The sequence below is a fragment of the Coffea eugenioides genome, unplaced genomic scaffold (assembly GCF_003713205.1).
Source record: "Coffea eugenioides isolate CCC68of unplaced genomic scaffold, Ceug_1.0 ScVebR1_2767;HRSCAF=3856, whole genome shotgun sequence".
In the NCBI taxonomy this organism is placed as follows: domain Eukaryota; kingdom Viridiplantae; phylum Streptophyta; class Magnoliopsida; order Gentianales; family Rubiaceae; genus Coffea; species Coffea eugenioides.
The window spans coordinates 1-67,304 of NW_020863282.1; the positions used below are offsets into that span (position 1 = coordinate 1).

The 67,304-nt window shown below is 34.7% G+C and overlaps 5 protein-coding genes and 1 long non-coding RNA gene across 7 annotated transcripts; 2 read left to right on the forward strand and 4 right to left on the reverse strand.

Moving 5' to 3' along the window:
- Positions 1–4,999: 4,999 nt before the first annotated feature.
- LOC113757139 lies at positions 5,000–17,928 on the reverse strand. The gene is made up of 4 exons (XM_027300548.1): positions 17,841–17,928; positions 16,884–17,306; positions 5,515–5,589; positions 5,000–5,028 (listed from the first exon to the last, which is right to left on the reverse strand). The coding sequence occupies exons 1-4, from the start codon at positions 17,926–17,928 to the stop codon at positions 5,000–5,002; spliced, it is 615 nt and encodes a 204-aa protein (XP_027156349.1).
- Positions 6,513–7,867, reverse strand: LOC113757141. Of its 2 annotated transcripts, XR_003466191.1 has the most exons (3): positions 7,697–7,867; positions 7,313–7,365; positions 6,513–6,989 (listed from the first exon to the last, which is right to left on the reverse strand). It is a non-coding gene; the product is annotated as an uncharacterized LOC113757141 (long non-coding RNA). The 2 variants fall into 2 exon arrangements; XR_003466190.1 differs by lacking the exon at positions 6,513–6,989 and having other exon boundaries at positions 7,098–7,365.
- A 10,765-nt stretch (positions 17,929–28,693) lies between the features above and the next one.
- Positions 28,694–30,971, forward strand: LOC113757140. Its single transcript, XM_027300549.1, has 2 exons — positions 28,694–28,758; positions 29,486–30,971. The coding sequence occupies exon 2, from the start codon at positions 29,491–29,493 to the stop codon at positions 30,820–30,822; it is 1,332 nt and encodes a 443-aa protein (XP_027156350.1). The 5' UTR covers positions 28,694–28,758; positions 29,486–29,490; the 3' UTR covers positions 30,823–30,971.
- Positions 30,972–34,484: 3,513 nt separating this feature from the next.
- Positions 34,485–36,546, forward strand: LOC113757136 (NAC domain-containing protein 2-like). The gene is made up of 4 exons (XM_027300545.1): positions 34,485–34,521; positions 34,737–34,996; positions 35,702–35,950; positions 36,238–36,546. Exons 1-4 carry the CDS (start codon positions 34,485–34,487, stop codon positions 36,544–36,546), a joined length of 855 nt encoding a protein of 284 aa, XP_027156346.1.
- Positions 36,547–38,407: 1,861 nt separating this feature from the next.
- Positions 38,408–39,541, reverse strand: LOC113757137. Its single transcript, XM_027300546.1, has 2 exons — positions 39,454–39,541; positions 38,408–38,919 (listed from the first exon to the last, which is right to left on the reverse strand). Exons 1-2 carry the CDS (start codon positions 39,539–39,541, stop codon positions 38,408–38,410), a joined length of 600 nt encoding a protein of 199 aa, XP_027156347.1.
- A 1,383-nt stretch (positions 39,542–40,924) lies between these two features.
- On the reverse strand, positions 40,925–41,260 carry LOC113757138 (protein STRICTOSIDINE SYNTHASE-LIKE 6-like). Its single transcript, XM_027300547.1, has one exon. The coding sequence runs from the start codon at positions 41,258–41,260 to the stop codon at positions 40,925–40,927; it is 336 nt and encodes a 111-aa protein (XP_027156348.1).
- Between the last annotated feature and the right edge of the window lie 26,044 nt (positions 41,261–67,304).

The window sequence follows — 67,304 nt, forward strand, 5'->3', positions numbered from 1 at the left end:
AGCAGAAAAATAGAGAGACATACGGGAGAAGCTTGAAGTTGCAGAAATGTAGCTCTTTCATCTCCCTAGTGTTAGTTTAGCTTAGTATAGAGTAGTGTAGCTTTCCATTCTTGTTTATTATCTAGATTAGGATGAAGATGGAGGATGAAGAAGGCAAGGAAGAAAGCTCATGTGACAAGGGTTGTATTCCTTCCAAACTCTTTATCTTTTGTATTTGATTCCAAGTTTAGTTAATATACAAGTTCTGGATTTTGTGTTCATTATGTGTTTCTAAAATTTATACCTTGGGTTTGGTTGAACTTTCTATGATTGTTAGTGTTAATTGTTTGGTTATTTGACTGCTACGATTTGAGCAAGTTATTTAGCACTTTGGCTCTTTAAATCATGATTAATCTGGTACCATTAATTGTGATTATCTAAGGTGTTATTCCTGCAATGGAAATTGAGATTTAACACTAGTTCAAGAAGTGCGAAAGTAGAGGTGCATCTATGTGGTTTTTAGTGATTCATTTCATGTAATTTCATTGAAGAAATGAACTTGTAGCTAATTTCATAACCATGAGAATAGGTATGGATTAGTTATAAGTATAATTGATTCACTACGAAAGTATGATTCAAATGCATAAGGAAATTACACCATAACTAGCCTAGATGTAGTAATTAATGATCCAAATATAGCACTTGCATGAGTAGTTAGGGATACCACAACCCAAGGAGCTTTTATTTGCTATTTTCTTGCATAATTTCAGTAGGTTTTAATTTGTTATAATTCATTGATAGTCTAAATAATAGAGAAGCTTAAGTAGTACCGGTAATTGCAATCTTCCTTGTGGGATCGACCCTTAATACCCTATACTAGCTCACGATTCGTATACTTGCGATAAATCGCGTGTGGGGTATTTAGGAGTTTATAAATGTAAAACTTGATTAGGATGAGCTTAATTGTATATGTATACTCCGCGCACGTCAGTACCTATAAAAAATACACAATAAGCAACTCAAGGTACAAGAAAATATATGAGGAAAAGAAGAAAAAGAGAATCAAGGAAGCTGCATTTTTTTTTTTTTTTCAAAAAAAAAATGCTTTGAAAACGTGACTCATCAAAACGCGCGTGACTCATCAAAACGCGCCACCAAGCCGCGTTTTGTGAAGTCGCGTTTCTTCACATATCTTGCAGGATCGAAAACGCGGCTATGCTTAAAAACGCGACTTAATGTCGCGTTTCTAAAGGCACATTTTCAATTTTTGATCAGACTGGAAAACGCGACTTGGTAGAAAACGCGACTTTCTGTCGCGTTTTTAAGGCGCGTTTTCTTCATTATAGGCGCAGAATTGAAAACGCGATTCTATGAAAACGCGATTCACTGGCGCGTTTTTTTAGAAAAACACATTTTCTGCTGCGAAATTTAGCAGAAATTTAACTTATGAATAATTACAAATGATACCCCAAATTTTCAAAATGCATCATAGATAATTTGTTTGCTAAAATTCTCAATGCATGCACATGTAAAATGATCAAAATATGCATTTTAACCCCTTCTAACGAATCAAAAACAACAACTACACAAATCGAGGGGTTGAGTTCCTTGATCAAACTTCGCCTTTTTCACCTCATTTGGTCACTTTTGCTTTCATTTCCAATACCTATAAATGAAAAATAACGACATAACTCAAACACATACTTTAAACATAAAATCACACCAAAATAACATAAATAGCCAAAATATTGGGTTGCCTCCCAATAAGCGCTTTTATTTATAGTCGTTGGCTCGACTATTGAACCTCACTTTTCAAGGAGGCTTGGTTAAAGAATAATCCACCATTTTAGGTCGTGGTGGATCATTAAAAGGTGATTTTATAGTAAAAGTCACATGTTTTAATGATATGAGAAATAAAAGTGACTTACCTATCTCAAGTGTTTCATAGATATTACCTTGAATATGCACCACTTGAGAACTTACCAAATGAAATGCCATGAGAGTATCTTGGGCAGCAATACCCTTAGAACCTATACTTTCAATGCACTCCTCAGGAGGGGTGAAAAATGAGTCATTAAAACTCACCTCTTGAGGCTCAAAGTTAGTTCCAAAGATATTATCATGTGAAATGGACATTTGCTCATTGAAACACAATTGAGATTCATCATTTTCATCAAAATGCAACCCATTTTCACATACAACATTCCCACCATTCATGCTAGAATCATTTTGCAATTTACTAGAAGAAATAACCTCACACAATGCATTCAATTGCTCATTTATTCCACCAAAGTGAGAAGCTAATTCATCTATTCTTTTCTCAATCCTATCAAAACGGTCGAAAGTCATATTAGCTAATTTTTTTATAGCTAACTCCCAAGATGGCTTAGAATCATTAGCTACTTTTTCTATTGCCAACTCCCAAGATGGTTTTGATTCATATTGGACACATTCAGATTGGTAATCATAAAAATATGAAGAATTACTATAAGTAAATTGATTATCCCAACCATAAGCAGGAGAATTGCTCCAATTAGCACTATATTGATCAAAACAAGGATTGTAATGCTCTAATTCATAATAATAATCCACATTTTGTACTTGCATACATGTATTAGTAGCATGATAACCTCCACACAAGTCACAAATCACATGATAAGAATTAAAAGCATTAACATTCCTCCCTTGCTCAATTTCATACTTAATTGTGTCCATTTGAACTTGTAACATCATAACATCAAATTTAGCCTTTAAGCACCTTAAACCATCTTCAAAAGACATACATTCAGTAAATTCTTGGTTACCTCTGTTGAAGGAGCTTTGCAGTTGGTAACCATCCATTGCCAAACTTCCATTTCTCAAGCATTGTCCTCCAAATTGACCTACCCTTCTCATCACCTAAAATTGCTATTAAACAACCTCAAAAGCAAAATTAGTAAGAAAAATAGGTAATTAAACACATACACACATAAAACACAAAAATAACAGAAAATAACATCAAACTATAACTAATAAAATGTCTAAACTAATAAAGTTGCTCTTCACACCGATATTGCCAAATCTTCCCCGGCAACGGCGCCAAAAACTTGACGGGTATTTTACATACGTGCAAGCTAAAAAATACCGAATTACACCCGTTCACTGCAAGTATACAGATCAACTAGTAGTTTAGGGTATATATCGGGTCGATCCCACAAGGAAGAGTGAACAATTACCGGTATTACTAAATCTTCTCTATTATTTAGACTATCAATAAATTATAACAAATTTAACCTACTGAAATTATACAAAATGACAAATGAAAGTTCCTTAGGTTATGGTATCCCTAACTACTCATGCAAGTGCTATATTTGGATTATTGAATACTACATCTAGGCTAATTATGGTGTAATTTCCTTATGCATTTGAATCCTACTTTCGTAGTGAATCAATTATACTTATAACTAATCCATACCTATTCTCGTGGTTATGAAATTAGTTACAAGTTCATTTCTTCAGTGAAATTACATGAAATGAATCACTAAAAATCACATAGGTGCACCTCTACTTTCGTGAGTGTACTCCCTATGTTTAGCACTTCTTGAACTAATGTTAAATCTCAATTTTCATTGTAGAAATAACACCTTAGATAATCACAATTAATGGTACCAGATTAATTATGATTTAAAGAGCTAAAGTACTAAATAACTTGCTCAAATCATAGCAATCAAATAACCAAATAATAAATACTAACAATTATAGAAAGTTCAACCAAACCCTAGGCATAAACTTTAGAGACACATAAATAACATAAATTCCAGAACTTGCATATTAACTATATTTAAGAATCCAATGCAAAAGATAAAGAGTTGGAGAAGAGATAACCCATGTCACTTGAGTTTCAACTTCTCTTTCTTCATCTCCATTTTCATCCTAATCTAGCCATTATACAAGAATGGATGAACTACACTTACTACACTATCCTACACTAAGGAAATGGAAGAACTACATTTCTGCACTCTTCAAGCTTCTCCCGTATCTCCCGTATGATTTTCAATGTCCTCAGATCTCCCAAATGTCTCTGCATATAAGCTGATGAAAAGCTCCTCTCTAGTCCAAATTTGCTGCTCTAAGGATTCTCAAATCTAAAATTGTTAAGATAGTCAATAACAAATGTTTTTGACTTGAAAATAAGCCATCTTTATTGCCCTCTTGTCTTCTGAGGCATATGCACCGAATTCTCTTGCAGATTGTAGCTGGAAAGTAGTTTGAACATAAGAGAATTGACTGAGCAAATTGCAGAATTGCGGCCAGAAAACGCGCCTACACAAAACGCGGTTACAAGTCACGTTTTGTGTACTCGCGTATTCACTTTGTCCTTACTTCAACTGCGATTTTCTCTATCATAAAGGCTGAACTGGCTTTTGTACAAAACACCAAAGTTGTAGCCCTTTGAGTTAGCTTTCCAATGCTCTAACAATCATCCAGATCGGAGCTTTGTAGCCTGAGATATGACCAAAATACTAAAGACTGGTCAGAACTCTGTTTTCCACTTTGGACAGCTGACTTGAATTTCGGTATTTCAACTTTTGAACTATGAAAACGGCTGAATTGGACTTTGATGTCTTCATACCAAATGTAGATCTATCTCTTAGCTTTAAATTGGTACCAAGATCACCTTGATCCGATCTGTGTAGCTCCAAATATAGTCAAAATACGAAAATGTGTCTGAGTTGTCAAAGCTGACTTTTTCTTGATTCAAATTGCATTTTTCCTTTTACCCTTCATATTTTATTTTCACCACTTTAATCCATCTTCAATCACCCAAATATCTTCTCAATGCACTTCATTTGATGATTGAATCATTAAACCTACAAAATATGAAGTTTTTACAATAAAAATCAATAAAATGCAATGTTTAGCCATTTTAACATAAAATGTAGTTTTTTACCAAAACCGTAGTTATTTTAGTTATAAAACTAAATAATCAAACCAAAATTAACTAATAAAACACACTAAAAATACGTAAAATAAACTCTTATCAAAAATCACCATTTTTGACCAAGTTACCTGCATAGTTTCAGTGCAAATTAGGAGCTTTCTATGAATTATAAAATATACATTGCATTGGTTATCATTTACTATATATTTAGAAGAAACTACAAATTTATATTTTAAAGATAGTGTCTTCGTGAACGAATATCAACAGTCAATAATAAAAAGAACAAAAAGGCAGATGGGTTGTGATCAACTTACGACCATTGCCCAACAATTCAGACAATTATTTTGGGATAAATGTTAATGGCACTCCTTTCTCTGTGAACGTCACCTTTTTTTTTAACCTTTTTCCATGTAAATCAGATAAAAATTGCCATGTTTTTTTTTTTGAATTTACAACTGCCATTAGAAAAGTCAAGAGGAGTATCATTAACAGATAAGTGTGTGCCATTAATATTTTCCTTATACTAGCCAATATCGAGCTTTCTCATACCTGCTTAAAGATATGGGAGGCAGATAATATTGGAAAAAAAATTCCAAATTTGCAAGAGGACTTACCCTTAGAGTATCTGAGAGGAAGTATCTCCTTGATTGCAATTGCATCCAGAAGAGGTCCACAGGTAGGATCCTCTCACTACAACAAAAAAGGGATTTGGCGAGGAACAAAAGTCCACACCAAAAGTTCTGACTTCCTCGCCAATTAATTTCAGCGAGAAAAATGCTTCCTCGCCAAGTTTCTTGCTAGATGCTCGTCGCTAAAAGTTAATAGCGAGGATGCTGCTGCCTTTCTCTCTAATGGAACAGATCAATAGCCAGGGTTGACCTCCTCGCTAATAGCTCGAATACTATGGCGAGAAAAACTTTCCTCTCCATTAAAGTCAAAAACTCCCCACAAAAACCAGTAGTTCCTTGCAAATAGTCAAGGTGTTTTGCTAGGAAAATAGCACATCCTCACCAATAGTATAGAATTAGCAAGGAGTCTTTTGACAAATCTGCAATCCCCCGTGTACCAGTAAAATATTTTTGGCTAGGAAAGTTTCCTCTCTAATAAGCGAAAATTGATTCTTACCTAACTGTTCGGTGGGAAAACGTTCCTCTCCAATGTTGTTGTGAACAATTTTTAATCCCATTTTAGCATGCTAATCTTAATTCTCTGAGCAAATTACTGGGTTTTATTAGAAAATTTAGCTGTAAATAGATTCAATTTGGCTTCTCGTGTGTCTGTTGTACATTTTCCAGGTTCTTATAAGTATCAAATTGTTTGGCAAAAATTTTTTTTTTTAATGAATCATGACCAACGTAGCTGCTTATTAAACTTAAACTCATAAGTCCTAGTATTTGACAGCGGAATATCACTTGGTGCCAACAACCCCCTTTTGCTACTTCGATAAACATTCAATAAAAAACATACAAAAGCTTTGGTTAGCTAAAAATAACTGCTAGCAAAGTAATACATCAACATCCAGCTCTTTCAACATCTTGAGCCATACAATAGGAAGTGCTTGAAATCAATTGGCAATCCAAATTTTTTTTTTAACTCATTAACCATCCAAGAAATCACAACTTCAATAAGTCATTACAAAAGAAGATTTCATCAAGAGAACACCATCATGCCCCAGACAAAAAGGAGAAGCAGAAAAAAAATATAACAGAGAGAGAGTTAAACTAGTCATATGGACACATATTTGTCACCTCAGTATTTCCGATTCCTGAATTCAGTCCAATTATCTTGGAACTCTATCTGGCAATCCATCGAACATTTTTTGAATGACAAAATGCTGTTGCAACCTTCTGATGAAGACTTCAAAGGTTCTATAACTCTATACAGAGTCATCTTTTTCAAAGGATCACATGCTGCAAAATGTACTCTACGAGCTTTACTTGATCTTCCTCCCCTATAAATTTTCTGATTCCAATCTGCCTAAGATGTTCAACAAAGCGTATTGGAAAAACTATTTGGAAATGCAGATTCCAAGTCCTTGTATATACAAAAGTCCTCCTTACGCAACTTTACATATTGAGAAGATCAAAAACTGCGCAATACTTGAAATTAGTGAGAATATATCCAAAAGAAACAAAATATTAATACCTAAAATGGGAACTGCAGTACACAAAAAGCACCTAAACCCAAATGGCGCATGTTGAAATAGACCAAGCTTAGTTCAAATGCAGAAATTCCTAGTACAATGGAACTGCAACTTCAACTTCAGTAAATTGCAAGCCGGTATTATGATTCTATGAATCCTGAAATCACCCCTAAGTCCTCTTGCCTCCAACACTAAGTATGTACACAAAGGCTGACCTGTTCTATACACTTGTAGGTAAATTTAGATCAGACAGCATTCAATAGAACTACCTTGATTTGGCTCCATATCAGCACTACTGCTCTTTAAATCTAACTTGATTAAGCTGCACAAAAAGGGAAGATTAGATTAGATGGAGAAATTTTACTGATTGCATATAAAAATAAGGGCTAAAACCAACTAGGAAAAGCAGAGAAGTTAACCTCAACCGACCAGGAAACAAGATGCAAAAGTCAGAGGTTGTTAGCTTAAACGTCAACCAATCGAAAAATGCAATCTTTGATTTTAAATACATAACCCACATAAGTTATCTTCACAGAGTCCAGAAGCATGGTTGGAACTCAATTTTCCTAAAATTGTGAGGAAAATAATGCAATCTTAGAAATCTAACACAAATAATGGTAATAAAAACACACAAGAAGGGTATGAAGACTTACAAAATGGCACCAAAATATAGATCTAACAACATTTGAAGCAAATGGATGAAGCATTGAAGTTGTTCTGAGATTTTCTGATAGCAATAAAACCTAAGCTCCTTCACGTTTAGCAATTCTTAGGAGATGGACAGGAGGTGGGTCTTCTTTTTCAGTAATTCCTCAGAGGTCTCTTTCCCGTTTAGCAATTCCTGCATCTGTTCTTCTATTTCTGGAGTAAAAACCACCAATCTTGGCCCTTGAGAGAAGAACAAATGCGTGCTTCTCAATTGAGAGAGATAAGAGAGGACTAGCCTTCTATGTATATATAATAGTATTATCCCTCAGCCTCTAATGAGCCTTTGAATTTTGACAGAAGGACGTTGCGGGAAAAATAAAATTCTTGGAGGGAATAAAACGTGTGTCCTAAATTCTGATTTAAGTGTTGTAGTTAAAAGTTTCTAAGAATTGGAGTATATTATATAATATATAGAATGAATATTGAGTATTAGAAGTATATAATTTGAAAGAAATCATGTATGAGAAAATGAAACTAACGAAACATGTGCAATCATATTTATAATTTTTAAGTTCACAATTCATAGATATAGTAACAAATAATGTAATTCATGTGCAATCAATATAATTAGTTTGTTAATTAAGGTTATAATTGTCATATATAAAGTATTTGGGACAGTTTGAAAAATATATAGAAATTTGGGACTACTTATAATATATTCAAAATGTATTTTGATTAGACTAGACAACTTGTTTTTCTTGTTGTTAATCCAAATTCAATTATGGAACAACATACATGGAAAAGTTGACTTTATATGTGTATAAATCATTTTATTAATAAAATAGTTAAACACAATACATTTATTTAACTATGATTTAGTGATTGATTATTACATCATTATTTTATATAATATGATAAGTAAATATTACATATATAATAAAATGTTTCAAATATATTTTAATTGATAGAAAAATTGGTATACGTACAATAAGCAAATAATTAAAGAAAATTTTCAGAGTAGAATTTTGTGCTAAAAAAGTGTATTTTGGGTTCAAATTTATAATCCACCACTTATCCACTTAGAATCAGCAAAAATATTAATTCATTTCTAAAAACTCTAAACCATATTAATTTATTATAATAAAAACACAAAACACTAGCTCCATGTGATAACCTATAGCAAAGATCATCTATCCACTTTAGTAAAATATATGAGTCAAATTTAAAGATTCATCAAATTTTCTAGGTTTGAAATTGGGGTGAGTTATTTACATGGATTTAAAGCCCTCTGAATATAGTTTACAACGCAACAAACAACACTCAATTTCGAGTTTTCTACACAAAGATATGGTCAAAATACTAAAATTGCTACTTAATATTTTAAAAAATAGTAGTATCGTATTAGAATCGTAGGATCGTATGATCTAGATCATGATCTTATTGATCTTGTTAATTTAATGCTAATTTTTTATCCTACTTACGATTTGGATCGTTAGCCATAATTCGGATCGTAGGATCGTAGATCACGATCCTAACAACTATGGTTTTAGTTAAATGTTTTTAAGAATTGGAGTATATTATATAGTATATAGAATGAATATTGCGTATTAAAAGTATATAATTTGAAAGAAACCATGTATGAGAAAAATGAAACTAATGAAAATATTATCAATAAACAGCTTCAACGAATTAACTAAGTTTGATAAATTTGCATTTAATTTTTAGATAGAAGTTTGTTGTGTGATATGTAATTGCCATTTCTTGAAATTATTCTTCACTCTTATATCTTTGCTAAGCTTCAAAGAACTTAGCTATGCATAAAATAGAATGAAAGGGATGCTTTCAAGTGTGCTAGTCAGTAAATATTTATATTATATCTGTGCTAATACATGTCCATGTGTATAATTCAAAAGTTTTATGTATTTCATATATGAATATTTTTTTTCAAGTAACTGTATAAAACACTTATATATAAGTGCTAATAATTACATGATGTGATTTTAACTATTCTAAAGTTTTATATATGAGGCTAAAGAAAAAAATTCGTATGGATGTCGTATAATCTATGAAAATCATAGTAAATTACTTGTAATTCCAGTTCCTCAACTTTTAAATCTATTTGTATTGTGACTTTGAACTATATGTGTTATTTTGCTGAACTCATATTTGTATGACGAACTTTTGATTGTAGTTTATAAAAAGAATTTCGTGTAATAAGCGCTTCACAGTGCCTATCCATTTATTCTTGAATTTGTTACAAAAGTATGTAATTTTTTTGTTAAGAAAAAAGTCTTGTGTAATAGGCTTAATCTCTCCTCAATTACAAAATTGATTGAAATAATGTACTTTAGAAGTTTCATTGAGTATTACTAATTGTAAAATGCTCCATTTTTATTATTCCGATACCAGTACAACAATTGTGACTTTGAACTATATGTGTTATTTTGCTAAACTCATTTTTCTGTGATGAAATTTTAATTGCAGTTTATAAAAAGAATTTCGTGTAACAAGTGCTTCACAGTGCCTATCCATTTATTCTTGAAGTATTACAAAAGTATACAATTCATTTATTAAGAAAAAAGTCTTGTGTAATAGGCTTAATCTCTCCTCAATTACAAAATTGATTGAAATAAAGTACTTTAGAAGTTTCATTGAGTATTAATAATTGTAAACCACTCCAATTGTTCTAATACCAACATAATAAGTGTGACTTTGAACTATATTCCAATTTTGTCAAATACCAATGCATATATAGATTATTTAATTATTTAATATTATTTGTGATATTATTTCTCCTTGTTTAAGTGACAAGATTCAAAAGTTCTCCCTCCGACTTAATATTAGAGTCATTTTTTGGGAATCCAAGTTTATATGAAGACATGGTAATCATTATGTTTAGATGAGGTGACATTGATGAATTTTCATATATATATATCCTTTGAATTCAAAATATATTTTTGATAGATGTGTATTGAAATTAAAAAAAATGCTTTTTCAAATAACAAGATTGAAAAACATGTATGAAATAGTGACTCAAATTTTGGAACATCAATAAAGTGAAAATATTACAACAACTACGAACAAATGGAGTACATAACAACCATTTCATGAAACTTGAAGTTCTTCGATAGAGTTGTGAAAGTTAATGAGCCAAGTGTAACACTCTTCCCATACTTGCATTGTTTTGCTGGTCGATATAAAATTCAAAACCTACAAATGTGCTTGGTTTAAAGTATTTGGTCTATATGAATCTCCAAGTTTCAAAAATCATGGGCAATTCTATTATATATTCTTAGACTTTCCCACTTTCATTACATGGATTAATAAAAAAGATAAAATGCAAAAATTGAAACTTAAAAAAACTACAAGCATAAACTAGGATGGAAAAAGGGATGTGTGATATTTAATCATGATTCAGCACCCATGACCAAAAGTTGAAGTCATTACTTCCAAAACTATATGAACACCAGCCGTGCTTTTCCAAAATAACTAGTGTTTATAACAACCCTCTAAAACAAACTTTAGCTTCCAAAAGGTCTTGTCACCTACTGCATCCCAACCAAGCCACCTGAACATTTTAAACACTTTCACAATGCCTTCTAGACTGCAACCCATTTCCAAATTCTCAATGTTAACCTGCACTAGAAAAATCACATATTAACAAGTTAAATTCAATTCAAAGCAGAAAATTAACTGCAAGCATTTTTAGAATTGAATTACAAAACTTCTATCAAGAAGACAAATTGCCACATGGAGTAAGGAAAACACATACCATTACACCTTTTAAACAAAAATAAGCTTAGCTCTACCACATCCAAAACAAGCCAAACTACAAAAACAATTCAAGCTCAAATGGCCCCTTCCAGATTGCGCAGTCTATTTCCATCCAAAATCTCCAAAATGAACCTGCAAAACAAATATTTAATGTAAGAGATTCTCCAAACATAATGAAATTTTTACTAAAACCATTGTGCCTCAACTACATTTCTCAGTAATAAAACTTCTAATGTATTTGGCTACCCATATATTGCTTTCCAAAATCACATATAGCTTGCATCACATCCATTCATCATTTTGTCATAGTGTATTACCAGAAATAATAGAGGATAGCCTCTATGCATTCATATTATTTGAGATTCGTATTGATATCATCGCATAGAAGTATAAATTGGTGACATCATAAACTAAAATTGTTTGAAAGAATGATGATACAACTAGATATTTTAGCTACTAACCAGCATTCAAAATTTAGAATATCTTACCTTCTTAATTTATAAAATTAGCTATTGGCATTAGCTATAGTCCTGCTTTTCGCTTCTGCCATCAACCAATCTATTAACTCTTATAGGCACTGAAGTTGAGCTTGTTGTTCCTCAATTTTAGAATGTGCAGCCTCCAGTTGTGACTTTTGCTCAGCAATGATGCTCTCCATTTGTCTATTGTTGCTGCCATTGGTTCCCCTAATATACTACCTTCGAGATGGAGGTTTGACTCCATGAGGTTTCCCATAGATAAAACTGAAATTTTTTCGGCAAACTTTTTCAACTATCTTAACCTCAGACATTGGTGGCTCATTTTCAGAGATAGGTTGATTTTTCAAATTAATCATTTCTTGCTGCAAGATATAAAATTTTTGCCATAGTATAAGCTCTCAACTTAAAATATTTTTTCTTTAGCAAGACAGGAGGACCATCCATTTCTATTTCTGTATGCGATATCAAACAAATCAATAAGACCAGGTTTCTCATTTCTCTCTAGATTGGTCTAACAAAATAAGCAACATATGAACACATGAATATGTTTGAAAATTTTCATTTTGACTGGATTTAAGAACTTCTGACCCCAAAGTCACAGCAAATTGGTAATATAGGACACGAGTTTATTATTTCATGACGTTTTTGAGGAAAAGACTTAGATCCCAACTTGTGCACACACTCCAGATTTGCACGATTTAGTGCATTAGTTCTTGAACGAGTCTAATGTACAAGGTATAATCTTGTCAAGAGCTTACTTCTCAATGCATGAACCATTTTAACAAAAAGTAGTGCATAGATATTTACTTATCTCCCAATCCTTATTGTCAAAGATATTGTCACAGATCCAAACCCAATTATTCCTTCTCTCAAGAAAGTGGACAGGAGGATTGGGCCTTGCATTTGCATCTCCCCATACTTTTTGTAATGTTGGTGACATTTGCTCCTAAAATTTCCATATAGTCGTCCAAATTGATTCTTAACAGCATCTTGAACATGCGGCTTTGTCCAATCCAAATAAAATGTGTCCTGCAAAATTTACAAAAATAAGTTTAGAAAATTGTAAATGATATGAAATGAATTAAATGTATCATACCACTACACGTTCATAAAGATCTTCCTTGGCTGACTTGTCCATGGCTGTCCAATTCTGTACTCGTACTGGTGCATCATTTCTTCTTTCTAGCTCTTCCTCATGTTCACGTGCATAATTAAAAACTAATTTCTCAAACTGTTCAACTAAATTATTGGTGAAAAAAGATTTACTTACAGCATAAATGGTTGCAATTCATCACAGTTGTCAAGAACATACCAGTGGACCATATTATATTGATCCCTTGTCAAAGTGCCACACGTAGGCAATCCAATTGGAAAATTTTATGGGAAAATATGGATAACCTGTCATGAGCTGGATTTTCTCCATCATAATACCTATTTGGTTCATTGAATTTTGTCTCAATGCCATCAAGATATAAGGAGCAGAAAGTTAAACTTTCATTGACGGTGGCCTAAGTAACCAATCTTGTTTCTCAATGACTGGTAATCTATTTCATCATTGCAGCAGGGGCATGCCATTTTTCCCTTGGTCACCCAACCAGATAAGTGTCCATAAGCAGGAAAGTCGCTTATAGTCCACATAAGTGCTGCATGCAGAAAGGAAGCTTTGTTCAATCATAGAATCATATGTCCGAACACCTTTGAACAATTCCAATAGTTCATCAATTAAAGCTTGCAAAAACACATCAATATCCATTCTTGGTGACCGACGACCTAGCATGTGTAGTGACAAGAAGAAATAAGGCTCCCTTTTTGATATCCATGGTGGCATATTATAGTTTATGAGCACCACTAGCCATATACTATAGGAGTTACACAAGGGTTGAAACCATTACTTGACAATGCAAGACGAACATTTTGACCATCTTCAGCAAACCATGGAAATTTCTTGTCAAACTCTTTCCATGATTCACCATCTACTGGATGACTTAAGACCCTTATTTCTTCAACTCATTTTTCCTTGCATCATCTCATATAAGATGCTATTTTTCTTGATAGAAATAGTCTCTGCAGTCTTGGCTACAAAGGAAAGTAGCAAACAATCTTCTGAGGAACTTTTTTACCTTTGCCATCATTTATTTTCCATCTAGACTGCAAGCATTTTGGACAATGATTCAATCCTTCATATACCTTCCGAAAGAGAACACAGTCATACTTGCATGCATGAATCGGGTCACATCCTAACCCAATGTCCCCCAATAATTTTCTTGAATCATAGTAAGAGGATGAAAGCAAGTTATCATCAGGGTAGGAATCCTTTAATAGTTGAAGAAGCATGGTAAAAGATTTATTACTCCATCGATTGAGTACCTTTAAATGTAGCAATTTTACAACAAAAAGAAATATTGAAGACTTTTTGCAACTAGGATATAAGGCTCTCTTAGCATCTTTAAATATTCTATCAAAATTTTCCAATTCATCTTCTTTTGTAAAAGATACCTCCTCATTGCTCCCACCGTTTGATTCTTCTTCATTAAAGGTCTCCCAATAGATGTCTTCTAAAATTTCTTGCATTTCGGCATCATTTACTTCTGCATTGTTAGCATTAATTTCATGCTCATTATCACGACATGAATGAACATTGGAATTTTCATTAGGCAGAGTTTCCCCATGAAATTTCCAATATGTATAAGTACTATCCATCCCCTTATATAACAGATGATTCTCAACAACATGAACAGAGTAGTACTTCACATTTCTACATTTTCTGCATGGACATCTAATCTTTGGTTTATCACCTTTGTGCTGTTTTGCCATTTTCAAAAATTTCTTTAGTCCATTCCTATATTCATCACACCATCTATAAGCCAGGAACATCCAACTCTTATCCATTTTCCTCCTGTGATATATGAACTACATGCTACACCAAGGTGCAAGTTTAGATGGCAAGCCTTCCCAGAAGAATCGTGTTGGAAAAATAACACTGAAATTCAAAGACATGATAATTATAAAGAACTAGTTAAATAAAGCAAAATATGTCCATAACCCAACAAAAACATATGCATTCACAATATCACAAGTCAGACCCGAATACTGGCAGCTTTCTTCAAATGAAGCACATTTAATTTTAATTTGAATCAATAGAAATCAAATTTGAGCATTGTAATGCACTTACCATGAAGGATTGCTCAAGAAGATTAATAAAGTGTTAGTATTCAAACTCTTTATGCTTCCTGCATCCAATATTCCCCAGTCATTGAATAATATGTTGATTAACAATAATTGTAGTGAGCTTTGAGAGCATTAGAATGGGTTCCTTTATTACTTTTTAGGAAAAAAAAAATGAAACCAGTTATATATTTTTAAGTTTTGGGAACAAAGCCAACATAAATCTCTCGCCAAAAAAAGGCACTGGGTCTGATTTGTAAGGTGATAGTATTTGAACTCTTTATGCTTCCTACATCTTGATCCAACCAATCATTGAATATTATACTAATCAACAATATTAGTACTAAGCCTTGAGATTAATGTTGTTGTGTAAAGTGCTGATAGTCAAATCGTAATGCCTTCTGCATCTAAGTTCAGCCAACTTTAAGGACCACAAACATACACAGATTGACAAAAGATCCTATAATCAATAAGGTATGCACCAGAACAAATGCAATTTCAATCCAAATACTGGTTGGCAATGAATTACTGGGTGAATGTAATTAGCTAAAAAATCTACATATCGTCTCATTTTCATGATCCAATTAGTGCTATTCAATACTCATTTTAGTAGTGCACTATTCTAAATCTTGAAGATATCATTGGATGTTACTAGTAAAACAAAACTACTATTACTCAAAATGACTTCAATGAGGAATGGAATTTTTTATTTCTATGCTTTCAGTAGTTGAAGAATAATGGCCTTTACTTACGATAAGGCCAAAACTATAAATTGTCCAAAAGCACAATAGCTAATGGTACGAAAGTATTGTTATCTTCTATGATACAACAGACCATAATTTAACCACTTATTCAACAAAAGCATACCACGTTAAGGACACAACTCCTATACAAGTTAAGAAGGATTAGGGATATAAAATCATACAAGCAAAAAATGGTTACAAAGGTAATGGACATGCTTCTACCATAAAGAAGCAAAAAATAAGAATCCTGATAAACATGCCAAATGTATTAAAAGAAGTGAATAACTCAAATGTTATAAAGATGAACATGGAGGATGATAGGTAGCAAAGAAAACTCAATCAGATTCTTATGGCATTCACATGGTAGCAATCGATTATAAAATTCAAGAGGACCACATAGACACAATTAGTAACTGCAATAAAAATAACAAGTAAAGTTTTACGTATCTAGCCTTGATCTTAAAATAAAAGAAGAAGAAGAAGAAGACGACGAAGAGGAAGAAAAAGCGCACCTGATTACAAATTGTTGAGAGAGAGAATTCAGAGAAATTAAAAGGGAAAGAGAATGAAATCAACGAACTTGGTGGCATTTATCTTCCCGCATCTGCACTTTACTCTTCTATTTCTTCTATTTCTTTTCCTTTTTTTAAGGCCTCTTAACTCTTAAAACTACAACGTTTGGTTGTATTTTTATTTTGGCAAGAATAGAACCACTTCTTGCTATTGGTCAAATAGAGATCGGCGAGAACCTGCCTTCACTAAGTGCTGTACATCAGCGTGGAACTACATGAATTCTCACTAATACCAAAAAGCCTTGGCGCCACTATGACTAGAATTTGGAGGGAAGCTTCCCGCCTTCCTTTTTGGCGAGGATATTAAGCGAGGAAAGTCATAGTGCTAGCAAAAGTCAAGCTGTCTCCAACATTTGGTGAGGATATGCTCTGTTCCTCGTCATCCACACATTAACAGCGTCGAGTTGTCTGCTCCTCGTAAAAAATTTTGTAGCTAATTCCCTTTTTTGTTGTAGTGTCGAATTCCAGGATTATGAAATGTATCCTTGACAACATCAGAAGTTGCCTTAAAAGCCCATGCATAAGTATCACCACCATCGCTGCTAAACAGTGTTTGAATTGGGAGTTCAGTCGAAAAACCAGGGACAGAAACCCTTAGCTTCTCATCTTGGGCACAAGTCCTGGTGACTGCAAAGGTCAATGAATACATTGCTCCAGGTTTCACCTTAACATATTGAGATATGGAAGCCTCATTTCCAAGCCTCGCTGCATGAGCCCCACGAGGGATTGCAAAGTAAAAACCACCAGGTTGCGGTCCACTTGAAACATATTCAACTATGCCATGAATTTCCCATTTGGGCAAGGAGCATTTTCCTATGATCTGTCTTTTCTTAAGGTTTGATACCTTTGGCCCATCCTCAAAGTTACCATTTTCTAGTAGACCTGCAAAATGTAAAGAGGAATATGGTTAGAAAAACATACTACTGCTAGTTATGAGTAAATTTTTCTCCCTGTTCTTGTATCCTGCCATTGTTCGAATTTTTCAGAAAAAATAATAATAAAGAGGAAGAGTACATAGAAGGTCGGTTCATATCAATGATTAAAAAGAAGTCCAGAGCGAAAAACCTTTTCCAAGTATCGGAAAGACAAGTCAAACACCATAAGATTCAAAATCAAAAATTCAAACGGGTTCATGTTGCTCTTGATGTTGAACATGTTAGAGAAAATTAACGATGCGCATTTGATTTTTCTACAATTTACGTGGATCATGTTTGCATGTCAAGTGAAATTAGGAGGTAAGATTTGATATTCCCTTCGTCATGTACTGAGTGCTGACATAAAAATGATATGGTAAAGTGAATTTATTTGGCATAAACCCAAAAAAAAAAAAAAAATTGTACCAAGGTTATCTCGTACCTAAGAAAATTTCATTTAGCAATTTTATATGAAAAAAATTAAAGACTATTTAAAGCATACCATCAAGAAATGGCGCAACAGCCGCGAAAGAAAGGCTTTGGTAAATACACATTATGAATAAAATGCAGAGGGAGAGAATGGAAGCCATTTTTAGCAGTGAAACTGCCAATGTGAGGCAGGATAAAAGCAAATGAGAATGCACGCACTCTTCACTTCAAAAAGCATAACATTGGAGCATGTATGCTTATATGTAAAACTTAAGTTAGAACTTAGAAGGTCTAAGAATAGATAAGAGGGACATGTTATCACGCCATAAAATCAGGCTTGAGATGTGTCGGATTGTCTCAATTTCTCGTTCCCAAAACAAAAAACAAATATTAGGCCCATCTTGGACATTATCTAGCCGTTGAAATCAGTGATAAAGTCTGCAATTCCATTTCCAAAGGGGACTGAAGTCTTCATAGGTTAGCGTGATTTGTACTATGTACTTTGAATCCCTGGATATCCCACATGACGAAGCTTCATTTCCTTAATCCCACTTGATATGTCTCGAACAACTGACCCTATATATTCATTTATCTGTTCTTATTTCAGTTCTTGATACTCAAATACCTTCAAAGTACTTTCAAGGTCTTGCTTGGCACTTGAGATTGGATCTGGAGTTTCTTTATTCTAACGGCATCCTCTAATGAACTATATAAGCATGTGTAGATCATTTGCTTCACTTATCTATTGACGTGAATTTGAGTGAGACATTAATTGAATGTCAAATTAATAAACATGGGATGTCTCATGAGAATGGATGCATGGCAGTGTAAAGGAACCGACGTATTGATCCCAATGGATAACTAATCTCATTATTGATATGAAAGCATTTTACTGGTTATGGTTAGAAGTTTTTGGCAATGTTGAAGATCGGGTAAAAACATCATCCTTAAAATACCAACTCCAAGAATAGCGAGCACGTGGCCGTACCTGGGTACGGTGATGAGAATAAATTTCGGAAGCAGATCCCTCAATCAAATCTCCATTAGTAGATTTAATAGGTGCCTCCCCTAGTAGTTTTGTTAAAATCTTGATTAAAATACATATCAAGCTTAATTTTTTTTGGGTTATTATCACTTTATCCCTTTAAACTATATTACTACTATCAATTTTACCCCTAACATTATCTTTTAGTCATTTCACCCTATAAGTAATTCAATTCAACATGTTAAGAAATTTTAGACAAAAATATTCCGTTATTTTATAGCATTATCACATTATTATTATTATCACTTTATCCCTTAAAATTATAGTGATACAATCGTTTTAATTTCTAACATTATTTTTTAGGCATTTTATCTCATCGTTAATCTAACTAGAATGGTCAAAAATTTTTTAATATATTTACTCTTTTTTGTATATAATTAAAAATAAAAAAATTGAAATGGTAATTCTTCCTTTTTTTTAACTTTATGAGATCCAAAAACATAAAAATAAAATGGTTTTCTCATATTTTTTTTCACACTTATTAATATTTGGAAAAGAAAGAAGATAGGAAAGAATGAGACAGAAAATTGGATTTTGCAAAGAAAGAAAATAAAGAAGAGTCTAGCATTATCATATTACTTTAAGGTTGTCGGAATTAGGATTGGAATTTGGTCGTAAACAGAAAAGTGAAATAATTTTTATATAATAAAAGTATTTAATTCTTTCTTATTTGTATTTAAAAAAAAAGAATTGAGCTCTCTCTCTCTCTCTCTCTATCTCCCTCTCCCCTTCCCCTCCCTATCTTTCTATTTTTTTCAATATTAATAAAATTGCCAAGAAGAAAGAGATTAACACTTTGATTTTTTTTTCTTGATCTAAAAAGGAGAATAGTCACTCTAAATTTTTTATTATTTTTATTATACAGAGAGGATGGTACTTTCTTCTAAAATTCTTTAACTTACTAAGTTAATTTAATGGTGAGATAAATTGTCTAAAAAATAACTCTATGGGGTAAATTGATAATAAGGTTATAGTTTAAGGGGATAAAGTGATAATAATTTTAAGGGCTAAACATGTCTTTTAACTTTAATTAACATACTCCATTAAATTTGATTGTTAGTTTTGGAGGCAAAATGACTATAAAATTTGATCCTTTTTTTTTTGTTTTAAGCACTAAAACCCCCAGCCATTTGCACTTTTCTCACTAACTTTATTTTTTATTGTAGTTTCACCCTTGACTAGCAATCACCACTAACGGTTCAATAAAAAGATATTGACGGGTATTTTACATACGTGCAAGCTAAAAAATACCGAATTACACCCGTTCACTGCAAGTATACAGATCAACTAGTAGTTTAGGGTATATATCGGGTCGATCCCACAAGGAAGAGTGAACAATTACCGGTATTACTAAAGCTTCTCTATTATTTAGACTATCAATGAATTATAACAAATTAAAACCTACTGAAATTATACAAGAAAATAACAAATGAAAGCTCCTTAGGTTGTGGTATCCCTAACTACTCATGCAAGTGCTATATTTGGATCATTAATTACTACATCTAGGCTAGTTATGGTGTAATTTCCTAATGCACTTGAATCCTCTTTTCGTAGTGAATCAATTATACTTATAACTAATCCATACCTATTCTCATGGTTATGAAATTAGTTACAAGTTCATTTCTTCAATGAAATTACATGAAATGAATCACTAAAAACCACATAGATGCACCTCTACTTTCGTGAGTGTACTCCCTATGTTTAGCACTTCTTGAACTAGTGTTAAATCTCAATTTTCATTGCAGAAACAACACCTTAGATAATCACAATCAATGGTACCAGATTAATCATGATTTAAAGAGCCAAAGTGCTAAATAACTTGCTCAAATCGTAGCAATCAAATAACCAAACAATTAACACTAACAATCATAGAAAGTTCAACCAAACCCAAGGTATAAACTTTAGAAACACATAATGAACACAAAATCCAGAACTTGTATATTAACTAAATTTGGAATCAAATACAAAAGATAAAGAGTTTGGAAGGAATACAACCCTTGTCACATGAGCTTTCTTCCTTGCCTTCTTCATCCTCCATCTTCATCCTAATCTAGATAATAAACAAGAATGGAAAAGCTACACTACTCTATACTAAGCTAAACTAACACTAGGAAGATGAAAGAGCTACATTTCTGCAGCTTCAAGCTTTCTCCCGTAGCTCACTCTCTATTTTTCTGCTATGGACTCCAATCTCCTATAGTCTCCATTCTCTTTCTTGCAATGAATTTTGGCTCTTTTATGATGAAAGATGGTCAAGGAATGAAGCTTTACACTTTCTCCTTACAGCTGGTAATGTTTCTCACATGTCTAGCATCACATGTGAGTTGGTGGAGGTGAAATTGAGTTTTCCGCGTAAAAAGCAGCCTTCTCTGACCACAATCCGGCCAGGAATCCGGCCACAAATCCGGCCAAATTCCGGCCGGATTGCTACAGTGACCATTTGGTCACTTCTGGTTCAATTTCCAGCTCTGCTCCGATTTTGCATCAACTTCCACTGAACTTTTCTTGATGATAAAAGCTGATTTAGCTCTTTACCAAAACATGAAACTTGTAGCCCTTTGAGTTAGCTTTCCAATTCATCAAGAATCACCTCATTTGGATCTGTGTAGGCTGAGAAATGACCGAAATACCCTTACCTGCTCATTGCCCTGTTCCAGTTTCGACCAGTAGAAATTTGCTATTGTAATTCGGTATTTTGACCTAGAAAACCTTTAAACTGGATTTAGATGTCTTCACCAAAGTTGTAGATATATCTCTTATCTTCAAATGGGTTCAAGAATCATCTCAATCCGATCATTGTAGCTCAAGTTATAGCCGAAATACGAAAATGTGTCAAAACTGTCAAAATACACAAAATCCAAGTAAAAAGTGATAAAAACCTCATTTAATTGAACAAAAGCATTTTATACCAATTATAGCCAAAATAAATCATTTTCTTCCAATAATATACCCAAAGTGACTAAAAATAATATAAAATATCATACAATTATTACGTAAATTAGTCACTTATCAGATATTAATTACCTCAACCAATAAAAAAATTCACATGCCCATATAATCTATTGTGTAATTTAAATTAAATTCATTTCATGTACAAAAGAATCCTAAAATAATTACCACAACAGATTACCATGTTATTTTAACAACAAAATCTTTTTTTGTTGAAAATTTAAAAAATCCATGACATGTGTATGAGAGATATTTTACCACATTTATATCTCACATCTACTCATTGATGTTAATTCGAGGAGGAATATTTTTTATAATAGCAACATTTTGAATTTAATTAACAGGTTGAGATTTTTTAAAACATAAAAGTGAAATACTTGGGAAAGTAGTTATTGATTTTCCCAAAAGAAAAAAAAATTGTTTTAGTTTAACAATTGTTGTCATTGACACTTCATTTTCTTGACCAACTTTTATAAAGGTAAACTTAGTGTCGTTAACAATAATTGAAGTGTCATTAGCATTACTCTATCTGGATGTAAATATTTAAACTTTGTAATGAAATAAATAATAGGTACTCAATTGCTAGGATTCAAACTACAAATTCCTTCAGTGCATAAGTGGTATATGCTACAATATATTTCCATTTATAGAAAACTACTACTGATCTTCTTTAAAAAGAATCACATTTTCATTTTCATGTTGCAAGTGAAACCCCCTAACCTGTCATATGCATCTCATGTCAACCAATTATTAGATTAGTCATTATTTATACAAATCATGCCTAAACTCATAATGTGACATGTATGGCAATTGCACACCATTATACTCATGGTGTTGTCATTTTTTCTATTTGTTTTGTCAAGGTATAAAATTCTTTTGATTATATTGGTGAAAAAGCATAAAATCTGTGTAATGTAAGCAAGATTTACTAATTTTCTAGTAAAAATAACCACTATATTAGAAAGGCCACAAAATTTGATTTTATTGTGCTTTAAATCGAAGCATTTTTACCAACAATAATAATAGGAATAGTGAAGTTAGTGCAAATTTCAAAACAAGAAGCAATATACACTCGATTATGGTATGTAAATTGAAGATTATTATAAAATTATAGTTTTAGCCATTTACATACTATTTGTCCATAAAAAACTTAAAATTATTTTCATGAATATTATGGGTAAGCTTCACAAGTGTGATGTTAAGTTTCAACAATAAAGTGATAAGCATAGTTAGTAAAATATGGGATGGATATAATACGTGTATGGACCTATACGGGATGGATGCAATACAGACATGGACCCATATGATTAAAGTTTAACGTAAAAAACATAAGTTAGACAAAAAATATGTATAAATCTGGAGTTAATCTAATATACACTAACAATGTGTACATTATCACGGTTGGATACATGACGCATATATAAAATTTGGGTTAATTTAAATTCAGATTGTGTATCACGCATCCAATAGTGAAAGTGCCAATATATAGAAGATTAATTCATAAATCCATATGTGGACTAACAATATTTAAAAGTTATGGAACGAAAAATATGGATTAAATTACTATAATTATCAAAGATTATGCTACATTAAGACAACTTTAACTCTTATTCTTTTGTCTTAGATTATAAATTTATTAAAACTTTATTACCTTAGGTATTAAATTATAAAAATTATGATATATAGACAAGCGGCATGGAAGAATGTTCTTATTGTTATCCAAAATTTCAAAATAATTGAGTATAATTCGGGTAGAAGTAGAAGAAGAAGTAGAATTGCGCAACGGATCTTCTGTCCCATATCCTGTGCCACTCTCTGTCCCACTTTTTATTATATTGCGATTTCTCATTCATAAACATCATGTTTTAGTTCCTTTTTTATTTCCTTAAGATCCAATAACTATTAATTCAGTAATAAACAAATTTAACAAACTCAAAAAATCAAAATGCATAAAAAATGAGATTTTTTTCTAAATTTTCTATTGTATTTTTTAATTTTCTATTATATATTACTTTTTTGAAACTGTTGTATTTATTTTTTGCTGAATTAATAGTTATTGGATCTTAAGAAAACAAAAAAGAACTAAAACATGATCTTTATGAATGAAAAATCGCAATTTAATAAAAAGTGGGATAGAGAGTGGCGCAGGATGTGAGACAGAAGGAGTGTGAGATAGAAGATCCGTTGCGGTAGAATTATACTGCAACTGGAGTAAGTTTACGTAACTTAGTCTATACCCGACCCCACTTGTACGGATGTACCGGACATTTAGTGCCAGGTTGGCAACTCAACGACAAAAATATATATATACCTTATTTGGCGCTTATTTTAGGTAACTGCGCCCCCGGCAAAAGAAGCCTCTTCAACATTCAACAAGCATGGATAATCACCAGCAGCAGAGGGAGGAGCAGCCATACCTCCTCCATGATCACCTCCTCCACCACCACTGGCCGCCCTTGCAGGGCCAACAGCAGCAGCCACTGCAACATCAACACCCGCTGTATCTCCTCAATGATCAGCAGCAACCGGTTCAGCAAGGCATAATTCTCCACGAAAATTCGCAGAATTTTCTGGATTCTATGCCTCGCGGTTACAGGTTTTGCCCCACTGATGAAGAGCTAATTGTACACTACTTGAGGAAAAGGATCGCCAAGGCTCCATTACCACTTAACAGAATTCATGAAGCCAATGTCTACGGCCACAATCCTCAAGAACTTACAAGTTAGTATCTATACAATTGAAAAAACTTTATGTTATTCTCTCTCGTGACTTCTTAACAGTTGTTTTTCTAGTTTTCGGATAAAGAACTCGGAAAACATCTTTTAGGCGTTTTCTAGTTTGTAACAGGGAACTTTACTCCATGCGAAGGAAAGTGTTTGACATGGTCTGATGTTCTTCTAACAATATGCTATGTGATAAGTGACTAATTTACGTAATAATTGTATGATATTTTATATTATTTTTAGTCACTTTTGTTATATTATTGGAAGAAAATGAATTATTTTGGCTATAATTGGTGAATAAATGTTTTTAAGTGATTAAATGAGGTTTTTATCACTTTTTACTTGGATTTTGTGTATTTTGACAGTTTTGATGCATTTTCGTATTTCGGCTATAACTTAAGCTACAGTGATCGGATTAAGATGATTCTTGAACCAATTTGAAGATAAGAGATAGATCTACAACTTTGGTGAAGACATCTAAATCCAGTTTGAAGGTTTTCCAGGTCAAAATGCCGAATTACAATAGCAAATTTCTACTGGTCGAAACTGGAACAGGGCAATAAGCAGGTAAGGGTATTTTGGTCATTTCTCAGCCTACACAGATCCAAATGAGGTGATTCTTGATGCATTGGAAAGCTAACTAAAAGGGCTACAAGTTTCATGTTTTGGTCAAGAGCTAAATCAGCTTTTATCATCAAGAAAAGTTCAGTGGAAGTTGATGCAAAATCGGAGCAGAGCTGGAAATTGAACCAGAAGTGACCAAATGGTCACTGTATCAATCCGGCCGGAATTTGGCCGGATTTAAGGCCGGATTTCTGGCCGGATTGCGGTCAGAAAAGGCTGCTCTGTACGCGTAAAACTCAATTTCACTCCCACCAACTCACATTGGATGCTAGACATGTGAGAGACATTACCAGCTGTAAGGAGAAAGTGTAAAGCTTCATTCCTTGACCATTTTTCATCATAAAAAAAATAGCCAAATTCATTGTAAGAGAGATTGGAGTTCATAGCAGGAAAATAGAGAGAGAGCTACGGGAGAAAGCTTGAAGCTGCAGAAATGTAGCTCTTTCATCTCCCTAGTGTTAGTTTAGCTTAGTATAGAGTAGTGTAGTTTTTCCATTCTTGTTTATTATCTAGATTAGGATGAAGATGGAGGATGAAGAAGGCAAGGAAGAAAGCTCATGTGACAAGGGTTGTATTCCTTCCAAACTCTTTATCTTTTGTATTTGATTCCAAGTTTAGTTAATATACAAGTTCTGGATTTTGTGTTCATTATGTGTTTCTAAAGTTTAAGCCTTGGGTTTGGTTGACCTTTCTATAATTGTTAGTGTTTATTATTTGGTTATTTGACTGCTGTGATTTGAGCAAGTTATTTAGCACTTTGGCTCTTTAAATCATGATTAATCTGGTACCATTGATTGTGATTATTTAAGGTGTTGTTTCTGCAATGAAAATTGAGATTTAACACTAGTTCAAGAAGTGCTAAACATAGGGAGTACACTCACGAAAGTAGAGGTGCACTTATGTGGTTTTTAGTGATTCATTTCATGTAATTTCATTGAAGAAATGAACTTGTAGCTAATTTCATAACCATGAAAATAGGTATGGATTAGTTATGAGTATAATTGATTCACTACGAAAGTAGGATTCAAATGCATAAGGAAATTACACCATAACTAGCCTAGATGTAGTAATTAATGATCCAAATATAGCACTTGCATGAGTAGTTAGGGATACCACAACCTAAGGAGCTTTCATTTGTTATTTTGTATAATTTCAGTAGGTTAAATTTGTTATAATTCATTGATAGTCTAAATAATAGAGAAGCTTTAGTAATACCGGTAATTGTTCACTCTTCCTTGTGGGATCGACCCGATATATACCCTAAACTACTAGTTGATCTGTATACTTGCAGTGAACGGGTGTAATTCGGTATTTTTTAGCTTGCACGTATGTAAAATACCCGTCAAGTTTTTGGCGCCGTTGCCGGGGAAGATTTGGCAATATCGGTGTGAAGAGCAACTTTATTAGTTTAGACATATTATTAGTTATACTGTGAATGTTATTTTCTGTGTTTTATATGTGTATGTGTTTTATCACCTATTCTTCTTACTAATTTTGCTTTTGAGGTTGTTTAAAAGCAATTTTAGGTTATGAGAAGGGTAGGTCAATTTGGAGGACAATGCTTGAGAAGTGGAAGATTGGCAATGGATGGTTATCAAGTGCAAAGCTCCTTCAACAGAGGTAACCAAGAATTTACTGAATGTATGTCTTTTGAAGATGGTTTAAGGTGCTTAAAGGCAAAATTTGATGTAATTAAGTTACAAGTTCAAATGGACACCATGATGCATGAAATTGAGCAGAGGAGGAATGTTAATGTTTTTAATTCTTATCATGTGATTTGTGACTTGTGTGGAGGTTATCATGCTACTAATACATGTATGCAAGCACAAAATGTGGATTATTATGATAAATTAGAGCATTACAATCCTTGTTTTGATCAATATAGTGCTAATTGGAGCAATTCTCCTGCTTATGGTTGGAATAATCAATGTACTTATAGTGATAATTCATATTTTTATGATCACCAACCTGAAAGTGTCCAATATGAATCAAAATCATCTTGGGAGTTGGCAATAGAAAGAGTAGCTAATGATTCTAAGCCATCTTGGGAGTTAGCTTTAGAAAAGCTAGCAAATGCAACTTCCGATCGTTTTGATAGGATTGAAGAAAGAATAGATGAATTAGCTTCTCACTTTGGTCGAATACATGAGCAATTGAGTGCATTGTGTGAAGTTATTTCTTCTAATAATTTGCAAAATGATCCTAGCATAAATGGTGGGAATGTTGTATGTGAAAATGGGTTGCATTTTGATGAAAATGATGAATCTCAATTGTGTTTCAATGAGCAAATGTCCATTTCACATGATAATATCTTTGGAACTAACTTTGAACCTCAAGAGGTGAGTTTTAATGACTCATTTTTCACCCCTCTTGAGGAGTGCATTGAAAGTATAGGTTCTAAAGGTATTCCTGCCCAAGATACTCTCATGACATTTCCTTTGGAAAGTTCTCAAGTGGTGTATATTCAAGGTAATATCTATGAAACACTTGGGATAGGTAAGTCACTTTCAATTCTCACATCATTAGATTATGTGGCTTTGGCTATAAAGTCACCATTTAATGATCCACCACGGCCTAAAATGGTGGATTATTCGTTAACTAAGCCTCCTTGAAAAATGAGGTGATATAGTCAAGCTAATGACTATAAACAAGCGCTAGTTGGGAGGCAACCCAACGAATTTTTTTTAGTAAGTTTAAGTGTTTAATTAGTGTTTTTGTGTGTTTTAAAGGTGGCAATGGCAATGGTTTATGCAATGTGTTTCAAGTGCAGAAGAACTTATAAGGAAGCAAAAAGGGAGTTTTCTTGTTCATTTGATCCAATTCATGCATTTGAAGTGCTTAATTCTAAAGTTATATTGATGCATGATTTCATGTTTCAAGGAGCAATTGGTTGAGAAAGCACAAATTTTATGTTTAAGGTGAGTAATAAAAAAAAAACTTTTGAAAATGGAAAGTGGAAGGAAAAACTGCAGAAATAAAAAATTTCTGCAGCAAATCCGGCCTCAAATCCGGCCATAAACTGGCCGGATTCATGGCCGGATTATCAGGGGAAGAAAAAATCAAATTTTCGGAGCTACTGCCTCATATCCGGCCGTTAATCCGGCAGGAAATCCGGCCAGTTTCTGGCCGGATATGCAGAGTTAAATAAAAAAAAAAAAAAAAAAAAAAAAAAAAAACAATCCGGCCAAAAATTCCGGCCGAATTTAGGCCGATTGTAGGCCGGATTTACCTGCGTTTTTGAAAAAAATTTGTGGCTACTGGCCAGTATCCGGCCGATAATCCGGCCGAATATCCGGCCGGAAACTGGCCGGATTCTGGCCGGTTTTGCGCACTAAAGCGGATTCCCTCATTTCTTTTCTTCCTCCTTTCTTCAACCTCCACACACACTCACACCTTGAACACACACTACTCCTAAAAACCCTCTTTTCACCATCCAATCTCCAAACTAAATACACCAAAACATTTCTCTTTTCCTTGTGAGTTGATTCCATAGCTTAAATTCCTTCAAAAACAAGTTCTAATTCGGATTTGAGCTTGAGAAGAACAAGGGTTTCAAATTTTTGAACTCTTCATTTGGGTTCAAATTGGAGTGAAATTTTTGGGGGTTTCTTCACCATTTGCACCATTAATCATCTACCAACAAGTTTGAGGTAACAAATCTTCACCAAATGTTATCATTTGAATTTTGTCAATTTTCACTTTTTCCTATTTTTGGGCAATTTCGAATTTTTTTTCATTTTGTGAAGTTTGATGCTTTTTATGATGTTATTGAGCTTATTGATGATTATTGGTGATGTTTAACTCATGGGTTTGAGATTATTTGGTGAATTTAGCAATTTTAAGCTAATCTTGAGGATTACTTTGATTTGATCATTATTAGCTAATTTTTTTTTTTGGGGCAATTGGATTGAAGAAAATTGTATGAGAGTAATGGATTGGTCTAGGATATTTACATGCTAAATTTAGGCTTAATTAGCTTATCCTTTGATTTTTGGCATGTTTATTCTAGAAAATTTGATTAAAGTTGAATTAATGACCTTTTTAAGTCTAAACTCATGGTTAAGGTGCTTTTTAGCATTTCATTATGCTTATTTAGGTCATTAAGTTGGGAATAAGTTGTGTGATTGTTTAATTGCTTTCTCTACCTATTTGGACATTTTATGCTTAAGTGTTTTATTTGGAAAAAAATGAAAGAAGCATTTGTTGTTGATAATCAATTGTAAAGTCTTGCTTGTGAAGTTAATTGCTAATTATTATGTGAGTAAGTTGATAAGATTGGCTAATTAAAGATAAAGAGGTAAAAGTGAATGAGTTTTCATTATCTTTACTTAGCAATGTACCTATTAAATGAAGTTAACATTTAATAATTTTAATTAGGTACAATGGCTCGCACTAAGAAAGGTGCAGTGAAATCTCCTCCTCCTAACAAGAGAGGAGAAGCTTCGACGTCTAGACAACCGCGCTTGAAAAGAAAAGCAAGTAGACGTCTACAGCTTGAGGACGAGCCATCATCTGGAGAGGATACTCAACAACAAGAGGAACAAGATGCACAAGGGGACCAAGAGGAGGAAGTCCCTTATGATAAGTCGCGCTTCACCTCCGCCGAAAATGAAGCTTGGTACAATGCTAGGAGGGGAGCTAAGGTATTGGTGGAAAAGGATGTCACCTCGGATGCCGAGGAGGTCTACCATCTCAAGGCCTCCTTTGCCAAATTGGGATGGGAAAATTTCTTTAACATCCCAAACTTCTATTATGAGGAGCTTGTCCGAGAATTCTATGCAAATGTGGAGGACAAGAAGGTTTTTCACTACGACACGGAGGTGATTACTAGTACAGTGCGAGGGAGAAAAGTTCGAGTCCATAGAGCTGATTTGGAGCGCTATCTTCATGTTTCGGATGTGGGGCGCAAGGTAGATTTGAAGAAAGCCTTCAAACCCAATGATTTGGACTCTTGGAACATGCTAGAGGCACTTGTACGTTTGGGGGTTGAGTACAAGGCTACTCGAACGACGGGGCGATATTCGGTATTGACTTCATCATTTCCGGAGTCGCAACGTCTCCTTATTTACCTATTTGCCGCCAATATCATTCCGAGGGCAAGTGGAACCAATGAGGCGCGCACAAGTGACATCTATTTCTTGGATAAAATGAAGCATGGCTTAGGAAACATCCAAGGCATTCCATTGGGAAGCATTATCACCAACCACATGTGGGCTGTGGTTCGCAGTAACGACATCAAACATGCTTTCCCGTATCCTCGGTTCTTGACCTTCGAGTTTCAAAGGGTTGGAGTGGATTTTTCTAACGCTTTCCCTACAGGTCTCAAGAAGAAGGACGTCTTTACATTGGATTTTTGCAGGTTCATTTTGAAGAGTAAAGACGGCGGTGGTCCTTCAACTCAAGGAGGTGCTCAAGGGGACATTAGGCAAGAGGAGGAAGTTGAAATTGAACGAATTGAAGGGGCTCAAGGGGTTGAGACAACTACCCCGCCGGTCTCAAATGAACCGTCTTCCTCACGGCCTCCAACCTCACCTCAAGACACTCGGTCGTTTTTCAAGAAGATAATGGACAAGCTGCTTTGTGTCGAGGCTGAGGTAAAGAAAAGCCGCCAAGAGAATAAGCAGAATTCCGAGCGTCTTCGTCGCATCGAGACCAAGCTGGGTATTGAAGCTCCTCCGACTCCACCATCTTCACCTGACCAAGCGACTACTTGAGGGAGTGCTCGTCACCTAGTGACATTGCCACTAGTTTTTCTTTTCTATTCCGTAGTGCTTGTGATGTTTAATTTTTAGTGATTTTTCTTATTTCTTTTGTGTGAACTAATTCAAGTGATCTTCATCTCTGTTGTGGTTTTAAGGATTTCGGACTACTTAAGATTGGAAATTCTTCACTTGGACATGGATTCGGATTGCGCAAGTTCAATTGAGCAGTATTTTCTTTCACTCTTTATTTATTTTCCTTTTCTCACATTGAGGACAATGTGAAATTTAAGTGTGAGGGAGGAAAATACTGATCTTGCATTTTAATGCCATGTGATGATAGTTTGTGAATCTAAATGCTTAGAAATGTTGGAATTGTATTGGAATTATTTGCCATGTGGATAATTGATTGAAATTGGGTTTGTTGGCAGGGAGTTTTCATCCATTTATAAGGAGAAACTCTGTCAAAATTTTTCTAAAATCTTTTCCAATATTTCATTATGGCCCAAAAATTCTTCAATTTTTTCATTTTTATTTCAAGAAGGGCCAAATTGTTCCACCCTTAAGTGTCTAGTTCTTCCAATTGTTGAAATGTTATATGTATTTTTGGAAAGTTTAGTCTTCATTTAACTTGGAAATGATTATTATGCAATTAGGATTTTTACATTTTAGAAAGTATATTAGATAAAGTGAGGAAAATTATGCCTATAATTTTACATGTTTAATGAAATTTCTTCTCTTTACTTAATTTTATAAGTAAGTGATTGATATAGTTGATAAAAGGTTATACTCCTCCTTTGATTGTTCTTATATATTTTCTAAGAGGGAATATCTATTTATTGTCCTTTATTTCTTAAAATAAAAAAAATAAAAAAAAAGAAAAAAGAAAAGAAGAAAAGAAAATAAATAAAAATTATTCTACTCCAATGATTCTCGTACCGAGTAACCGGGGGTTGGCATCTACAAATGTCGACATTCGCGTAAAAAGGTATTTGAATTAAGAGTATGCATAGCAATTTGAATAAGTGAAATGTTGAGTAACCGGGGATCTTCACTTAAAAGTGTCGATTTTCGCGTAAAAAGGCATTTTCACTATTTAAGTAAAATTAGTATGAATAAATCCCTCTTAGTTGTAAAATTTTGAGAAAAAGATGATTATAGGAGGAGGAAGGCTATAAATCGACTATGTGGGTTGCTTATTTGTGAAATTAGGTTGGGGTAAGAGATTAAGTTTAACTTGTTGAATTAAGGTATAATTATCTTTCCTTTACTTGATATTATGAGTATTTAATGTAATTTGAACAATTGTATAATGATTATTTTCTAGGTCATGAGGAATTAAATTTGACAAAAGTGCATATATTGTTTCACCTCTTAAATCATTGTAATTGATTTTGTGTGGATTGCTTGAGGACAAGCAATGATTTAAGTGTGGGGGAGTTTGATAAGTGACTAATTTACGTAATAATTGTATGACATTTTATATTATTTTTAGTCACTTTGGTTATATTATTGGAAGAATATGAATCATTTTGGCTATAATTGGTGAATAAATGTTTTTAAGTGATTAAATGAGGTTTTTATCACTTTTTACTTGGATTTTGTGTATTTTGACAGTTTTGACACATTTTCGTATTTCGGCTATAACTTGAGCTACAATGATCGGATTAAGATGATTCTTGAACCAATTTGAAGATAAGAGATAGATCTACAACTTTGGTGAAGACATCTAAATCCAGTTTGAAGGTTTTCCAGGTCAAAATGCCGAATTACAATAGCAAATTTCTACTGGTCGAAACTGGAACAGGGCAATAAGCAGGTAAGGGTATTTTGGTCATTTCTCAGCCTACACAGATCCAAATGAGGTGATTCTTGATGCATTGGAAAGCTAACTAAAAGGGCTACAAGTTTCATGTTTTGGTCAAGAGCTAAATCAGCTTTTATCATCAAGAAAAGTTCAGTGGAAGTTGATGCAAAATCGGAGCAGAGCTGGAAATTGAACCAGAAGTGACCAAATGGTCACTGTATCAATCCGGCCGGAATTTGGCCGGATTTAAGGCCGGATTTCTGGCCGGATTGCGGTCAGAAAAGGCTGCTCTGTACGCGTAAAACTCAATTTCACTCCCACCAACTCACATTGGATGCTAGACATGTGAGAGACATTACCAGCTGTAAGGAGAAAGTGTAAAGCTTCATTCCTTGACCATTTTTCATCATAAAAAAAATAGCCAAATTCATTGTAAGAGAGATTGGAGTTCATAGCAGGAAAATAGAGAGAGAGCTACGGGAGAAAGCTTGAAGCTGCAGAAATGTAGCTCTTTCATCTCCCTAGTGTTAGTTTAGCTTAGTATAGAGTAGTGTAGTTTTTCCATTCTTGTTTATTATCTAGATTAGGATGAAGATGGAGGATGAAGAAGGCAAGGAAGAAAGCTCATGTGACAAGGGTTGTATTCCTTCCAAACTCTTTATCTTTTGTATTTGATTCCAAGTTTAGTTAATATACAAGTTCTGGATTTTGTGTTCATTATGTGTTTCTAAAGTTTAAGCCTTGGGTTTGGTTGACCTTTCTATAATTGTTAGTGTTTATTATTTGGTTATTTGACTGCTATGATTTGAGCAAGTTATTTAGCACTTTGGCTCTTTAAATCATGATTAATCTGGTACCATTGATTGTGATTATTTAAGGTGTTGTTTTTGCAATGAAAATTGAGATTTGAACCACTAGTTCAAGAAAGTGCTAAACATAGGGAGACACTCACGAAAGTAGAGGTGCAACTTATGTGGTTTTTAGGATTCATTTCATGTAATTTTCACTGAAAGAAATGAAACTTGTAGCTAATTTCATAACCACGAGAATAGGTATGGATTAGTTATAAGTATAATTGATTCACTACGAAAGTAGGATTCAAATGCATAAGGAAATTACACCATAATTAGCCTAGATGTAGTATTCAATAATCCAAATATAGCACTTGCATGAGTAGTTAGGGATACCATAACCTAAGGAACTTTCATTTGTCATTTTGTATAATTTCAGTAGGTTAAATTTGTTATAATTTATTGATAGTCTAAATAATAGAGAAGATTTAGTAATACCGGTAATTGTTCACTCTTCCTTGTGGGATCGACCCGATATATACCCTAAACTACTAGCACGTATGTAAAATACCCCGTCACTAATGTACAAGTGTTAATTTGCTGTTTAACGATAGAGCATAATTGAGCCCCTTTTAATTCCATAATCCCCAATTAATTAGGCTAAATCTTTGAAATTTAAACCATCTTTAGGCTTCATGATTTCAAGTTTTTTGATTGGTTTCTTCTGATTGTGAATTTTATTGTGAATTGTGCTCCAGGAAAAATAGTTGGTCGACCAAAAAGATGCCCTAAAATACTATCCACCTTTGAAAATACAGTAGTAACTCTTTTTGCGCCACCTTTTATCCTTTCTAAAAGAACAACTCCAATTTTTATAGGATTTAGTTCAAACTATTTTCTCTCCTTTTTTCAGTGGATTGTCTTTTTTTTTTTTTTCAGTGGATTGTCTTTAGAGGTGTCAGTGCATTAAATTGGTTTCCACACAACTAAATTTAAACAACAATCTAGTAGATAACAATGGTCAATCTATAAATTTTTTGAACATTAATTTCAGTGACGAGAACACCATCATCGTAGAGATGAGATTTGGGGTTAGAGGGTTTCTCATTGATGCACGTACGTAAAAGTGATTAGTTTAGGGTATGGGCTATGTGTCTAATTTAATAACTAACATTCTTGTCTGTCTAAAAAATGGGTATTTGTCCCTAACAAAATTTGAATAAAAGCAGCCTTGATAAATAAATTATGATCCCCTTTTTCTTTATTTTGTTGTAATATTGCATAACTATGCTATATATTTGATTCTTTCTTTTTCGGTTATATATGCGCAGATAGATACAGATCGGATAGCCTTCATAACGTGAACGGATGGTACTTCTTCACCTATTTGACGAACAAATACCCCAAAGGCAGCCGTCCCTCTCGATCATGTGGAGATGGTGGATTTTGGAAACCCACCGGCAAAGACAAGAAGATTTATTACAATGGCAATACCGTCGGATACAGGAAGTCACTAGATTTCTTACTTGGGCCTGGTGAAAAAACGGCTTGGAAGATGCATGAATATAGAATTCATGCAAATAACCCCAAGGTACAAGTCAGTACTTATTTTCTGATTAACTTGCTTTATATATTATTATGCTTCAAGGTATTCTTATAATCTTTTCAATGGACAGTAATAAGAATAACAATTCATGCTATGCTTATTCTCACTTCTTCTCTTCTCCTTCTCATCTGATTATTTCATGAAACATTTTAATGTCTTTTATGTGTTATCTATGCATGTCTTAGTTTGGATATATAGACACATTTTTGGATGTTTATACACATAGTGTGCATAGGTAGCTAGACATATATGTAGCCCAACCAACGACAGGATAAAAAAATTTTTTTTTTTTTTATTTGAAGATGTAACATGCATGCACATGTAAATTTCAGAACCAACATAAAATTATTTAGAAATATATGTAGCCCAACCAACATAAGAATAAGTTTTCAAGAGGAAACAAGTTTTTTTTTTATAATTTTCGGGAAGTGGTGATTAAAACTCTTTGACAACCGAGCTCTAGCCACCTAAGTCAAGAACAATTTACTTCTTGATTTCTGTCAGTATGGTACATACATACACTATTATGTAAAAGAGTGGTGTCCACTTCTTAATCTACAAGTCTTTACAACAATATTATACTAAGTGCTCAGTAACCACTTCTCAAATAATATAGGATGTCCATTTGCATGGCTTTTTTCATTTACAAACTCCATTATACATTACTAACATGTTGTTCATTTTTGACAGTCGGATCCAGTTTTATGTAGATTGTATATGAACATAAGACGCAAAAACAAAGATGAAAGTGAAGGTGACACAGTAGAATTGATGAGGGAAAATCTTGACCAGTGTTTTACAGTGAATGAAGCTCCCATGCAGAATGAGGACAATGATTTGGCGGTTGGCAATATTTCCTCTGCTGGTTCTACAAACAATCAATGTATGGAGTATATTACCAGCACTCTAGACACAGGAGGTGATGCCATTTCAAACCAGGTTATCTATGATCTTTCTAGTTTCCAATTTCCTGATCATCCATTTCAAGATTTCCAAGGATACACTAATTCTCATGGTGGGCTCGAAGCAATTACTCAAGAGTTCACTGAACCGTTCCATTTATCAAGGGGATAATTTGAGTATGGAACCGTTCCATTTATCAAGGGGTATGATCCCCTCTGATTTGAATATGGAGGATGTTTCGAAGTATGCTACTGGTGACACAGTAGAATTGATGAGGGAAAATCTTGACCAGTGTCTTTACAGTGAATGAAGCTCCCATGCAGAATGAGGACAATGATTTGGCGGTTGGCAATATTTCCTCTGCTGGTTCTACAAACAATCAATGTATGGAGTATATTACCAGCACTCTAGACACAGGAGGTGATGCCATTTCAAACCAGGTTATCTATGATCTTTCTAGTTTCCAATTTCCTGATCATCCATTTCAAGATTTCCAAGGATACACTAATTCTCATGGTGGGCTCGAAGCAATTACTCAAGAGTTCACTGAACCGTTCCATTTATCAAAGGGTACCATGATATTTGAGTACGGAACCGTTCCATTTATCAAGGGGTACCATGATCCCCTCTGATTTGAATATGGAGGATGTTTCGAAGTATGCTATTGGTGGTACTGATTTGTCCGACTTAGCATGGCAAAATGGTTGTGCTGGTGGTTATGTCAATATGACCTCTCTCCAAATTGATGGTGAGAATTCAGGCAATAAGTAGAAGTATCATACATATTTTGATTACAGTAGTGGTGTTGTTGTATGCAAAGTATAAACAAGGACAAGGATTTTAGCAGGTTTTAATTGCTAATTTCGTCTTGATTGATATGGGTAACAATCCATACTTGTTTCTTTACTTACTATTCACTTATGTATATGTTGAGTTTTTTTCTTATGGTCTATGTGTAGTGTATATTTGCGATTTTTCTTCTTCCTTTCAAACATGAATACTTCCACATAGTATGGTTAGCTATATTACAAGCCTTCAAAACAACTTACCTATAAATTATTTTCACATACGCTAGTCTTTAGTTAAAAATAAATACATTGTAATTAGTTAAAAAAATTTTCATAACCATGAGCAGTCAAAAGAATTGGTAGGTCATCAGGACAGATTGCGCTTTTAAAACAAAACTCTATGACGGAAAGACTGAATGCATTATCAATTAATGGTTTGGTGGTTACATTAATTCAGTATGTTCTCCCTTCCAATGAAAAAAGAAAATGACTATATAGCAACCCAAATACTAAATTCAAGTTTTCAAAATCAGGATCCAACGAATAAATCGTTTAAAATCACACATACATACACACATGCATACATCAAATCATAGCTCAGATTATATAATGGGATAATTTCAGAAACCTTCCTTGAGGTTTTTCCTAATCACACCTAGAACCCCTAAAGTTTTTGAAATCACATTTAGCACCCTTAGAATGACAACTTTTGTAGCATATCAACCCCTTTAGGTAAAAATAGTATTAAAAATGTATTTAAGAGAGAGACTATAATATTCTTCCACATTTGCCCTTTTGCAAGTTGATTTTTGAAAACTAGAAGATGAAAATAAAAACAAGTTGATTCCTTTTTGCCTTTTCATATTTCTTATGCAGGAAAAGGCAAGAAAAATGAAAAAACATTTATGTTAGATTATGTAAAAATAAAGTAACAAAAATGACATAAAATTTGGGCACTATTTTTTTTGCATATGCAACCAAAAGATAGGTTTTGAGGTATTTAGACAATCTAAACATAGAAAATCTATCTTTTTTTAACTATGATTTTATCTTGCTATCTAGTTTAATCAGTAAGAGGTGAGGGAAAAATATGTTAAAATCATTCATTTGGTGAAAAAAATGCTGGGATGCAATTGAAATCATGAAAAAAATGCATATTAAATATACCTATATTGGTTTTCAATTATCAAAAACAAAATTTTTGAAAAAATTGGTTAACAAACAGTATTCAAAATTTTTTTTTCCTTTCTATCAAAAACTTTGGCACAGATCTTATAATGGTCATATGAATCAACAAAAATGATACAATTCAGCAGTCATTGTGCTGACACTCCTTCAATTTCTATGTAAATATTGTAGTTCTATTTGTTTTTATTTTCATCTTCTAAAATTTAAAAATCAACTAACAAAAGGGCAAAATTGGAAGAATATTATAGTCCCTCTACTAAACATATTTTTTAATATTATTTTTACATAAAAGGGCTATTATGTTACAAAGGTTGTCATTCTAAGGGTGTTAAGCGTGATTTTAGAAACTTGAGGGGTGTTAGGTGTGATTGGAAAAAACCTCAAGGGAGGTTTTTGAAATCATCTCTTATATAATCCTAATAACAGTACAACAATGATAGATGTCAAGATACTTAAAAAATGCAATGTTATCCAAAAAAACACTTCTTAAATCCAAGGTTATAGACTTGTAGTAATGTCAAGAGGACTTACCCTTAGTGTATCTGAGAGGAAGTATCTCCTTGATTGCAATTGCATCCAGAAGAGGTCCACAGGTAGGATCCTCTTGAATTCCAGGATTATGAAATGTAACCTTGACAACATCAGAAGTTGCCTTAAAAGCCCATGCATAAGTATCACCACCATCGCTGCTAAACAGTGTTTGAATTGGGAGTTCAATCGAAAAACCTGGGACAGAAACCCTTAGCTTCTCATCTTGGGCACAAGTCCTGGTGACTGCAAAGGTCAATGAAGACATTGCTCCAGGTTTCACCTTAACATATTGAGATATGGAAGCCTCATTTCCAAGCCTCACTGCATGAACCCCACGAGGGATTGCATAGTGAAAACCACTAGGTTGCCGTCCACTTGAAACATATTCAACTATGCCATGAATTTCCCATTTGGGCAAGGAGTATTTTCCTATGATCTGTCTTTTCTCAAGGTTTGATACCTTTGGCCCTTCCTCAAAGTTACCATTTTCTAGTAGACCTGCAAAATGTAAACAGGAATATGGTTAGAAAAACATACTGCTGCTAGTTATGAGTAAATTTTTCTCCCTGTTCTTGTATCCTGCCATTGTTCGAATTTTTCAGAAAAAATAATAATAAAGAGGAAGAGTACATAGAAGGTCGGTTCATATCAATGATTAAAAAGAAGTCCAGAGCGAAAAACCTTTTCCAAGTATCGGAAAGACAAGTCAAACACCATAAGATTCAAAATCAAAAATTCAAACGGGTTCATGTTGCTCTTGATGTTGAACATGTTAGAGAAAATTAACGATGCGCATTTGATTTTTCTACAATTTACGTGGATCATGTTTGCATGTCAAGTGAAATTAGGAGGTAAGATTTGATATTCCCTTCGTCATGTACTGAGTGCTGACATAAAAATGATATGGTAAAGTGAATTTATTTGGCATAAACCCAAAAAAAAAAAAAAAATTGTACCAAGGTTATCTCGTACCTAAGAAAATTTCATTTAGCAATTTTATATGAAAAAAATTAAAGACTATTTAAAGCATACCATCAAGAAATGGCGCAACAGCCGCGAAAGAAAGGCTTTGGTAAATACACATTATGAATAAAATGCAGAGGGAGAGAATGGAAGCCATTTTTAGCAGTGAAACTGCCAATGTGGGGCAGGATAAAAGCAAATGAGAATGCGCGCACTCTTCACTTCAAAAAGCATAACATTGGAGCAGGTATACTTATATGTAAAACTTAAGTTAGATGGTCTAAGAATAGATAAGAGGGACGTGTTATCATGCCATAAAATCAGGCTTGAGATGTGTCGGATTGTCTCAATTTCTCGTTCCCAATACCAAAAACAAATATTAGGCCCATCTTGGACATTAATCTAGCCGTTGAAATCAGTGATAAAGTCTGCAATTCCATTTCCAAAGGGGACTGAAGTCTTCATAGGTTGGCGTGATTTGTACTATGTACTTTGAATCCCAATTGATAACTAATCTCGTAATTGATATGAAAGCATTTTACTAGTTATGGTTAGAAGTTTTTGGCGATGTTGAAGATCGGGTAAAAACATCATCCTTAAAATACCAACTCCAAGAATTGCGAGCACGTGGCCGTACTTGGGTACGGTGATGAGAATAAATTTCTTAAGCAGATCCCTCAATCAAGTCTCCATTAGTAGATTTAATAGGTGCCTCCCCTAGTAGTTTAGTTAAAATCTTGATTAAAATACATATCAAGTTTATTTTTTTTGGATTATTATCACTTTATCCCTTTAAACTATATTACTATTATCAATTTAACCCCTAATATTATTTTTTAGTCATTTCACCCCATAAGTAATTCAATCCAACATGTTAAGAAATTTTAGACAAAAATATTCCGTTATTTTATAGCATTATCACATTATTATTATTATCACTTTATCCCTTAAAATTATAGTGATACAATCATTTTAATTCCTAACATTATTTTCTAGGCATTTTATCTCATCATTTTTTTTTGGGTTAACAACATAACAGCCCTCTGTGGTATAACCATCATACAGAAAAGCCCTCTGTGATTTTATATCATACGCGTCGGTACCTCGTGGTTTGAATTATTCTAAAAAGTCGACGGAAATCGTCAAATTTCCTGCGTTTGTATTAAACGCATTGGAAAGGCGCGTGTTTCTTGCGAAAAATAGATTTCTATCACAAATTTTCACCTGATATGCCTACTTTACCCTTCACACTTCAATACAAAAGACAATGTTCTGGTCTTCGGCTTCGGCCAAAATTGAAGGACACACAGCATTTCGATTGTTATTCAGCTAACGTTTTTCGACTTACTTCAGACCATGTACCAGCATGCTTTTAATCCAACAAATAAATACGGGAAGAGCGTTCCAGATACAAATCAATGACCAACTATTTTCGATTGTTAGTTCAGCTATGGTGCCCACAAACAACTCCCAGAGGCCGGCCGCCAGTGTTTATCCAGTCCGCCACAACCGAGTCAGCCGCTGAATCGTTCACCGTGACTCACTTTATCCATCCATCCTCACAACCAGTATAGATAACTCCGGACTTCGGATCGTAAGCTATGTCTTCAGGCCCTAGCAGTTTTCCGACCCCAATAATCCCTGCTCCTTTAAGCATGCGAGGGTTGCTCTTAGGCACTATCAGGGGTTTCTTCTGAGTCAACTCGTGGGCTGGGTAAGGAGCAGGGTCGAAGGAGTCAAGTTGGTAGACTAAAACTCCTACAACAACTGGTAGAACTGATGCGAGAAAAGCAAAGGGCCACCAGCTCTTTTTGGTTCTTTCACCGGAAGTTCCGCCTGACGATGAGGGAGATGGGATGCGAGTTGATTCGGCCATCGGTGCTGGTCAAACTTATACTCAGAGGCTATGCTATTTTTAGCACTTGTTCAGCGGCTTGTAGGAGAAGAGGTGTTGTACTTGTATGATGAATGATGTATGGTTTATGTAGTTATCAAATATCAAAATAAAAGAAGAGAGGACAAAATTACTTCTACAATTCTCTCTCTCTTTGTTGGTTTTGACAGAACGAAAGTGCAAAATTACTTCTGCAATTTTCGCTTATATCATTAGGGTATTTTCGTCTTTTCACTCAACTCCATCTGTTTTAACGATTTCCGTCCATTTTTCAGAATAATTCAAATCACGGGGTACCGACGCGTATGATATGAAACCACAGGGGGCTTTTCTGTATGATAGCTATATCACAGGGGGCTTTTATGTTGTTAACCCTTTTTGTTTAACATAAGTATTTTATTTATTTTAAGAAAATTTTGACAGAGTTTCCCCTTATAAATGGACGAAACTCCCTGCCAACAAACCCAAATTCAAGAAAAATATAACATGCTATCAAGCAACTGATACGAGTGCACCATTTCCTGTCCATGCAAATTTCCCCTCGCGTCTGTCTTGGAATTGTCCTTCCCTGACTAGGCCAGTTACGCTGATGATTTTTTAAGAAATCGAAGAGAGGGAAGACCTAATTTATCCAACCTGACTGCCCCTCTTGCCAGTTTTGGGAGGCGACTTGGTTGGTCATAAACCCTAATCGGGTCAAGTGGGTGCAAGAGACCTTCATTAGCTAGTATGTCTGCTACCGTGTTTGCTTCTCTAAAGCAGTGAGAGAATTGCCATGGACCCTCAACCAGCTGCGATATTTGGAATATCTCTCAACGAATCTGCCACGGACATTGAAATCTGCATTGCAATTTGCCTATTAACACCAACGAGTCAGACTGTACTCGAACCTGTGTAAAGCCGTTTTGACCACAAAGTCGGAGACCCGCTAACAGAGCCAATACCTCAGCACGCAAACTCGTACCGATCCCCAGGAAAACTGAATATCCTACCAAAAATCGACCATCTGAGGCTCGGAATACACCACCCCCACCACTCGTTCCTGGGTTACCCTTAGAGCACCCGTCTGTATTAAGTGTGACTATCCCCATACCTGCTGTCCATCATCGGACAAGCTTGCACTGGAGCGGGGATGAGGGTTGGGAAAGACTTTCAAAAAACTGAGCAAAAGTCGGTGGGAAACTGCCCTTGTTGAACTTGTCCGCATCTGCCATTGCTACGTCATGGAAAATGCCATGACAAATAACTCCAGATGACAATCTGATACCCTCCCAAAGCGCTTTATTTCTCGCCTTCCATATGCGCCAACAGATGAAACTCGGGAGAATAGAGACCATAAGCCGTTTTTGGACTTCCGACTGTTTGGACAACTACCAAGCCATCGCTCTGTCACGCAACTGACCCCTAGGCAAACCTATTCCACAAACGGCTCCAAAAAAACCCCAAATCTACCTCGCAAGATGTCCCGATGCAAAAATATGCTCAATAGATTTTCCCGTTGCCATACTGCAGCAGAAGCATTTTGATGGCGATTGGACCCCAAATTTACCCAAGATATCATTGAGCGAGAGTCTCTGCAACAGTAGGCAGAGCATAAAGAAAGATACTTTTAATGGGATTTGGGGATGCCAAATGTGAGAGAAGAGCCATGAGGCGTTCCGAGATTGTCTGACCTTCTGGAAGGCGGAAGATAAAGAGAACTGCCCAGATATCGACGGCATCCACACCACCTCATCCGGCCGCTCAGCCTCTGGGGGTGGTTGCTGTAATATAAGATCCGTGATGTCCCTTGGGAAGTAATGGGCAAGGAACATTGAATTCCACCTTCTATGTACAAGGAAATTCTTGAATGTCAAGGTCCCGTGAACCTGAACTTTGTGAAAAAGAGCCACATTATCCAACTCGTTGTCATACCAAAAATCACAAGTCCCCGCATTCACCAATCACCGCATGGAGAGCTCCGCTTGACGGCTCACATTAAGTAGTCGTTTCCAGGTAGCCGATGCCCCCACACTATACTCCACCTGACATGGGTGACAGGAACGACAATATTTTGCTAACAAAAATTTGGCCCAGAGAGAAGTCCCAGTGCGAAACTGCCACCATAACTTCAAGGAGAAGGCCGTATACACGTCCCAGAGGAGATGAAAGCCTACCCCTCTCTCCTCCGTCGGGAACCATAACTGATCCCATCGAATCCAATGATATCGGGGCCCCTCTCGTTCGATCCCCACAAGAAGTTAGAACAAACCTTCTCAATAATGGTGAAGATTGCAGCTGGTAGGACCGCAACCGATAATAAGTGCAAGGGGATAGATAATAGGACGTGCTTTATGAGAACGAGCTTACGCCCCTGAGATAAGAATTTGGACTTCCACGAAAGGATTCTCCCAAGTATAGCCTGACTTACCTCCCCATAATCCGAAGCCTTACCTCTTCCAAGATGAAGTGGGAACCCTAAGTGTGAGAACCCTGAAAATATATATACAAATATCATTTCATATTTCATTTGCGTTTCTAGTTCTTTAATAATTTCTAGCATCATTTTCACTTATTTCAAATAAGTACTTAAAAACACTTTTCATGTGTGAACTAATATAATTTTTCTAAGTTATGAAATTTCTTGGTTTTTCTTAAATATATTAATACATTTAGAATTAGAATAATTTTATCGCCTTAACATAAAACGTTAGAACACTTAGTCTCCATTACGCTAAATCAACGATACTTGAGCCGATTAATCTTACTACCTTAAAATAAATTATTTAAAGTCCAATAATTAATTCTAATTAGTGAATAACGTTAAATACTACTAAAAATTTTCACGTTAAAAATATAAAGCCGACAAATTTTAGATAAAAACAATACAAGCATACAAGATACGTGTAGAACGTAAAAATTTCGATAATTGAAGCTGTGGGATTTGAGCATTATTAGGAGCTTAATGTGTCTTCGGAGTAATTTGTGGAATTAAGTTAGAATTAAGGATTTAAGTGAGGATTAGCAGGGTAATGTGAAATGTCTAAACTACCCTCACAACCTCACAAAATCACTATGCAAACCAAACAAATTTTCGGACACCATGATCACTCACCTCTCATTCGACCAATGCACTCACTTCACCACTTCAACACACAACCTCACAAACACTCAACTTCCTCTCAAAAACCGCGAGCCACTTTCTCTTCCCCTTCACTCCAACCTCGCACCACCATTCCCATTTCCTCTGTACAAATTCCCCTCAGACCACAAACGACATTCCAGTTCCCCTCCACCTTGTAAACATCGACGACAGAGATAGTGAGAGAACAGCCTCAACCGAGAGAGGAAAGAAAACAGCGAGCCGCAATTTTTTCTTCTTTTCTCTTCTGTCCAGTCCGCGAGCTAGAACAAAGGAAAGGAAGACACCGCGTGAGACTCACCATTCTGCACTTCAACCTTCATTTCAACCAGCTGCCCTCCACCCCAACCACAGCTGCAACATCAGTCAGGACCAAACCAGCGTGCGAAGCTGAGAGAGGAGGAAAAAAATTTTCAGTTTCCTTGTCACGCGAGTGAGTCGTCGGTGAGGTAATTTCTGGGCTGAAGCTAACTGACCAAGGGTAGATTAAGCCATCTAGGGCCATGCATGTGAAGCTTAGGCGATGAATGAGGAATTTAGGAAAGGAAAAAAAACTGATGTGCGCTGAATCTGGATTGCAGAGATTGATTAAGAAATGCACGATGTAATCTGCTTTGTTGTGATAATCAGAACCTGAGATTATGATTAGCTAACTCAAACTTGAATGATTAAGATGTTTAGGACCTTGCATGTTGATTTTTGAACCATCGAATGATGATTTGAAGAAAAAGAAATCTGTTATGCGTAAGAATTTGGGACTGCCAAGGACTTGACTTGAATAATGCAGCTTCATTTGGTATAATTTTGCTGTTTTGAGCCTCTAACCATGATTAACTAGTTAATTACAAGATAATTAAGCTCTGCATGTAGTTAATTAATGGGTTTAAATCAGAAAAATAAAATGAAATAGAAATCTGCTACATATATGTTCATCTGAGGCTAATTGGACAAATTTCTGGAATTGTATTAGATGATTATAATTGTTGTTTGAATCTGGTTTTGCATTGGAAATCTTTATCAGCTAGCTAAGAGTTTGCATGTCCCAATGGAGTACTTAAAACACTGTTTTAGCTGAGAAAAAAAAAATTGATCCAAGATAAACAAGCTGCTGGAAAATGTTTGGAAGCCGCAAGGTTGAGTTGGAAATTTTAATTGATTTCTGGAATTTTATTTTATTTTTCCCTTGGAGTATAATGGTTTTGAAATGCATGAAAAATGTGTACTTCAAGCTGTGTAAGTTGTTTAGCTACAAAACACTGGATATTTTGGAAGATTTAAACAAAAATGTTGAAGTGTAGACCTGGAAAATTTTCAAGCAAGTTGATAGAGGTGGTAAAGGAATTTTCCAGATTTCTTGTGGCGAATTTTAGTTCTAAAAATGCTGTTTCGAGCTGTAAAATATCTTATGTTCATTGATTTCACTTTAAACTATATTAAGAGGGTCTTACCTGTGCATTTTGGAGTGACAATTTGATTTTATTATGACTGTAATATTGTGATGAAGTTATCGGTATTGGAATGGATAATTTTGGAATATAACTATGGTGAAATGTTTAATCTGCATTTGATTACGTGTAATGAGATTTTGTTGAGATCTTGGACAAAATATTGTTACCAATCTTGCCTTATGTTCATATACCTATTAGTGATTCCAAACATTTGAAATGTTAGCTTTATTGCTATAAGAACTAATTATTGGATGCTAAGGGCTAATGATTGACGAAGCCCTTGGCCATTTGGATGATTTTATATAAGTGTTAAAGCGTGATGAAATTAACTGCTAGAATTGCTTGGAGGCCTTATATTTATTCTGATTAAGTTGAAATGTGATATGAGCTTGCCAAAATCAAGTGCTAATGATTGACGAAGCCTTGGTCATTTATTTTATTATTGATCAGAATTAAATTTATTGAAACCTAGGGCTAATGATTGACGAAACCCTAGTGATTTGCTATTGAAAAGTGATTTTTATTTGTTGGCCAATCTAGGTTATAATGTGACTTCGAAATAGAATCGAAACTGTGAAAGTCGATTCGACCCTGTGAACTCGAGCAATTTTGATCAAGCTAATCAAAAATATTGATAAGAGTATATTTTACGTATTTTTAGTGTGCTTTATTAATTAGTTTTGGTGTGTTTTATTTAGTTTTATAAATAATTAACTAAGATTCTAGTGAAAATATGCATTTTGTGGTTAAAGTATGAAAATTGCATTTCTATTGATTTTTATGGTAAAAACTTCATATTTTGTAGGTTTAATGATTCAATCATCAAATGAAGTGCATTGAGAAAATATTTGGATGATTGAAGATGGATTAAAATGGTGAAAATAAAATATAAAGTGTAAAAGGAAAAATGCAATTTGAATCAAGAAAAAGTCAGCTTTGACAATTCAGACACATTTTCGTATTTTGACTATATCTGGAGCTACACAGATCGGATCAAGGTGATCTTGGTACCATTTTGAAGCTAAGAGATATATCTACATTTGGTGTGAAGACATCAAAGTCCAATTCGGCTGTTTTCCTAGTCAAAATGTCAAAATACAGAAGTCAAAGTCTGCTGCTGAGAGCTGAAAACGCGGAATTGACCAGTCAGTGGTATTTTTATCATATCTCGGTCTAGACAGCTCCAAATTGGATGATTCTTGAGGCATTGGACAGCTATTTCAATGGACTACAACTGCTATGTTTTGTGCAAGAGCTAATTCAGCCGTCATCATAGAGAAAATAGCAGTTGAAGTAGCCAGATTCTGGTCAGAAATAGCTGCTGGTACAACCTGTTTTCTCCTTCAACAATTTACAGCTATGGATGAACGTATGACAACCAATTAGCAGCTGTAAAAGGGATGTTTCAAGCCTCATTTCCTGACTGCATTCATCTATATATAGCCATGGACTTGCAGGATTCAAGATAACTTGGGAGAAGGCTAGAGAAACTCACCAGAAATGTAGTTTTCACTAGAGTTTCCTTGGTTCATTAGTATAGTATAGGTAGAGTAGTTTATCCATCTTGTATTTGTAGTTAGATTTGGATGAAGATTGGCGGAGCAAAGATGAAGAGGTTAATCTCATGTGACAAGGGTGATATCTCTTCTACTACTTTCTCTCTTTTATTGGATTTCATGTTTAATTATAATACAAGTTGGCTTTGTGTTTTTATTATGTTTAGTTAAAGTTTATGCCTAGAGTTATGGTTGAACTTGCTATATTTTGTTAATGATGTTTATTTGGTTATTTGGTCATATTATTTTGAGCAAGTTATTTATCACTTTTGGTTATCTAATCATGATTAACTGGCCATTAATTATGATAATCTTAAGGTGTTAAGTTTGCAATGAAAATTGGAATTTAACACTAGTTCAAAGAAGTGATAAGCCTAGGGAGTACACTCACGAGAGTAGAGGTGCACCTATGCGGCTTAAGTGACTTGTTTCATGTAATTTCATAGAAGAAATGAACTTGTAGTTAATTTCATAACCACGAGAGTAGGTATGGTTTAATTACAAGTATAGTTGATTCACTACGAATGTAGGTTTCACATACATTAGGAAATTACGCCATAACTAATCAAGATAATAGCATTCACTTAACCGATAATCTCATTTGCAAGAGTAGTAAGGAATTCCATATCTCTAGGAGCTTTCTAGCGTTATTTTCTTAAATTTTATATTTGTGGTAGTCTAAATAATAAAGGAGTTTGAAAATATCGGTAATTGCAATCTTCCCTGTGGGATCGACCCTTAATACCCTATACTCGCTCACGATTCGTATACTTGCGATAAATCGCGTGTGGGGTATTTAGGAATTTATAAATGTAAAACTTGATTGGGATGAGCTTAATATTATATGTATACCCCGCGCACGTCAAGTTTTTGGCGCCGTTGCCGGGGAAGATTTGGCAATATCGGTGTGAAGAGCAACTTTATTAATTTAGACAATTTTTCTTATTTTTGTTATTTTTGTTGTATCTTGTGTGTTTTATGCCATTTTTTTTTGTCAACTTTTATTATTATTATTATTATTTTTTTTTTCTGTTTTAGTTTGTGTCTTGGAATCTATCCTTCTTAACTAATCATACTTTTGAGATTGTTTAAAAGTAATTTTAGATAATGAGGAGGGTAGGTGAACTGGGAGGACAAAGCTTGAGAAGTGGAAGATTGGCAATGGATGGTTACCAAGTGCAAAGCTCCTTCAACAGAGGTAACCAAGAAATTACTGAAGGTATGTCTTTTGAAGATGGTATAAGGTGCTTAAAGGCTAAATTTGATGTTATGATGCTACAAGTTCAAATGGACAAAATTGTGCAGGAAATTGAACAAATGAGGAATGCAAATGTTTTTAATTCTTATCATGTGATTTGTGACTTGTGTGGAGATTATCATGCTACTAATACATGTATACAAGTACAAAATGTGGATTATTATGATGAATTAAAGCATTACAATCCTTGGTTTGATCAATATAGTGCTAATTGGAACAACTCTCCTGTGTATGGTTGGGATAATCAATGTACTTATAATAATTCCTCATATTTTTACGATTACCAACCTGAATGTGTCCAATATGAATCAAAACCATCTTGGGAGTTGGCAATTGAAATGGTAGCTAATGATTCTAAGCCATCTTGGGAGTTAGCTTTAGAAAAATTAGCTAATACAACTTCTGACCGTTTTGATAGGATTGAGGAAAGAATAGATGAATTAGCTTCTCACTTTGGTAGAATACATGAGCAATTGAATGCATTGTGTGAAGTTATTTCCTCTAATAATTTGCAAAATGATCCTAGCATGAATGGTGGGAATGTTGTATGTGAAAATGGGTTGCATTTTGATGAAAATGATGAATCTCAAGTGTGTTTTAATGAGCAAATATCCATTTCACATGATAATATCTTTGGAACTAACTTTGAACCTCAAGAGGTAAGTTTTAATGACTCATTTTTTACCCCTCTTGAGGAGTGCATTGAAAGTGTAGGTTCTAAGGGTATTGCTGCCCAAGATACTCTCATGACATTTCCTTTGGTAAGTTCTCAAGTGGTGTATATTCAAGGTAATATCTATGAAACACTTGGGATAGGTAAGTCACTTTCATTTCTCACATCATTAGAACATGTGACTTTTGCTATAAAGTCACCTTTTAATGATCCACCACGACCTAAAATGGTGGATTATTCGTTAACCAAGCCTCCTTGAAAAAGGAGGTGATATAGTCGAGCCAACGACTATAAATAAAAGCGCTTATTGGGAGGCAACCCAATGTTTTGGCTATTTATATTATTTTGGTGTGATTTTATGTTTACAGTATGTGTTTGAGTTATTTTGTTATTTTTCATTTGTAGGTATTGGGAATGGAAGCAAAAGTGACCAAATGAGGTGAAAAAGACGAAATTTGATCAAGGAACTCAACCCCTCGATTTGAGTAATTGTTGTTTTTGATCCGTTAAAAGGGGCTAAAATGCATGTTTTTAATGTTTTACATGTGCATGCATTGAGTATTTTTGTAAACAAATGATCTATGATGCATTTTGAGTGATTGGGGTACCAATGGTAATTTTTCAAAGTTCATTTTTTGCAAAAAAATTGCAGAAGAAAACGCACCAAGCATGAAAACGCGCTTCTGAGTCGCGTTTTATTAAAACGCATTTCAAATTCTGCAACGGGACTGAAGAAAACGCGCTGTAAAACGCGACACAAAGTCGCGTTTATAAGCTAAATCGCGTTTTCAAGCCTGGATCATAATACAAAAACGCGACTTCAAATACGCGACTAAAAGTCGCGTTTTACAACACAGTCGCGTTTTTGTTCCTGCAAGATTTGTGCATAAAACGCGACTTCTAAAACGCGAGTTAAAGGCGCGTTTTATTGAGCCACGTTTTCTGAGAAAAAAAAAAAAAAAGAAAAAAATGCAAGTTCCTTGATTCTCTTTTTCTTCTTTTCCTCACATATTTTCTTGTACCTTGAGTTGCTTATTGTGTATTTTTTATAGGTACATCACCAAAACAAGGGCTTGAAGTTACGGATAGCCGTTTTGATGTCTTAAGCCTTTGTTATCACTTTGGTTTCTCATTTTCCATTCTTAGGTTTATATCACTAATGGTTATCCAATAGAACTCATGAAGTGATGAAGACCGGCGAACAACATACCTTGAAGCTTCATATTCAATCACAACAATAGGGGAGTATTATTTTTCTTTATCTTCATTTTCCTTTTTACACATTGAGGACAATGTGCATGTTAAGTGTGGGGGGAGAATTGAGATTATATACATTGTATGTGATTGAATTATTAGTTGCAAATATTGGACTTGTGTTAAAATTCAAAATTTTTCTAAAATCTTGTCCAAAATTGCAAACTTGCCCCAAAAAGTTTCATATTTTTTCAATTTTTTCAAGGGGTAACAAAGTTCCATACCATTAGTAGTTCAAATTCCTTCTATATTTGAGATAAATATATGTGATTTGGAAACTTCTTTTCTCATTTAACTTGGAAATGACTATTATGTGATTATAATTTTTGCATTTGTAGGAAAGTATATCTTTTAAAGTGGAGAAAATTATGCCTATATTTTTTTTGCATATTTGATGAAATTTCTTCTCTTTATTGGATTTTATAAGTTAAGTGATAAATATGGTCAATAATTGCAATACTCTTCTCATGATTATGCTTTCGAGGGAATGTTATTATCTTTACTTTAAAAAAAAAATAAATAAATGAAAAAAAAAAGAAGAAAAAAAAAAGATTTATTCTACTCCAATGATTCTTGTACTTAGTAACCGGGTGTCTTCATCTAAAAATGTCGACTTTCGCGTAAAACGGTACTTGAATTAAGAGTATGCAAAGCAACTTGAGTATGTGAAGTGTTGAGTAACCGGTGATCTTCATCTAAAAATGTCGATCCTCGCGTAAAAAGATACTTTCACAACTTAAGTAATATTTAGCTATATTATATAAATAAATCCCTCCTTAAGTTAAATAAGAAGATGATCATGGGTTTAGAAAGCATATTATTGGCCATATGAGTTACTTGCGTATGAAATTGGTTAAGGATGAGAAATTGACTTGAATTTGTTATAATGGTGGTATAATTGGCTCTCCTTTACTTGATATTATGAGTACTTGAATTTAATTGAATAATTGCATAATGGTTATTTACTTTGTTTTGAGGAAATGAAGTTGAAATGCTACATATGTTTATTTTCAAATTTTGGATTATTGTTGGTTTGTATTTCTTATTGCTTGAGGACAAGCAATGGTTCAAGTGTGGGGGTATTTGATAAGAGTATATTTTACGTATTTTTAGTGTGCTTTATTAATTAGTTTTGGTGTGTTTTATTTAGTTTTATAAATAATTAACTAAGATTCTAGTGAAAATATGCATTTTGTGGTTAAAGTATGAAAATTGCATTTCTATTGATTTTTATGGTAAAAACTTCATATTTTGTAGGTTTAATGATTCAATCATCAAATGAAGTGCATTGAGAAAATATTTGGATGATTGAAGATGGATTAAAATGGTGAAAATAAAATATGAAGTGTAAAAGGAAAAATGCAATTTGAATCAAGAAAAAGTCAGCTTTGACAATTCAGACACATTTTCGTATTTTGACTATATCTGGAGCTACACAGATCGGATCAAGGTGATCTTGGTACCATTTTGAAGCTAAGAGATATATCTACATTTGGTGTGAAGACATCAAAGTCCAATTCGGCTGTTTTCCTAGTCAAAATGTCAAAATACAGAAGTCAAAGTCTGCTGCTGAGAGCTGAAAACGCGGAATTGACCAGTCAGTGGTATTTTTATCATATCTCGGTCTAGACAGCTCCAAATTGGATGATTCTTGAGGCATTGGACAGCTATTTCAATGGACTACAACTGCTATGTTTTGTGCAAGAGCTAATTCAGCCGTCATCATAGAGAAAATAGCAGTTGAAGTAGCCAGATTCTGGTCAGAAATAGCTGCTGGTACAACCTGTTTTCTCCTTCAACAATTTACAGCTATGGATGAACGTATGACAACCAATTAGCAGCTGTAAAAGGGATGTTTCAAGCCTCATTTCCTGACTGCATTCATCTATATATAGCCATGGACTTGCAGGATTCAAGATAACTTGGGAGAAGGCTAGAGAAACTCACCAGAAATGTAGTTTTCACTAGAGTTTCCTTGGTTCATTAGTATAGTATAGGTAGAGTAGTTTATCCATCTTGTATTTGTAGTTAGATTTGGATGAAGATTGGCGGAGCAAAGATGAAGAGGTTAATCTCATGTGACAAGGGTGATATCTCTTCTACTACTTTCTCTCTTTTATTGGATTTCATGTTTAATTATAATACAAGTTGGCTTTGTGTTTTTATTATGTTTAGTTAAAGTTTATGCCTAGAGTTATGGTTGAACTTGCTATATTTTGTTAATGATGTTTATTTGGTTATTTGGTCATATTATTTTGAGCAAGTTATTTATCACTTTTGGTTATCTAATCATGATTAACTGGCCATTAATTATGATAATCTTAAGGTGTTAAGTTTGCAATGAAAATTGGAATTTAACACTAGTTCAAAGAAGTGATAAGCCTAGGGAGTACACTCACGAGAGTAGAGGTGCACCTATGCGGCTTAAGTGACTTGTTTCATGTAATTTCATAGAAGAAATGAACTTGTAGTTAATTTCATAACCACGAGAGTAGGTATGGTTTAATTACAAGTATAGTTGATTCACTACGAATGTAGGTTTCACATACATTAGGAAATTACGCCATAACTAATCAAGATAATAGCATTCACTTAACCGATAATCTCATTTGCAAGAGTAGTAAGGAATTCCATATCTCTAGGAGCTTTCTAGCGTTATTTTCTTAAATTTTATATTTGTGGTAGTCTAAATAATAAAGGAGTTTGAAAATATCGGTAATTGCAATCTTCCCTGTGGGATCGACCCTTAATACCCTATACTCGCTCACGATTCGTATACTTGCGATAAATCGCGTGTGGGGTATTTAGGAATTTATAAATGTAAAACTTGATTGGGATGAGCTTAATATTATATGTATACCCCGCGCACGTCAAATATTTTTACGCTAGTATTAATCGATAAACTTCAGTAATTAATAGTTTGCCCTAAATTTTTGCCAACCGACAACTTTCCTTTAGCTTAAACTAGCCTTGATAGTTATAGAAAATAACTTTTCTAGCTTTTAAAACCCTAAGTCTTGTTTCATTTCCTTTTCTTTCTTTAAGACTTGTTCCTTGCTAGTTTTCTAGAGGAAATTCCCAAAATACGAGATTTTAGCGATTTTAACTAAACGTGCAGAAAACTTGATCGGCAAGAAACATTATTTCACGTAAAATCTGTTCTAGTAACACTTTTACAAGAAAAGTAATATGAAAGAAACATTACAAAGTATTTTACTAGTTTTAGTACTACATGGGTTGTTGACTTATTCCAAGCAAATAAACTAACTATACTACGAATAATTTTCCTACGTAATCCTAGAACTAGTATAGCCAACTTATAGTTTTAAAATTTGGTATTTTAGGGTTTAGCGAGGACGCAGACTTTGATTCCCAACTTGATCAGTAACTTCACTCTTGGTGAGTGTCCCTGCTTGTTCTATGCTTACGTGATTAAAGCGCTTTCTTGACTTGATATGTGATAATTGCCAAAAAGTGGTTTCTGATCCATCGAAGTGAGCAGTGTGTACTTGATCGCACTAGCCTTTCGAGTGGTGACTTGCGTGAAATATTTTCTCGTGAATCTAAACGTAGTTGCGTCGTTGGGTGAATCCCTCGACTCGTGAATCCAACTACCGTAACGTCGCTGGATGAATTTCTCGACCAATTTTCTGAGGGTATACGCAAGTATACTGTAAGGCCTGGTGCAACCCAATGAGTACAAACAATTTCACAATGATGCACAAAGATATATCAAATTTAAGCACAATAAAGAAAACTTAATTAAAGAGAAAAGATAAGAAATGCAAATCAAATATCAATCCAATAGCCTCTTCAATAGATGGCGATGCTAACCAAGATGTACAAGTGAAGGCTCACTCCTTCCTCACCCCAAACACACTTTGGTTGAGCCAAGGAGTTTTACAACAATTCTAGTTAACCCTCAACAGCCTACACTTGAAAGATCACTCACCCAATTAAGAACTATTTTATACAAATGAGGCAACCTTCACCAAGGTTTTACCACTTCAAGTGATAGGTTCACTTTCACCAAGGTTTTACTCCTCCTAGAGAATAACCTTCACTTGAGCAACCTCACAACCCAACTTCCCCAACCCCTTATACAACCAACAAAGAATCTTTCTACTCAAAAATCTCACTTGTAAGCTTGTATTTTGTGTTGGCAAAAGTCTCGTGTCTTCTTGTGCTTTGGGGTGTTTATAGAAGGTGAGAAATGGCTCCAAAAGACTCTCCAACGGTCAAATATTAAATGCTGTCAAAACTAGCCGTTGGCCTGTCGGACGTCCGAACCACCTGTCGAACGTCCGAACCCTGCGTCCAAACCACCTGTCGGACGTCCGAACCATGCGTCCGAACGTCGTCAGAGAGTCATCAAATCTTTGCGAAATTTCTCGGACGTCCGATGCGATCGATGTGCGTCCGATGCGTGCGTCCGATCCTTCCGGACGTCCGATGCTTCCTCACGAGCGTCCGACAGAGTTTCCTTCTTGATGTTCTTCATCCTTTCGGACGTCCGATAGCTTCCTTTCGGACGTCCCACATGAGTGCCCTGTTTTTGCTTCTTCTTTTGTGCCACAAGAATCTGTTCTAACAAATTGCTCACATAAAAACATTAGCCCAAATCTACATTTTAGTTTGTTAATCATCAAAACCAAGGATTGATCGACCAAGGTCAACATATACTGCTCCCAATTTCCTGAGGGTATACGCAAGTATACTGCTCCCAATTTTCTAATGGTATATCTCGAGTATACTGCTTCCTTAGTTGGCGTTCGGGCCCGGGACAGGGGTAAGAACGGTGACGGGTTAGGAATAAAATTAGAGGATCTACATGGATTATAAGTAGTGAGAGTTGACGGAGAGTCAACTACGATGAATGGTGATCAAGCGAGGAAAATGGCTCCTGAGAGCCCCTGTATCCTACCTTGTGTTATTATACGTTTTTCTATTTGTTTACTTTAGTCGAAATCGATACTTGCTATTTGTTTATTTAATTGCATGTTTTGGGGCACCACTGAGTTTTAGCTCATCCCACGTTTATTTGTTTTCCTTGACAGGTCTTGAAGTTTGAGAAATCTGAACTACTTAGACTTTCTTATGAATGTATTTGAGCTTTATTACTTCGTTTTGCGGTTTATAATGTATTCGGATAAGACGATATAGTTTTGTTTTGGGATTACCACTTGAAGCTGGAAAAGTGTAAACTCTGATTATGATATTTGGCTTGTATGTGAATATATTCGGTCTGTATGAAATTATATGTTTTGGAAACTGTAAGACTTTTCCTCTTGAATATAACGCGTGAGGTGTTTAGGAGCCGCCGATTGGCTAACTTCGGATGCGGTTATCTTTGAAGTTAATGTGGTGTTAGAAATCGATTTATTTTGGAAGAATCGCTATTGTAATAGCTTAGGTTAATCTTCGGAAGGATTTGGGTTAGTGTGCTTGCGTGAGTCCTGGCGAGAGTTGGGCAGACGGCCCGCCAACCCTCTGGTTCGCCTTAGGGGGAAGTGGGGTCGCCACACTAAGTACCAGATAGGCGGTTGCTGCCGAGAAAAGCCCGTGATTCGCTGGATTACTCTCCGCCTCGCTATGGAGGTGGTAGGATGAACCAAATAGCCACTCTTTTGCCTATTCACCAGCTGACCCGAAGATTTTTGGTACAAATCCAGCACCCGAATAATATTCTGTAAGGCTCGAGCAGATCCATTAGCAAAGATCAGCACATCATAGGCGAAGGCCAGGTGCGTAACTGGAGGGCACCCAAGCGGCACTTTGAATCCCTGAAAACCCGCTTGTGAAGCAAGGATGTTTAATGCCTTAGAAAGAACCTCTGCCCCAAGCACAAACAGCGAGGGTGATAACGGATCCCCCTGTCGTAACCCTCTCCTCGATTTAAAGTAACCATAGGAGGCTCCATTGATAATGACCAAAAACAACACATTAGAAATCAACCTCCACACCATATCGATAAATCTTTCCCCGAACCCGAAACGCCGCAGGACATTTATCAAAAATAGCCAAGAGACTCTATCACAGGCTTTGGTCATATCCAACTTTAAAGCAACATTTCCTCCCCTTGATGACTTGCGTATCCCAGACATTATTTCTTGTGCCAAAAGATAGTTCTCAGTAATGTTCCGTCCCTTAACAAAACCAGTTTGTTGAGGTGACAGGCTCGGCAAGAAGGAGGCCAATCTATCCGCTAAGATCTTGGATGACACTTTATTAAAGAAAGTGCATAGGCTAATCGGTCTAAATTTTGAGAAATTGCAAGGGTTCGGACCCTTTGGGATCAATATAATAGAAGTAGAAGTAAGGAATCGAGGAATCTCAGTCCCGCAAAAGAAGGTCAAAACTGCATTATAGATATCTGGACCAATTACTTCCCATGCAAAAGAAAAGAACCTACCAGTGAAACCATCCGGTCCCGCTGCACTCTCGCCATCCATTGCAAAAATGACCCTTTTCACCTCTTCCATAGATGGGTCGGCCTCCAAGCGAGCATTCTCCTGTACTGGGACACAGGCTGGGATCACATGTAACAAGTCTGTCGCATTGCCCTTAGGCTCAGAGAATAACTCAGAAAAATACAGTACTACTTCATTAGATATACCCTCATCGGATTCTACCCAAGCTCCATTTACATCTTTAATCCGATGAATAACCTCTTGTATCCTCCTCTGCCTCAGGATAGCATGAAAATACCTGGAATTGCAATCGCCTTGACGCATCCATTTCACCCTGGCCTTCTGCTTCCAGAATTGTTCTTCGACTGACAAAGCGCGATTGAGCTGGGCTTGAGCCATACGAAGCTCCACCTGAGCATCGTCTGAGCCCTCACTCTCCAATCTTGCCTCTGCCCGATGCACTGCCATCTCTACCTCCCGCGATGCGTCAAAGATGTTCCCAAACGTATGCTTATTCCACTCCTGGATGGCTCTTCTAGTATGAAGCAGTTTATCACATAAGATCTTTGACGGGTATTTTACATACATACAAGTTAAAAAATACCGAATTACACCCGTTCACTGCAAGTATACAGATCAACTAGTAGTTTAGGGTATATATCGGGTCGATCCCACAGGGAAGAGTGAACAATTACCGGTATTACTAAAGCTTCTCTATTATTTAGACTATCAATGAATTATAACAAATTTATCCTACTGAAATTATACAAAATAACAAATAAAAGCTCCTTAGGTTGTGGTATCCCTAACTACTCATGCAATTGCTATATTTGGATCATTAATTACTACATCTAGGCTAGTTATGGTGTAATTTCCTTATGCATTTGAATCCTACTTTCGTAGTGAATCAATTATACTTCTAACTCATCCATACCTATTCTCATGGTTATGAAATTAGCTACAAGTTCATTTTTTCAATGAAATTACATGAAATAAATCACTAAAAACCACATAGGTGCACCTCTACTTTCGTGAGTGTACTCCCTATGTTTAGCACTTCTTGAACTAGTGTTAAATCTCAATTTTCATTGCAGAAACAACACCTTAGATAATCACAATTAATGGTACCAGATTAATCATGATTTAAAGAGCCAAAGTGCTAAATAACTTGCTCAAATCATAGCAGTCAAATAACCAAATAATAAACACTAACAATTATAGAAAGTTCAACCAAACCCAAGGCTTAAACTTTAGATACACATATTAAACACAAAATCCAGAACTTGTATATTAACTAAACTTAGAATCAAGTACAAAAGATAAAGAGTTTGGAAGGAATACAACCCTTGTCACATGAGTTTTCTTCCTTGCCTTTTTCATCCTCCATCTTCTTCTTAATCTAGCTAATAACAAGAAAGGATGAACTACTAGCTAAACTAAACTAACCTACTACTAAGAAGATGGAAGAACTACATTGTTGCAGACCAAGTTTCTCCCGTATCTCCCTTCCTCTTTTCTGCTATGGACTCCAATCTCTTCCTCCCTTCTTTCAATCTTGCAATCTTGGTTATTTTATGATGAAAGATGGTCAAGAAATGAGGCCTCCACCTTCCTTTTACAGCTGGAGATGTTTCTCACATGTCTAGCAACGCATGTGAGTTGGTGGAGGTGAAATTGAGTTTTACGCGTACAAAGCAGCCTTTTCTGACCATAATCCGGCCAGAAATCCGGCCATAAATCCGGCCAAATTCCGGCCGGATTGCTACAGTGACCATTTGGTCACTTCTGGTTCAATTTCCAGCTCTGCTCTGATTTTGATTCAACTTCAACTGAACTTTTCTTGATGATAAAAGCTGATTTAGCTCTTGACCAAAACATAAAACTTGTAGCCCTTTGAGTTAGCTTTCCAATGCATCAAGAATCACCTCATTTGGATCTGTGTAGGCTGATAAATGACCGAAATACCCTTGACTGCTCATTGCCCTGTTTCAGCTTCGACCAAATGAAATTGGCTACTGTACTTCGGCTTTTTGACTTGGAAAACCTTCAAACTGGATTTAGATGTCTTCACCAAAGTTGTAGATCTATCTCTTATCTTCAAATAGGTTCAAGAATCATCCCAATCCGATCATTGTAACTCAAGTTATAGCCGAAATACGAAAATGTGTCAAAACTGTCAAAATACACAAAATCCAAGTAAAAAGTGATAAAAACCTCATTTAACCACTTAAAAGCATTTTATACCAATTATAGCCAAAATGAATCATTTTCTTCCAATAATATATCCAAAGTGACTAAAAATAATATAAAATATCATACAATTATTACGTAAATTAGTCACTTATCAAACTCCCCCACACTTAAATCATTGCTTGTCCTCAAGCAATTCACACATAATCAAATGCAATGATTCAAGAGGTGAAACAATATATGCACTTTGTCCAATTTAATTCCTCAAGACTTGGAAAATAATCATTATGCAATTATTCAATTTACACTAAATACTCATAATATCAAGTAAAGGAAAGATAAGTATACCTTAATTCAACAAGTTAAACGTAATCTCTTACCCTAACCTAATTTCACAAATAAGCAAATCACATAGTCGATTTATAGCCTTCCTCCTCCTATAATCATCTTTTTCTCAAAATTTTACAACTAAGAGGGATTTATTCATACTGGTTTTACTTAAATAGTGAGAATGTCTTTTTACGCGAAAATCGACACTTTTAGGTGAAGATCCCCGGTTACTCAACATTTCACTTATTCAAGTTGCTATGCATACTCTTAATTCAAGTACCTTTTTACGCGAATGTCGACATTTGTAGATACCAACCCCCGGTTACTTGGTACGAGAATCATTGGAGTAGAACAATTTTTATTTACTTTCTTTTCTTTTCTCTTTTTTTTTTTTACTTTTCTTTTTTTCTTTTCTACTTTTTTTCTTCAAAAATAAAGGACAATAAATAGATATTCCCTCTTAGAAAATATATAAGAACAATCAAAGGAGGAGTATAACCTTTTATCAACTATATCAATCACTTACTTATAAAATTAAGTAAAGAGAAGAAATTTCATTAAACATATAAAATTATAGGCATAATTTTCCTCACTTTACCAAATATACTTTCTAAAATGCAAAAATCCTAATTGCATAATAACCATTTTCAAGTTAAATGAGGACTAAACTTTCCAAAATACATATAAAGTTTCAACAATTGGAAGAATTAAACACTTAAGGTTGGAATACTTTGGCCCTTTTTGAAATAAAAATGAAAAAAATTGAAGAACTTTTGGGCTATAGTGAAATATTGGACAAGATGTTAGAAAAATTTTGACGGAGTTTCCCCATATAAATGGAAGAAAACTCCCTGCCAACAAACCCAATTTCAATCAAATTATCCACATGGCAAATAATTCAAACACAATTCCAACATTTCTAAGCATTTAAATCCACAAAATATCATCACATAGAAAGTATTTGCAAGTTCAAATATTTCCTCCCCCACACTTAAACTTCACATTGTCCTCAATGTGAGAAAAGGAAAATAAATAAGGAGTAAAAGAAAATACTGCTCAATTGAACTTGCGCGATCCAAATCCATGGCAATGTGATGAATTTCCAACCGTATTTGAGAAAGAATGGAGAGTTCCCTGAAAAAGACAAAATCAAAACAAATAAATTTCTTAAAAATAAAAGGTTGCAATCAACAAGAAGAAACATGCAAGTCAAGGAAAAAGGAAAAATGATCGAGCATGTGGAACCATACAATGTTCATGGGATAAAAACATGAAATGAGCTAATCTTTGCTAATGAAATCTATTCATTAGTATCCAAAGCAAAGGGAAGCTAATTTCACACAAAAAATCCACAATCATGAACAAAATAAGTTCCATTTATACATTTTGTCATCAATGATCAAATCCCCGCAAGTACAAAAGTAATCTCAAAATGGAGGCAAACACACCAAACCAAAATATAAATGACCTTCGTGAGAATTCATGAAATACTAAAAACTATTGAATCACAAAAATTGTAAGTGCATTTATGAATTCATCAATTAAGGTCATCTTCAATTCACCTCTTCTTTTAGAATTACCTAAGAATTCACAAAATCATTCAATCAAGCACCTTTTCATTCATTAGATAATCTAAATTACTCACATAAATATAAAAAACTCCCACTAAGCTAATTAAAATGCTACATTTGGCTACTTAATATGCAACTTCGTCATCAAGCCAAATTAAGCATAAAACTAGCAAGAATTCACCAAATAAGTACAATAAATGCAAATCACAAAATATAGTTATCACTAACAATCACCAATAGCATCAATAAACTCAAATAAATGCACCTAACTTCACATATTAAAAATTGCCTAAAAATAAAAAATATTCAACCATGGCAAAATTCAAATAACAAAGTTAGGTGAAGAATTGTTACCTCAAGGTGGTTTGGTGATGTTTAGAGATGAATATGATGTGAAAACCCCCAAGAAACTTACTCCAATTTGACCTCAATTGAGTGATTCAAGAAAGTACAACCCTAACTATTGGTAAGGTTGAATCCACTTTAGAGTTGTTTTTGAAAGAATATGTACTATGAAATTCACTCTAAAAGATGGGAGAAAGTGATTTGGTGAAGGTTATTTGAAGATTAAATGGTGAAAAGTGGTGTTTTAGTGAGTGGTGTGTGTTTGAGGTGTGAGTGTGTGTGTAGGTTGAAGAAGAAGGGAGAAAAATTGTGAGGAATCCGTGAAACGGATTCATCTTACGCTGGTTACTGTTCACAATCAGGCCAGAAATTGGAGGGATTCGTGGAGGGATTGTTGGAGGGATTCTGGGTAGAATTTTTTTTTTTTTTTTTTTTTACTGTTGCATATCCGGCCAGTTTCTGGCCGGATTTCCGGCCGGATTATTGGCCGGATTCGCTACAGTGGTTTTTTTTTTTTTTACAATCCGGCCAGTTTTTGGCCGGATTTCAGGCCGGATTTTCGGCCGGATATTAGGCAGTAGCTCCGAAAAAATTTTCTTTTCTCCCCTGACTATCCGGCCTTCAATCCGGCCAACATTTGGCCGGATTTATGGCCGGATTTGCTGCAGAAAAAGCTGTTTTCTGCAGTTTTTCCTCCAAATTTGCTTGGCCAACCTTCCACATTCAACCTACTTCATGTTCTTTGAATAAAATTCAAATTTAACATGATCATGCATGAATATAACTTAAACATGAAACACTTTAAATGCATGAAATGCAGCAATTGAACATGAAAACTCCCTTTTTGCCTTAATATAAACACCCTTGCAATTGAGATCATTTGCATGAACTCTTACCATTGCCACCTACAAAACACACAAAAACATTAATCGAAGAACTAAAACTTACTAAAAACAAGCCAACATGAAGAAAAGTAGAGTTGAAAAGTGATCCAAGCCTTCGTTTTTAAAAGGATCCGAGGTCATTTTTGAAAGGATCCGAGGTCAGATCATTGTGCTCAGAAAACGCGGCTCAAGAAAACGCGCCTCAAGGTGCGTTTTGTGAAGTCGCGTTTCTTCACCAAATTTGCAGCATTGAAAACGCGACTACGTGAGAAAACGCGACTTTAAGTCGCGTATTTGAAGGCGCGTTTTTTATTTCTGAACAGGCTGGAAAACGCGACTTGGTAGAAAACGCGACTTCCTGTCGCGTTTTGAAGGCGCGTTTTCTTAATTATAGGCGCAGATTTGAAAACGCGATTCTATGAAAACGCGATTCAGTGGCGCGTTTCATTGAAAAACGCGTTTTCTGCTGTAAAATTTAGCAGAAATTCAACTTTTGAATAATTACAAATGATACCCCAATTTCCCAAAATGCATCATAGATCATTTCTATGTCAAAATAAACCATTCACGCACATGTAAAATGATCTAAACATGCATTCTAAACCTCTTTAATGCATCAAAAACCACAATTACTGAATTTGAGGTATTGAGATCTTTGATCAAATTTCGCCTTTTTTGCCTCATTTGGTCACTTTTCCAAAACCTACAAATGAAAAATAACAAAATTATTCAAACTTATACTTTAAACATAAAATCACTCCAAAGTAACAGCAACTTAAACAAACATTGGGTTGCCTCCCAATAAGCGCTTCTTTAAAGTCAATAGCTTGACTATTTCTCCTCATTTTTCAAGGAGGTTTAGTTAACGAATAATCCACCATTTTAGGCCGTGGTGGATCATTAAATGGTGACTTTATAGCCAAAGCCACATGATCTAATGATGTGAGAAATGAAAGTGACTTACCTATTCCAAGTGTTTCATAGATATTACCTTGAACATGCACCACTTGAGAACTTACCAAAGGAAATGTCATGAGAGTATCTTGGGCAGGAATACCTTTAGAACCTATACTTTCAATGCACTCCTCAAGAGGGGTGAAAAATGAGTCCTTAAAACTCACCTCTTGAGGCTCAAAGTTAGTTCCAAAGATATTATCATGTGAAATGGACAGTTGCTCATTGAAACACAATTGAGATTCATTATTTTCATCAAAATGCAACCCATTTTCACATACAACATTCCCACCATTCATGCTAGGATCATTTTGCAAATTATTAGAGGAAATAACTTCACACAATGCATTCAATTGCTCATGTATTCTACCAAAGTGAGAAGCTAATTCATCTATTCTTTCCTCAATCCTATCAAAACGGTCGGAAGTTACATTTGCTAGCTTTTCTAATGCTAAATCAAATTGATTAGAAAAATTTTCTACAGCTAGCTCCCAAGATGCATTAGAATCATTAGCTAATGGTTCACTTTCTAACTCCCAAGGTAGAGGTGCATTAGCTAACTTCTCTATTGCCAACTCCCAAGATGGTTTTGATTCGAATTGGACACTTTCAAGTTGGTAATCATAAAAATTTTCAAAATCACTATATGCACATTGATTATTCCAACCATAAGCAGGAGAATTGCTACAATTAGCACTATATTGATCAAAACAAGGATTGTAATGCTCTAATTCATCGTAGTAATCCACATTTTGTGCTTGCATACATGTATTAGTTGCATGATAACCTCCACACAAGTCACAAATCACATGATAAGAATTAAAAGCATTAACATTCCTTCTTTGCTCAATTTCATGCATCATGGTGTCCATTTGAACTTGTAACTTAATTACATCAAATTTTGCCTTTAAGCACTTTAAACCATCTTCAAAAGACATACATTCAGTAAATTCTTGGTTACCTCTGTTGAAGGAGCTTTGCACTTGGTAACCATCTATTGACCTACCCTTCTCATCACCTAAAATTGCTTTTAAACAACCTCAAAAGCAAAATTAGTAAGAAAAATAGGTAATGAAACACATACACATAAAATACAAAAATAACAGAAAATAACATTTACATTATAACTAATAATATGTCTAAACTAATAAAGTTGCTCTTCACACCGATATTGCCAAATCTTCCCCGGCAACGGCGCCAAAAACTTGACGGGTATTTTACATACGTGCAAGCTAAAAAATACCGAATTACACCCGTTCACTGCAAGTATACAGGTCAACTAGTAGTTTAGGGTATATATCGGGTCGATCCCACAGGGAAGAGTGAACAATTACCGGTATTACTAAAGCTTCTCTATTATTTAGACTATCAATGAATTATAACAAATTTAACCTACTGAAATTATACAAAATAACAAATGAAAGCTCCTTGGGTTGTGGTATCCCTAACTACTCATGCAAGTGCTATATTTGGATCATTGAATACTACATCTAGGCTAGTTATGGTGTAATTTCCTTATGCATTTGAATCCTACTTTCGTAGTGAATCAATTATACTTATAACTAATCCATACCTATTCTCATGGTTATGAAATTAGCTACAAGTTCATTTCTTCAATGAAATTACATGAAATGAATCACTAAAAACCACATAGATGCACCTCTACTTTCGTGAGTGTACTCCCTATGTTTAGCACTTCTTGAACTAATGTTAAATCTCAATTTTCATTACAGAAATAACACCTTAGATAATCACAATCAATGGTACCAGATTAATCATGATTTAAGGAGCCAAAGTGCTAAATAACTTGCTCAAATCATAGCAGTCAAATAACCAAATAATAAACACTAACAATTGTAGAAAGTTCAACCAAACCCAAGGCATAAACTTTAGAAACACATAATGAACACAAAATCCAGAACTTGTATATTAACTAAACTTGGAATCAAATACAAAAGATAAAGAGTTTGGAAGGAATACAACCCTTGTCACATGAGTTTTCTTCCTTGCCTTCTTCATCCTCCATCTTCTTCTTAATCTAGCTAATAACAAGAAAGGATGAACTACTAGCTAAACTAAACTAACCTACTACTAAGAAGATGGAAGAACTACATTGTTGCAGACCAAGTTTCTCCCGTATCTCCCTTCCTCTTTTCTGCTATGGACTCCAATCTCTTCCTCCCTTCTTTCAATCTTGCAATCTTGGTTATTTTATGATGAAAGATGGTCAAGAAATGAGGCCTCCACCTTCCTTTTACAGCTGGAGATGTTTCTCACATGTCTAGCAACGCATGTGAGTTGGTGGAGGTGAAATTGAGTTTTACGCGTACAAAGCAGCCTTTTCTGACCATAATCCTGCCAGAAATCTGGCCAAATTCCGGCCGGATTGCTACAGTGACCATTTGGTCACTTCTGGTTCAATTTCCAGCTCTGCTCTGATTTTGATTCAACTTCAACTGAACTTTTCTTGATGATAAAAGCTGATTTAGCTCTTGACCAAAACATAAAACTTGTAGCCCTTTAAGTTAGCTTTCCAATGCATCAAGAATCACCTCATTTGGATCTGTGTAGGCTGATAAATGACCGAAATACCCTTGACTGCTCATTGCCCTGTTTCAGCTTCGACCAAATGAAATTGGCTACTGTACTTCGGCTTTTTGACTTGGAAAACCTTCAAACTGGATTCAGATGTCTTCACCAAAGTTGTAGATCTATCTCTTACCTTCAAATGGGTTCAAGAATCATCCCAATCCGATCATTGTAACTCAAGTTATAGCCGAAATACGAAAATGTGTCAAAACTGTCAAAATACACAAAATCCAAGTAAAAAGTGATAAAAACCTCATTTAACCACTTAAAAGCATTTTTTACCAATTATAGCCAAAATGAATCATTTTCTTCTAATAATATACCCAAAGTGACTAAAAATAATATAAAATATCATATAATTATTACGTAAATTAATCACTTGTCAATCTTCATGGGTGAGCCCTGGCGCTCCGCTGCCAAGCAGTTCGAATGACATCGAGTAACGAGACCTTGGAAGTCCAAAGATTGAGAAATCGGAAGACGTGCGGCTTGTTATCCAGACGCGACGCAAAAGAGATTCTTAGCGGGGCATGATCGGAAGGATGTCTAGCTAAATGAGTCACCGAGAGTGATCAGGTAAATCCGAGCACTCCCCATTAATCATCAATCTGTCCAATCGCTTCCACATTCTAGCCCTACCTTGACGATTGTTGCACCAAGTGAAGGTGGCTCCAGAAAACCCCACATCAAACACTTCCGCCTCTTCCATGAAAGACATAAGCTCCAAACCCTCTGTGTTACCGAAAGGATGGCCACATTTCTTTTCATTAGGAGCAATAATCACATTAACGTCTCCACAAATACACCAAGGCTGGGAGCTTGGTTTGTCCAGCAACAAGGCTTGCCATAGGTCCCGATGCTCCTCTAATGTGCATTTGGTGTGAACAAAAGAGAATCGCAATGCTTGTGGTAGCCACAGATGTTGCAGTATGAAGGAAATGTGTTGATCAGAATTACCAGCGATAGCACAAATGAAAGGCAATTTATAAAACACCCAAATGTCAGCCGATAAGTTTACCACTACAGCATCAAAAGATAACTACGCATTTTATCTCATCGTTAATCTAACTAGTATGGTCAAAATTTTTTTAATATATTTACTCTTTTTTGTAAATAATTAAAAATAAAAAAATTGAAATGGTTATTCATTTTTTTTTTACTTTAAGAGATCCAAAAACATAAAAATAAAATGATTTTCTCAAATTTTTTTTCACACTTATTAATATTTGGAAAAGAAAAGAAGATAGGAAAGAAGGAGACAGAATATTAGATTTTGCAAAGAAAGAAAATAAAGAAGAGTCTAACATTATCATATTACTTTAAGGTTATCGGAATTAGGATTGGAATATGGTCGTGAACAGAAAAGTGAATTAATTTTTAAATAACAAAAGTATTTAATTCTTTCTTATTTGTATTTAAAAAAAAAATGAATTGAACTCTCTC

Bases quoted from the DNA above. Each gene is read 5' to 3' on its own strand.
- LOC113757138 (XM_027300547.1), bottom strand. From the start codon at position 41,260: ATGGCCGAATCAACTCGCATCCCATCTCCCTCATCGTCAGGCGGAACT.
- LOC113757136 (XM_027300545.1), top strand. From the start codon at position 34,485: ATGAGATTTGGGGTTAGAGGGTTTCTCATTGATGCAC. The intron at 34,522-34,736 runs GTACGTAAAAGT...ATATATGCGCAG, and splicing joins AGGGTTTCTCATTGATGCAC to ATAGATACAGATCGGATAGC. The intron at 34,997-35,701 runs GTACAAGTCAGT...CATTTTTGACAG, and splicing joins TTCATGCAAATAACCCCAAG to TCGGATCCAGTTTTATGTAG.
- LOC113757139 (XM_027300548.1), bottom strand. From the start codon at position 17,928: ATGGCTTCCATTCTCTCCCTCTGCATTTTATTCATAATGTGTATTTAC. The intron at 17,307-17,840 runs GTATGCTTTAAA...TACATTTTGCAG, and splicing joins TGTTGCGCCATTTCTTGATG to GTCTACTAGAAAATGGTAAC. The intron at 5,029-5,514 runs GTAAGTCCTCTT...GAAACTATGCAG, and splicing joins TCCTCTCAGATACTCTAAGG to GTAACTTGGTCAAAAATGGT.
- LOC113757140 (XM_027300549.1), top strand. From the start codon at position 29,491: ATGGCTCGCACTAAGAAAGGTGCAGTGAAATCTCCTCCTCCTAACAAG.
- LOC113757137 (XM_027300546.1), bottom strand. From the start codon at position 39,541: ATGGCTTCCATTCTCTCCCTCTGCATTTTATTCATAATGTGTATTTAC. The intron at 38,920-39,453 runs GTATGCTTTAAA...TACATTTTGCAG, and splicing joins TGTTGCGCCATTTCTTGATG to GTCTACTAGAAAATGGTAAC.